The 64,448-nt window shown below is 62.2% G+C and overlaps 6 protein-coding genes, 2 long non-coding RNA genes and 1 pseudogene across 17 annotated transcripts in view; 3 read left to right on the forward strand and 6 right to left on the reverse strand.

Annotated features, from left to right (window-relative positions):
• Positions 1-1,258, reverse strand: part of CLIC3 (chloride intracellular channel 3) — a 1,923-nt gene extending 665 nt beyond the window's left edge. For both annotated transcript variants that reach the window (XM_035263865.3, XM_035263858.3), the window contains exons 1-3: positions 1,205-1,258; positions 356-465; positions 151-276 (exon numbers count right to left, since the gene is read on the reverse strand). In XM_035263865.3, coding sequence (XP_035119756.1) covers positions 151-276; positions 356-465; positions 1,205-1,237 — 269 coding nt within the window. In that variant the 5' untranslated portion in view covers positions 1,238-1,258. The remainder of the gene's footprint in view (positions 1-150; positions 277-355; positions 466-1,204) is intronic.
• LOC118151387 (uncharacterized) lies at positions 1,236-2,143 on the forward strand (annotated as a pseudogene).
• Positions 2,144-8,683: 6,540 nt separating this feature from the next.
• On the reverse strand, positions 8,684-29,220 carry ABCA2 (ATP binding cassette subfamily A member 2). 4 transcript variants are annotated; one of them, XR_013520282.1, is made up of 48 exons: positions 29,058-29,220; positions 25,489-25,582; positions 24,369-24,480; positions 24,131-24,294; positions 23,794-23,921; positions 23,588-23,698; positions 23,118-23,336; positions 22,432-22,799; positions 22,085-22,244; positions 20,964-21,092; positions 20,693-20,860; positions 20,514-20,610; positions 20,157-20,330; positions 19,953-20,055; positions 19,746-19,860; positions 19,463-19,653; positions 19,156-19,306; positions 18,875-19,079; positions 18,526-18,690; positions 18,243-18,423; positions 17,916-18,128; positions 17,632-17,828; positions 17,371-17,553; positions 16,954-17,138; positions 16,714-16,834; positions 16,267-16,503; positions 15,939-16,145; positions 15,574-15,676; positions 15,169-15,482; positions 14,880-15,093; positions 14,655-14,760; positions 14,439-14,550; positions 14,296-14,356; positions 14,036-14,210; positions 13,769-13,884; positions 13,541-13,688; positions 13,067-13,190; positions 12,858-12,990; positions 12,533-12,650; positions 12,174-12,352; positions 11,964-12,105; positions 11,752-11,886; positions 11,271-11,374; positions 10,803-10,930; positions 10,490-10,592; positions 10,211-10,348; positions 9,889-10,095; positions 8,684-9,414 (listed from the first exon to the last, which is right to left on the reverse strand). XR_013520282.1 is itself a non-coding variant. In XM_078332580.1 (48 exons), the coding sequence occupies exons 1-48, from the start codon at positions 29,121-29,123 to the stop codon at positions 9,379-9,381; spliced, it is 7,305 nt and encodes a 2,434-aa protein (XP_078188706.1). In that variant the 5' UTR covers positions 29,124-29,220; the 3' UTR covers positions 8,684-9,378. The 4 variants fall into 4 exon arrangements, 3 of the variants coding, with proteins under 3 accessions (XP_078188706.1, XP_078188712.1, XP_078188709.1); XM_078332580.1 differs by having other exon boundaries at positions 10,803-10,895; XM_078332586.1 differs by lacking the exon at positions 29,058-29,220 and adding an exon at positions 26,255-26,462 and having other exon boundaries at positions 10,803-10,895.
• Positions 25,359-36,991, forward strand: LOC144577084 (uncharacterized). Its single transcript, XR_013520369.1, has 5 exons — positions 25,359-25,698; positions 33,001-33,194; positions 33,290-33,447; positions 34,350-34,403; positions 35,370-36,991. It is a non-coding gene; the product is annotated as an uncharacterized LOC144577084 (long non-coding RNA).
• On the reverse strand, positions 31,781-32,910 carry FUT7 (fucosyltransferase 7). The gene has a single exon (XM_054257647.2). The coding sequence runs from the start codon at positions 32,782-32,784 to the stop codon at positions 31,891-31,893; it is 894 nt and encodes a 297-aa protein (XP_054113622.2). The 5' UTR covers positions 32,785-32,910; the 3' UTR covers positions 31,781-31,890.
• Positions 36,992-37,666: 675 nt separating the features above from the next.
• LOC128929589 (uncharacterized) lies at positions 37,667-38,944 on the forward strand. The gene is made up of 2 exons (XR_008476246.2): positions 37,667-38,234; positions 38,615-38,944. It is a non-coding gene; the product is annotated as an uncharacterized LOC128929589 (long non-coding RNA).
• A 789-nt stretch (positions 38,945-39,733) lies between these two features.
• NPDC1 (neural proliferation, differentiation and control 1) lies at positions 39,734-46,167 on the reverse strand. Of its 2 annotated transcripts, XM_003732091.6 has the most exons (9): positions 45,857-46,167; positions 42,965-43,111; positions 41,461-41,586; positions 41,211-41,381; positions 41,065-41,131; positions 40,908-40,992; positions 40,753-40,832; positions 40,247-40,343; positions 39,734-40,142 (listed from the first exon to the last, which is right to left on the reverse strand). In XM_003732091.6, exons 1-9 carry the CDS (start codon positions 45,966-45,968, stop codon positions 40,050-40,052), a joined length of 978 nt encoding a protein of 325 aa, XP_003732139.2. In that variant the 5' UTR covers positions 45,969-46,167; the 3' UTR covers positions 39,734-40,049. The 2 variants fall into 2 exon arrangements, with proteins under 2 accessions (XP_003732139.2, XP_035119894.1); XM_035264003.3 differs by lacking the exon at positions 41,211-41,381.
• Positions 46,168-48,027: 1,860 nt separating this feature from the next.
• ENTPD2 (ectonucleoside triphosphate diphosphohydrolase 2) lies at positions 48,028-54,909 on the reverse strand. Of its 5 annotated transcripts, none has more exons than XM_035263984.3 (10): positions 54,537-54,909; positions 53,875-54,006; positions 52,293-52,410; positions 51,561-51,711; positions 51,281-51,440; positions 50,972-51,199; positions 50,356-50,610; positions 50,157-50,276; positions 49,261-49,395; positions 48,028-49,167 (listed from the first exon to the last, which is right to left on the reverse strand). In XM_035263984.3, exons 2-10 carry the CDS (start codon positions 53,989-53,991, stop codon positions 48,964-48,966), a joined length of 1,488 nt encoding a protein of 495 aa, XP_035119875.1. In that variant the 5' UTR covers positions 53,992-54,006; positions 54,537-54,909; the 3' UTR covers positions 48,028-48,963. The 5 variants fall into 5 exon arrangements, with proteins under 5 accessions (XP_035119875.1, XP_035119867.1, XP_009004176.1 ...); XM_035263976.3 differs by lacking the exon at positions 54,537-54,909 and adding an exon at positions 54,395-54,485; XM_009005928.4 differs by lacking the exon at positions 54,537-54,909 and having other exon boundaries at positions 50,972-51,121; positions 53,875-54,043.
• A 6,898-nt stretch (positions 54,910-61,807) lies between these two features.
• The window catches only part of SAPCD2 (suppressor APC domain containing 2), a 9,560-nt gene continuing 6,919 nt past the window's right edge, over positions 61,808-64,448 (reverse strand). Inside the window, exon 6 of the mRNA XM_002743489.6 lies at positions 61,808-64,395. Coding sequence (XP_002743535.2) covers positions 64,267-64,395 — 129 coding nt within the window. The 3' untranslated portion in view covers positions 61,808-64,266. The remainder of the gene's footprint in view (positions 64,396-64,448) is intronic.

A 64,448-nucleotide genomic window follows, 5' to 3' on the forward strand; every position in this document is an offset into this window, starting at 1 on the left:
TGCGGGGATGTCGGGGTGAGAGACTCCATCAGACTGGCCGCAGCCCTGTCCTGGCCCCACAGTACCCCGAAGCGCTTTCCTGGGCTCTGTCCTGGGCGTGACCTCCCTGGGTCCTCCCCCTTAGTCCCCCCACCCTGCTCTGTCTCTCACTCGGGCGGCCCCAGCGTCTCCTCCAGAAAGTCCTGGATCTGCAGCGTGTCTGTCTTGGCCTCGCTGTCACAGAGCAGGATGGGCAACTGCGAGCCAGGGGCGAAGTCCTTCAGCACGTCTGGGGACCTGTGGGCAGCAGCGGGGTGGGAGGAGGCTGGCCCACTGGTGTGTGAGGCCAGGTAGGCGTCCCCAGGATGGGCCTCACCTGCGAGTGTCCACAGTGGTGAGAGTGAAGGGTACGCCCTTGAGGAGCAGGACCATGAAGAGCCGCTGGCAGGAGGGGCAGTGCCCCACGCTCTCCCCGTCCTCACTTGCCTGGGTGGGTGGAATGGGGGTCAGGGCTGGGAGCAGACCCAGGCATCCTGCCACCAGGCTGGGTGGGACCTGCCTCCCACTGCCAGCGGGACTGGAGGGACGCCAGGGCTCCAGCTTGGTCGGTGTGACTTCCAAGTGCCCAGTGAGGGCCCTTGACTGGGTCCCTAGGACGTGGGGAGGGACACAGAGCTGCTGGGAGCTTGGAGGCCTGGGGCGGGCCTGGGCCCTGGAGTCTTAGCAGAGCCTGGGCAGAGGTCCCAAAAGCTGGCTACAGGGGTGGGGTGGGCCCCACAAGCTGTTTTCTGAGTGATTCACCCACCAGACTGGGCACTGTGGCTGGCAGCTCATCAGCCCCCGCCCTGGTCCCTGATCTGAGAGCTGAGGGCCTGCCTGGCCCAGCACCCCGCATCCTGGAACACCCACCTACAGCTCCTGGCAGGCTCCACCACTGGCAGCCTGGTTGGCACCTTCCCACCAAGGGGCCCTCCCCCAGGAGACTGGGCTGGAAACAGGACCAAGGCCGCTGGACCCCTCTCTGGGTGACTCTCTGGGTCCTTCTTCCCCTGGCTGTCCCACTTTACACTTTACTTAGCCTCTGTAGGGCTGAGTCCCCTTAGCCACCCACAGGAAGGGGTCAGACATTACTGGGGAGGCCCAACCCCCAGCCTGTCCCAGAAAGCAAAACCCAGAAGAGTATCCGCTCCCAGACACCCTCCCTACAGCTCAGTTTGCCCTGCACCTTGACAAACAGCTGGAGCTTGGTCTCTGCCATGGTGGGAGCTGCCGCGGTCAGGCGCGGGTGGAGACCTGGGGAGCTTTTTATATCTCTCTGTGAGCCCCGCCCTCCCTGGCCTAGGGGCCCGCCCCGTGGAGCCACCTAGGCGGGCAGATGAAGCTGCCCAGGGTTCAGAGCCGGTTGTCTGAGCAACGCCAGCCTGACCCTGGGGTGTCTGAGCCTGAGGGTGTGACCTCTGGGGGAATGATGTAGGGGGCTGCCCTGTACCTGAGGCTGATGCACACCCAGAGGTCCGCCCACCTGGCACTGAGTGTGCTGGGAGCCGGCGTGATGGATGGAAACCAGTGGGCGGGGCATGGGGAGAGCCTACAGACCAGAAGGGTGTAGGGGGTATCACCTGGGGAGGGGTGGCTTTGTTTCAGGACCACCCCCACCATGAACCCAAATCAGGACCTACCCTATGGCTGTTCCCTGGGCAAATACTCCTGGTCAGGGCCCCTAGCCCAGAAAGCCGGGGGTGGGGTGGGCAGGAGAAATGACCCGACCAGCCTAGCTTCTTCAGTTTCCCGGTCTGCAGCATCAAGGCATTGCAGGGATGATAAGCCCACCTGGAGGAGCCGCCCCTTCCCACTGACTGAGTTGTCAGGCAGGCCCTCGCCACTCAGGGTGGGGCTCGAATTCCAGACCTGCCTGCAACAGGGCGGGGGGTGGGGGGACAGCCTGGCTTTGGTGTTTGGCTGGCAGTGCAGGTCTCCACCCCACCTCCTGTCCCGCCCACTGGCACTCAGCGCAGGTTTCTTACCCCCACCCCTTAATCTTTTAAAAGAAGCAGCTGGAGGGGGTTAGAAGCCACAGGCTGCATGGCTGGAAGCAAGAGGCCAGAGGAGGTTGGTGGGCCGCAGGTGTGAGTCTGCTCTGGGCCTCCTGGTGTGACTGGAACCCACAGGTCAGTCTGGCCCTTTGGGGTCACCAGCTGTGCCTCCTGATGCTTTGGGGGGAAGCCCCAGGGAGGTACCCCAAGGGGAGACCCCACCCAGAGGCCAGGCGCCCCACAGGATTGGCCTGGCCACACTTTCCCCGGAGGTGTGGTGCCCCAGTGAGCCTGGACAGGGTGGTTGTGGTGGCATGGCTCACCTGCTCACCTCCCTAGGGCTTTGGTACAGGCCCCACCCTGTCCCCACGACCGCACTCCAGTGCTGTCCCAGCCAGCCCAGTCTGACCCCTCTGGATTCCACGATGGTCGGGGCTCAGTGCCATGGAGCCCTGGAAATACCATGTGGCTCCCCCATCGTTTGTCATCCTGAGCCCCAGCTCCCTGCAGAGCCTCAGTTTCCCTCCATTCTGCCTCCACCTCGATTGCAAGCCCTAGTTTTTCTCGACACTGGTGTTGGCTCCACTTGCTTCTTTCCTGAATCCTGGGCAGGCAAATGGCCACCCACGGAGAAGCCCCTGGACCCCCCAGCCCAGCTCTGCTGCCCTGGCACCCTGTGTCTTTAACACTGACAGACACACCCTCACAAATCCACAGGAAAAGCAATGGCACAGACAGAGGCCATGAACCAGTGGCTCAGAAGGAAAAAAAACACCAACAAGACACAGGAAGACCATTCACCTCACACCTGTTTCAGGAAACAAACCAAACCAATCCCGCTCATGGCTGCAGCGGCAGGAGCAGCCCGGTGTTCTGTGGGCGTGGCTGTGGACTGGGGAGCCGCGGTGGCCAACACTCCCCTCCTATGCCCTCACCCACTTGGGAATCAGTCCCATGGCTTGTTCAGTTTAATCAATTCATTCATTTATTTACTAGAAACAGGGTCCTGCTATGTTGCCTAGGTTGTCCCCACCTCTTGGGCTCAAGTGACTGGCCTGCCCTGACCTCCCGGCATGCTGGGTGACCCATAGGGTGAGCCACAGGGGTGACCCACCACACCCAGCCAGTTTCCCTGTGAAGGGCAAGTGAGTGCTGGCTGCCCCACTGTGTGGCATAGCTCTTTGACGTGGCTCCATGGCATAGCCACCACCCTGTCTATGGGACACTCTGGTTGTGTCCAGGGAGGAGGATAGAGAAGGTGGGTCCATGTGTGCCCACTGCAGGGAGGGCCTGAGACTAGGTGGTAAATGACCTGGCTGTCCCCTTAAATTTAAATTCATAGGCTGGAGTCCTAATCCCTAGTGCCTCCGAATGTGACTTTATATGGGCCTGGTGTGGTGGCTCACGCCTGTAATCCCAGCACTGTGGGAGGCCGAGGCGGGAGGATCACCTGAGGTCAGGAGTTCGAGACCAGCCTGGCCAACATGGTGAAACCCCATCTCTACTAAAAATATAAAATTAGCCGGGTGTGGTGGTACATGCCTGTAATCCCAGCTACTCAGGAGACCGAGGCAGGAGAATCCCTTGAACCCGGGAGGCGGAGTTACAGCAAGCTGAGATTGGTTGGTTTATCAAGTTAAAATGTGGTGAGTAGGATAGGCCCTAATCCACTATGACTGATGTCGGTGTAGACAGGTGAGTTTGGACACAGATGCACAGGGAGGGCCACGTGAAGATGCAGGCGGAAATCAGGGTGACGAAGTTGCGAGCCCAGGAGCCAAGCAGATGTTGCCAAGGCCCTGGGAGGAGGCAGCCCAGCCCGAGTGGCCGTCCCTGTGTCTGACCTTCAGGCTGCTGAGCAGTGAGCTTCTATTCACTGACGACAGTGGATTGTGAAGACAGAGTCTCGCCCTGTCGCCCAGGCTGGAGTGCAGTGTCTCGATCTCGGCTCACTGCAACCTCCACCTCCCTGGCTCAAGTGATTCTCCTGCCTCAGCCTCCTGAGTAGCTGGGATTACAGGAGTCTATCACCACACCTGGCTAATCTTTTGTATTTTTAGTAGAGATGGGGTTTCACCTTGTTGGCAAGGCTGTTCTCAAACTCCTGGCCTCAGGTGATCCACCTCGGCCTCCCAATGTCAGCTATTGTTTTAAACCCCTCACTTTGTGGCTGTTTGCATGGTAGTGCTAGGAAACTAAGAAAGTGGGGAAGAGCCAGGAAATTGAAGAAAATCAGCTTGTAAGAGCTGAAAAAAGACCCAAGGCGCCGTCTGGGAAGACCCCTGACAGGCAGAAACAGATTTTCAACCTTTGCTTCCTGTCTGTCCACGCTGTTTGCATTTTCTACCACAATTTCATAATATTTTGACGAAAAAGCAGTAATTCACAGCCACTAACCTTAAGTAGACCCGGGTTCCCCAGGCCAAGGGGTTATCTGTAAACCTCCCATACGCGGCAGCGGCCCCTGCTCCTGATTCATAGAGTCACCATCAGCAGGGCCAAGCGGAGGTCCTGGGGCTGCAGCTCTGGGAGTGACTGGTGGATTGAAACTCTGTCCCTCCCTGACACCCCTCCCTGAGGGCCCCTTCCAAGGGCTCTTTTTTTTTTAGACAGGGTTTTCCTCTGTTGTCCAGGCTGAAGTGCAGTGGCACAGTCAGAGCTCACTGCAGCCTCCACCTCCTGGGTTCGTGATCCTCCTGCCTTGGCCTGTGGCTACACACCCCAGCCGTATTTCAGCCACTCGGTCCTTTTCCTTTTTTTTTTTTAAGACAGTGTTTCGCTCTTGTTGCCCAGGCTAGAGTGCAATAGCGGGATCTTGGCTTACCACAACCTCTGACTCCTGGGTTCAAGCAATTCTCCTGCCTCAGCCTCCCAAGTAACTGGGACTACAGGTGTGTGCCACCATGACTGACTGGCTAATTTTTTATATTTTTAGTAGAGACGAGGTTTCATCCTGTTAGCCAGGATGGTCTCAATCTCCTGACCTCATGATCTGCCGGCCTCAGCCTCCCAAAGTGCTAGGATTACAGGTGTGAGCCACTGCACCTGGCCTGGGCAGTTCTGTTCTGAAGGGAGACACACAGCTGTGGGGGAGCCGGAGGGCTGGGGGCGGGTGTGCTGGTGGAAACCTGTGCAGAGCTTTCCCTGCTCTGTGCATGGAGAGGACCTAGAAGCAGGGAGGCCTCAGGGGCAGCATGCAGACCAGAGCTCAGATCCTGGTTCCAAAGCCCATCTCCCCTGGAAGGAACCAGGATTCTACTCTGGACTGTGTCCTCCCCAAAATCTGTGTTTTGAAAGCCTGGCCCCTGCCAGTGATGATATTAAGAAAGGGGCCTTTTGGGGGTGAGTAGGTCATGAGGGTGAAGCCCTTGTGAACAGGATCAGTGCCCTCATCAAAAGGACCCCTGAGAGCTCCCTTGATCTTTCTGCCACTTGAGGAGTCACACAACCCAGAAGGTCCCTCGCCAGAACCGGCTGTGCTGGTGCCCTGATTGTGGACCTCAGCCTCCAGAGCTGTGAGAAATGAACGCCACCCACCCAGGGGCCTTTGCACAGCAGCCCTGGTCGGACTGAGGCAGACTCAGAGAGATGCTGGTTCCAGGTGTGGTGCAGGGAAGGTAGGGACACACTCAAAGCACGTCAGGGGCTAAGAGGACACAGAAGCCATGCTGGAGGGCACCCGCTGGCCAGAGCTCAGGCAATCCAAGCACATGACGACAGTGGATTGTGTGTTACAAATGGTTAAAATGATCAGTTTGCATAGATTTTACCACCACCAAAACATTTTAAAAGAGCCAGATGCGGTGGCCCACACCTGTAATCCCAACACTCTGGGAGGCCGAGGTGGGAGGAACCCTGAGCTCGGGGGTTCAAGACCTACCTGGGCAATATAGCAAGACCCTGTATCTACAAAAATAAAAATTAGCACATGTCTGTAGGAGACTGAGGGAGGAGGATCACTTGAGCCCAGGAGTTGGAGGCTGCAGTAAGCTATGATTGCACCACCTCACTCCAGCCTGGGCAACAGAGCAAGACCCTGTCTCAAAATAAGTAATTAATAAAAAAGATGACAGTAAAGAGTGTTAACATGTGGATTTTTTTAAACCTGCAAGTCTGTACTGATATATTTTTTAAAGTGGAGGGGGCCTTTGGTGAGAGAAAATGCCAGTGAATAGATGCAGAAATGGAATACACACAGGAAATGGCCATTTTGCAGCTGCTGCCCCTGGGTGATGCAGGGGGGCAGGGCACAGGCTGGCCACGTGGCCAAACAGCACCCAGATCACTTCCCCACATCTGAGGCAGGGAGAACTGGGCCTCAACCAGGTCCACATTCAGCATCACCTGCTGAGGGACAGATGGACACCCAGAGGTGACTGCCACGGTGTGTCCCAGTGCTACACTGGCCAAAAACGTCCAACCTGCATCTGACCAAGAGGAAATGATCAGACACATCCAGAGCTCAGCCTGGGTCTGTGCAGCCTGTCCCTGCTGAGGGGGACGAATGTCAAGGTGGGGGCTGGCTCAGGGGAGCCTGGGGAAGCAGCGAAACACAAGGTGTGTCTCCTGGTTGAATCCTGAGTTTTCCTTTTTCCTTTTTTTTTTGAGATGGAGTTTCACTCTATTGCCCAGGCTGGAGTGCAGTGGTACAATCTCAGCTCACTGTAACCTCCACCTCCCTGATTCTAGTGATTCTCCTGCCTTGGCCTCCCATGTAGCTGGGATTACAGGTGCCACAACACCCAGCTTAATTTATATTTTTAGTAGAGACAGAGTTTTGCCATGTTGGCCAAGCTGGTCTTGAACTCCTGAGTTCAGGTGATCGGCCCACCTTGACCTCCCAAAGTGCTGGGATTACAGGCATGAGCCAAGGTGCCTGGCTGATCCTTTTTTTTTGGAAAAGCTCTAAAGGGCATGCCTAGGGCTGGGCACAGTGGCCCACACCTGCAATCCCAGCTATTCAGGAGGCTGAGGCAGAAGCACTTGAACCACAGACTTGGAGGTGGCAGTAAACCAAGATTGCAACATGGTGCTCCAGCCTGGGCAACAGAGACTCCACCTCTAAATAAATAAATAAATAAAAGGGCATGCCTAGGACATGGGGGGCCCTGGAAAGCCTCACTTCTTAACTGTGGGCTACCCTGGCTCTTGAGGGAAGGAGGCTGCAGGGCCTGGAGCTGGCATGTCACAGCAGCTACTGCTTTCACACAAGGCAGCGAGACAGCAAGTGTGGCAAGATTCCACAGTTCGTGCATCGGCTGAAGACAGGCAGTGTGAGCTCTGCTATTCTCACAACTTTTCCAAAAGTTTAAAATGTTCCTCTTGTTGTTGTTTTGAGACAGAGTCTCACTCTGTCACCCAGGCTGGAGTGCAGTGGTGCAATCTCAATTCACCGCAGCCTTTGCCTCCCAGTTCAAATGATTCTCTTGCCTCGGCCTCCCAAGTAGCTGGGATTACAGGCACCTGCCACCATGCCCAGCTGCTTTTTGTATTTTTAGTGGAGATGGGGTTTTACCATGTTGACCAGCTTGAACTCCTGACCTCAAATAATCCGCCCGCCTCAGCCTCCCAAAGTGCTGGGATGACAGGCGTGAGCCACTGCGCCCAACTGAGAATGTTCTGAGGTGCTGGGGGTATATTTGCTGTCAATGCTCATTACATATCGTCACAAATGAAGCCTCTGGAGACGACACCCCTGTGAACCATCGTCTGTGAGTGGCTGCGTAGGTCCAGCCCAGCCTGGTCCTGTGCACAGGTTCTCCCTGGGCCCTGGTGGAGCCATGTTCCTGCCATGGTGGTGCAGAGCCACTGCTGGCTGAAGCCCCCAGGCTCGGCCCTCTGGGGGCTCCTCCACGCCTTCTTCTCAGCTGACCACCAAACCCACACCCTCCAATGAGCGAGCGTTCTGGGTTCTTCCAGGGTCAGCTGCCCCCAGGGCCCAGGGCAGCTTCACGCCAGTGACCCAGCCTCTCAGACTCCAGCAGGCCCGTCCCATGGCCTCTTGGGGGGCCACAGCGAGCACTTCATAGAAACCCAAGTGTCTCCATTGGCCCAGCCCACCCAGGTCCACCAGTGCCCCAAGCCTATGGGCCCCTCCCCCACCAGTTCCTATGTGGCATCAGCCCTCACTTGCACCCACCCTCTGCCCTCCGCCCTCCACCTACCTAAGAAGCCTTGAAATGGCCTGAGGCAAGAGTCTGACCTTGGCCCACAACACAGGAGTGAGCTCTGGGGGCCTTTCATGCCCCTGTCCTGTCTCCTGCCCACAGTGCAGCAGGCTCCACCCCAACGAGCCTCAGAGTTTCAGGGTCCCTAACTCCCTGGGGCCTCCGCCCCGCCCTCCAGCTGGGATGCTCTTCCCTTCAGGAATCTTCACAACCACAGGCTCCTCCTGAGGTCGCCTCTCCCTGGAAGCCCAGCCCAGGCCACTGTAGGCCTCACATGGGCAGCCAGGGGTGAAGGAGGAGGGGGTAGACGGGAAGACGAAGGCGCTGGAGCAAGCCCTGTGGGGGACAGTGAACCACCACCCTGCCTGCCTGTCTTCCTCCTCCAGGCCAGCCCAGCCACTCACCGCCAGCACCTGTGCTCAAGGGGCCGGGCCTTATGGGACGCTAGCCCACCTGATGGGGCCCTCCTCCCCACCCCACCCACCCCACATAGGCAGGCCCACAGGCCTTTTGTTTATTTATTTAAAACAAACATCTGTGCACTATGTACTATGTACAGGTCCGGCTCCCAGGCAGGTGGTTGGAGAGGGGGCTAAGCTGGGTGGGAGAGCAACGGCAGCTGGGGGGTGGGTCTGGCCCCTTGCCTGGCCAGCAGAGCCAGCTTCTCCATTCCTGCCACCTGCCAGCTGGCCCAAGCTGATGGCATCCCATGGGGCGGCCACCTCCCTGCAGGGAAGCAGGGCCAGGGGAGCCTCTTCTCAAAGTAAAATAAATACGGACTGACCCAGCCCCACTCACAGCCTGCCCTGGCATCAGCCTTCACTGTAGGGAAAACAGCTGGTTCCAAGGCCAGGCAGGAAAAAGGCCAGCAGGGCCTGGTCCAGCTGGTGTTGCCTCAGGTGGAGAGCAGAGCCAGGCAGGGGTGAGGGGCCAGGTGGACCCCGAGGCTTTAAGGCAAAGCAGGGGGAGGGCGTGTGCAGCCTGGGCCGGGTCAGCCTTTGGCACAATTGGGGGCGGCAGCTGCAGTGACCACAGGGCGTGGCCGAGTACGGGGGCTGGAGGGCCAGAAGCCTTGGTCCTCAACCTCCACTCCAGGGCCTGGCAGCAGGCACTGGGGGACTGCTGTCCCCACTGTCAAGTCCCTGGTCCAGCACCAGGTGGTCAGCGGAGTGTGTCCTTCCTGGCCCAGCGCTGGGTGGTCAGCAGAGCGTGTCCGTGTTGAAGGACAGCTGGGCCTGTGCACAGGAGAAGCCAGGCATGGGCGGCATCCTGTGCCACCTGCTGTGGGGCTAACACTCGTGCTGGCCTGCCCTGGCCCTCTTACGGGCTGGGCCTGGATGCAGTGTCTCCCCACAAGCTGCCCCTGTGTCTGGGTTCTCCTAGGCCTCCGTCTGCCGAGTCCGGGGGCCACTGAATCTACACAATCCCCTGTTTCCAGGCTCTGGTCCCCTCTGCCCCATCCTGGCCCTGTGCCCCTCAAAGGCCCCAGCAAGTCTGGGTTCTGCGGTTGGGCTCTCCAGGCCTGTCTGCAAGCCCTCCTCGCCCACTCTGCTCTCTTGACCTGTGGACAGCAAGCATCCTGGGGCCAGTTCTCCCCCAACCCCATCCCAGAACTGGAGCCACCAGGCAGCCTGGGTCCAGTGGGCAGGGCTAGCTGGAGTACCCAGCCCCTGCAGAGCCCTGGGCAGCAGTGAGGGCAGCCTGCTCACCCGCTCCTCCTCGAAGCTGATGAGGCCCTCATCCTCCGTGTCCAGGTCCTCAGGCTCATCCGCCACAAGTGCCCGGAGCTCCGTGGGGGCCGGCCGGGGCCGGAGCAGACTGAGCAGGCAGCCGAGAGGGGACTGCAGTGCGGATGGTGCCTCCGTCTCCTGCTGCTCCAGGTTGTCGCTCTGCTTCTTGGCGAAGTTCACGAATACCTGGTGGGTGGGGCAGGCGTGTGGGGAGGGAGCAGCCTGGAGCGGGGGGATGGAAGGTGCCAGGCAGAGGAGGAGATAGGGCAGGTGGGGGGCTGGGTTACGGTGTGGTGCTCACGTTGTCCAGTGTGGTCTGGCTGACTGAGTAGTCCTCGATGCCCAGCACACCGGACACCTGCTCCATCTTGCTGAATACCTGGGCCAGCGAGATGTGCTCCGACTTGAGCTGGTACTGTACCTTGGTGTGGTGGCGCTCCTGCAGGCGGGAGGTCAGAGGCCACTGGTAGTGCTCCCCATGCAGTGCTCCCCTGCCCTGCAGCGCCCTCTACCACGCAGTGCCCCCCCTCACTCCCGGCCGCCCTGCAGCACCTCCTCGGAGACACTGAGGACCGCGCACCTTGAGCATGGCTTCCGGGAAGTTCCGGTTAAAGAACCGCACCACGTCCTTCACACTCTGGCTGCTCTTCGTTCTCACGGTGATCATGTAACCATCTCCGAACCTGGTGGGACAGGCCCGTGGCCCAGAGCCCAGAGCCCTGCGCTGCCCAGCCAGAGCCCCAGCTCCCTAGCCTCCTGGCCCCACAGCCCCCAAAGACACCCCAGGAAGCCCCATAGACCCTCTGGCCCCACAGCCCTCACAGCCCTGCAGCCACCCCCACGCCTGGCCCTGCCCCAGCTCTGGCCCTGTCCCTGGCCCCACCCCAGCTCACCGGTTCTTCAGGTGCTGGATGCTGCCCAAGCACCGCAAGCGTCCATTCACCATGATGGCCAGCCGCGTGCACAGCGCCTCACACTCCTCCATGCTGTAGGACATGCACAGCTGGCACCGCAAGGGATGCTGCGGGGTGGGGCACAGCGGGGAGGGGTGGGGGGCACAGCAAGGAGGGAGGCACAGCAGGGAGGGGTGGGGGCACAGTGGGGAGAAATGGGCACAGCAGGGAGGGGCAGAGGCACAGAGGGAGACAGGTGGAGGCCCAGTGGGGGGGGGGCCCAGTGGGGAGGGATGGGGCACAGCAGGGAAGGTGGGGGCACAGCAGGGAGGGGTGGGGGTACAGTGGGGTGGGGGCACAGTGGGGAGGGTGGGGAGCACAGTTGGCAGGGGTGGGGGTACAGCAGGAAGGGGTGGGGGTACACCGGGGAGGGGTGGAGGCACAGGGTGGAGGGATGGGCGGCCTCACCTGTGTGATGTCAATACCACTGAACGTCCTGTCTTGATGAGGTCGAGGATGAGGTTCCAGAGAAAGCGCCGGGCCTTGGGGTCCATGCCTGTGGTGGGCTCGTCCTGGAGATGGCGGCAGGTTCAGCACCCTAACCCTAACCCAGTCTGAACACTGCCCCTGACCATGCTCACCAGGAAGTCAAAGGCCCAGCAGCCACCCCCAACCACTACCCAGGGCTCACCAAGAAGATGAAAGCTGGAGGCCCCCCACGCCCTTTCTCCCCACTTCCTTCCCTATTCTGCCCCCCAGCCAGGGCTCCAGGAGTCACTAGGAAGACGAAGCCCAGATACCGTCCCCCACCCCCATGTTCCCCCAACAGGGCTCACCACCAGGAAAATGAAGGCCAGGCCCACCCCCTGCTCCCTGTCCCTCCTAGAACTCACCACTGGGAAAATGAAAGCTGGGTACACCCCCTGCTCCCTGCCCCCCTAGAACTCACCAGGAAAATGAAGGCCGGGTACCCAATGAGGGCGATGGCCGTGGAGAGCTTCCGCTTGTTACCACCACTGTAGGTGCCGGCCGGCTTGTCTGCGTACTTGGTCAGCTCCAGCTTCTCCAGAGCCCACTTCACCACCTGGCCAGGGAGGCAGCCGTCAGCAGAGGCGGGGCCGCCCAGCTCCCTGGCCCCTGCCCTGCCGCATGAACCCTCACCCGGGTCTCGTCCTTCCACGGGATGCCGCGCAGCCGCGTGTACAGCTGCAGGTGCTCCCGGGCTGTGAGCTCGTCAAACAGCGCGTCGCACTGCGGGCAGTAGCCGAGGCTCTGCTGTACCTGGAGCAGCTCCTTCAGCACACTGGGGACACAGTGGCCGTCAGCGCATGGGGACGCGATGGCCCCGCCCAACCAGGGCTCCCGCCGCACCTGTGTCCATTCACGAAGGCCTCGCCCCCTGTCGTGCTCTCATCGCCCGTCAGCATCTTGAAGGTGCTGGTCTTGCCCGCACCGTTGACACCCAGGAGGCCGAAGCACTCACCGGGACGCACACCCAGGCACAGGCGGTCAACCGCTAGGATGCGGCCAATCTTCCGGGACTTGTAGACCTGGCCAGGAGCCTGCCCACTCAGCGGGGTACGGGGGAAGGGGGCGTGGGGTCCCACCACCCAACCCCATGCTGCCCCCACCCTGGCCCTGACCCACCCCCTAGCCCAGGGTCCCGCCCAACTGTGGGGCCCCACCCCCAGACCCTGGCCCACCGTGCCCAGGCCCCACCCAGAGCCCACCTTGGTCAGGTTCTCAATCTTGACCATATCGTTATCTGCATCTCCCCGGAGCACTCGCTGCCTTTCACTGGCCACATCCACGTCATCCTCCACAGGCTTGGTAGACACGGGCATGCGCCTGGAGGCAGGGTGGATGGTGTCCCACACTCCCACCCAGCCCCCCTCCCCACCACTGGCGTGGAGTCCTCTGGCTGTGGCATGCAGGACAGGTGGGCAGGCCCCTCTCCCATCCCTGCACCCCACTTGCCCCCACCTCCTGCCCTGCCCGTCCCCGTCTGCCCCTGCTCCCACCCATGCTCCCACCCCTGATGTGCACCCTGCTCACTGTGGCCGCCGCAGGAAATTGTACTGGCACATGATGGTCAAGAAGAAGCCCACGACGCCCTCAACTGCCATGGCCACCAGCCCGCGCGTGACAATGTCCCACTCGAACGGGGACTTCATCTTGTCAAACTGGCCTGTGGGGCAGCCAGTTCAGTGCCTGTGCTGGGGCCTCATGGGGCCCTGACGCTTGCCCTGCCCCATGGCGCTCACCGATCTTGGCATAGTACTCATTGATGTACTCATTGTAGGCCATCTCCATGAGCCCGTGGCCCAGGTTGTAGTTGGGGAAAATGAGAAAGCAGCTTTTCAGGTAACTGTTGACGACCTTCAGGTCCTGCGGGGTGGCCGGTGTCAGGGCACAGCCTCTGCAGGGCCTGCTGCCCCTCCATGTCGCTGCCACCCCCCCATGTCACTGCCACCACCCATGTCGCCTGCCACACCCCCATGTCACCTGCCCCCGCCGTGTCGCCTGCCGTCCCCCATGTTGCTGCCACCCCCCATGTCGCCTGCCGCCCCATATCGCTGCCACCCCCCATGTCACCTGCCGCCCCATATCGCTGCCACCCCCAATGTCGCCTGCCACCCATGTTGCCACCACGTCACCGCCCCCCATGTAGCCTGCCACCCCCCCATGTTGCTGCCACCCCCCATGTCGCCTGCTGCCCCCCCATGTCGCCGCCCCACCTTGTCATGCTCAAAGAGCTGTAGCAGGAAAGTGGCCACAGTGGCGGTGATGCCGATGAAGAGGTTGATGACAATGAGGAACACGTAGGCTGAGCTGGGGACCTCAAACCAGAAGGAGGCCGGGTACATGATGGGTGTGATGGACCACCTGCGGCCGGGTGGTGGGCAGTGGTCAGCGGGCAGCCCCAGCCCCACCTGAAGCCGCTCCCCATCTGCTCGCCCCCTTACCCATAGAGCAGGAAGAGGGAGAGGACAGCAGGGAAGTTGGTGGACGAAGTGTAGGCCGGCAGGTCGAACACAAATAAGATGATGACGCAGCAGGTGGCGGGGACCAGGTAGTTGAGCTGCAGGGCAGGGGCGGCCAGTGAGGGACCCAGGGTGAGTGGGGATGGGGGATGAGAAAGGTCAGGGACCCCCATGGCCATGCTGAGCACATTGGGACAAGGATGGGGGGATGAGAAGGGTTGGGGACCCCCATGGCCATGCCGAGCGTACCATGTCCCACACATAGTTGGCCAACCAATAGATGACGGGGTTGCAGCCACTGACAAACTGCAGGTGCTTGGCCTTGGTGGACTTCTCAGCCACGAGGAAGACTACGAAGCTGGCTGGCACGAACGACATGGCCACGATGATGAAGATGGCGATGACAACATCTGTGCCCTGCAGCCTGGGGCAAGGAAGCCCTCAGTCCTCACGGCCCCTGGGGCTGCAGCGCCCACTCGCCCCACCTCATCCCCACTGGCCACACTTACAGGTAATCCAGGGAGAGGCTGGCGCTGGTCTTGTTCATGGGGTGGTTGGTGACCGTGATGCCTGCACGGGGGAGGGCAGCTTCAGGCTCCTGCGCCATACGGCTGGCCCGGGTCCTCCCCGTCCCACCTGCCCATCTGCTCACCATAGGCCGCGGGATTGCCCTTGCTCTTGGGCAGGTTGGCACGCAGAATGGCATTGTTGAGGCTGTTGAGGTAGGTGGGCATGCTGTGGTAGCCCTTGTTGTTGTAGAAAACCTGGAGAAAGACGAGGCCCCAGAAAGGCCCCGGCAGCCCCGTGGGTCCCTGCAGACCTCAGGGGGCGCTGGACACCATGGAGCCCCGGCTGCAGCCTCACTCACCTGGGCAGCCCTGCGCACCGCAACCTTCCTCACCATGGGCGGGGCCCTGGCACCAAATGAGGCCGGGATGGACTTCAGGACGTTGCCAAAGGTGATGGCCCCGTATCTGGCAGGTAGCGGGGAAGGGCAGTGAGGCTATGCAGGGAATGAGGCTTGGGGGCAGGAGTGGAGACTAGGCGGGTGGCAGCTGGCCTCCCTCACCCACAGCCTCCCCACCCAGCTCACCGGTGCAGTCGGAAGCGGTCAGAGGTGAAGAGCAGGTACTCAGAGACATTGTGGCCGGTGATGTCTGTCAGGATGTCGCCTGTGACCACCCGCATCTGGGGTGGGTGCCCCCCCACACTGCTGGGGCAGGAGAAGCTGGTGCCCTGCGAGGAGCAGGTGCAGCGGATGGGCTCCCGAACCAGGCGCGGCAGGGAGGGCGCCGACGTCCACATTTCTGTGGGCACAGCATGGCGCGGTGAGAAGGTTCCCTCACTGCCCCTGTCCCCCGGCAGGCTTCCCAAACCACTACCTGGTCCGGTGGTGGGCGGTAGAGAGATGTTCCAGGCCTGCAGGTCCTCATCCAGAGACGCAGGGGAGTCAGACGGGGCGGGCGAAGGTGGAGGAGGCACAAAGTTAGACAGTGGCAGACCCTGCGTGAAGGACTCCAGGCACATGCTGTCGAAGAACCGAGCGGCCAGCAGGCGAGACTCCCCGCTGCTCAGGTTCAGCGTGGGCCCCAGCGAGCCGTTGGCGGGAGACTTGAGCACGCAGGTGGCACCCACGCCGGACGGCAGCCGGAACGTGCTCACAAGCTGCTGGGGGCTGGCGTCGGGCGACTGCAGTCTGCGGGCAGCGGTGGTGTGAGGTGGGGCCACCCGGCTCGCCTCCTGCACCCACCCCACCACCACGGCTGCACCCCCACCAGCGGCCTCACCGGTACTCGTGGCGCTCCTCGTTGGCGTAGGGGATGAAGTTGCCGCGGGGCTGGGTGTAGTTGTGGTACTGAGAAGGTGACAGGACCAGCGGAGGCAGGTCACCTGGCAGGAAGAGCAGGGAGCCCTAAGCGGGTTCTGCCCACCAGCCAGCGGGCCCCCAAGCCTCCGCCCCCTTCCCCGAACCCCAGAGGACCCATGCTGGGGGTCTGGACCCAGAGGGGGCAGGACTCCCAGATGAACCTCCGGCATGTGCCCAGCCTCAGGTGTGGGGTGAGGCCCAGAGTCAGGAGACTCAGGAGTGGGCATCCCCACGGCCCCCAGGGGAGGACACAAGCCCAGCACCCCAGCCCAGCGGGCGGCATACCAATCTCCGGGACGGACAGCGCCACGGTCATGGCCACGCAGACAAAGAAGGCCGGCAGTAGGATCTGGGAGAAGAGGGCCTTGGAGTTGCGGCGGGCACAGTGGAAACGTTTGACCAGCAGCCCATGGAACTGGCGAAGCTTCAGCCACCCGCCATCCAGCTTGCGGCTGCTCTGGCCGACCCTTGACAGGGCCTCCGCCTCGGCCTCTGTGCAGGGAGGTGAGGGTTGAGCAGGCAGCTCCGCGGTACCCTCCCCACAGGCCGCCCCCATGCAGCCCCGCCATGCCGCCCCATCACTGCTGCCCCAGCTTCACCCGGCCACCCCCACCTTGCAGGCTGACATTGTCTGGGTCCTGTGGGTTATCAAAGAGGGGGCGGTAGTCGCCATATACGTCGGCGTAGCCAGCTCCCTCGTCGCCGCGGGCAGAGCCCACCGATGACACAGACTGCAGCGACGCCTGTGACTGCGCCAGCTCTGAGCACCAGGCTAGGTTACCGGCGTGGCTCTCCCCGGACGCTGGGCCCTCTGCCCCAGGGAGTACATCCTTCCTGGACTCCTTCACATCTGCCACAGTGGAGGGGCCGAGAGGACACTCAGGGCTACCTGCCCCAAGGCCTGCCCAGGACCCCAGTCCCTGGACTTGACCCCAGCTCCCAGGACCTCTGGCCACCATGACCCCAGGCGGTGCTCCCAGACACCAGGCTGGAGCGATAGCGTGGCTTGAGTTGGGGCCCTGTGGGTGGGGTAGGCTGAGCAGTGGCCCCGGCCCCTCACCAGCCTCACTGTTCTCCAGTGACTGATCCTCCTCGGACACCTTGAGGAACACCTCCTCCAGAGTTGTGTCCATCAGCCCGAAGCTGCTGAGGTGCAACGCGTCCAGGCTGCGCTCCAGGTGCTGCCGGGGTGGCGCAGGGTGAGGCTGCAGTGTGGACGCCCAGGCAGGGGTGCGTCCACCTCCCCCGCCCGCAACTGCTCCACCCACCCTTGCGCCTGGCCGGTTCTCAGCTCTCACACCTGGAAGAGGCGCTCGAAGGCCCCCTTCTTGGCGGCCTCGCTGGGCAGGATGTAGGAGAGCTCTGTGCTGGTGTCTGAGACCAGCAGGCAGGAGGCCACATGTGTGCGGATGAACTGGGACACCTGGGGCTCCGAGCAGCTTCTCAGCTGGGCCCGGCCTGGAGGGCTGGAGGCCAGCCCTGGCTCTGGGAGGGATGGGGGAGCAGGGAGGTTTCACTCAGGGGTTGGGAAAAGGGACCCCCGATGGGAACCCAACCGGCTCAAGATGAGCGGCATTGGAGAATATGGGCAGGCCCCAGCAGGTATCCTGGGCCCAGCAGGTGACAGTGAGGACCCGGACTCTGCATTGTGGGCTCTCAGGTGGGGGTCCCGGGGAAGGGATGGCCCGAGGCCAGCTCAGGCAGCTTCAGCACAGACCTGGGGGGGCCCCCGGCTCAGCGGGCCGCTTGACCAGCGTGAGGCGGTACCCATCACCGTAGGTGCCCTTGAGGAAGAGCGGGGAGCCGCAGCACTTGAGCTTCCCATGGGAGATGATGGCAATGCGGTCCCCAAGCAGGTCGGCCTCGTCCATGTGGTGGGTGGACAGAAGTATGGTGCGGCCTAGGGCAAGGCCAGACCCAGGGTCAGGGGGCTGAGGAGGCACTGCCCGTGTCCCCACCCATATGGCACCCTGCTCACCTGGCTTGTACTTCAGGATGAGGTCCCAGATGGCCCGGCGCGCGTAGGGGTCCACGCCAGCCGTGGGCTCATCCAGGATGATGGCGCGAGAGCCGCCCACGAAGGCAATGGCCACAGAGAGCTTGCGCTTCATGCCGCCAGACAGCGTCTGCACCAGCGAGTGCCGCTTGTTGGAGAGCTCCAGGTCCTCGATCATCCTGGGACAGGGAGGCAGGTGTGGGGCTGGGCCTGGGCAGAGCCCCAGGGCTCCGCCACCCGCTGCAGCCCGCCCTGCGCCCACCCACTTGTCCATCTCTTTGCGGATCTCCTCCTGGGCCATGCTCTTGAGCCGGGAGTAGAACCAGAGGTGCTCCTCCACCGTGAGCCGGTCGAAGAGCACGTTGTGTTGCGGGCACATGCCCAGGTTCTTGCGGATCTCATCCATCTCCGTGCGGATGTCATGCCCATAGATGGTGGCAGAACCCGACGTGGGCGGGAACAGGCCGGTCAGGATGGACCTGGGTGGGTGGGCAGGGTCATGGCCCCATGCCCCCTGCCGGGGCCCCACCCTGCCCCTAGTTAGGACTCCTGCTGGTCAGCAGCTGCCTACCGCCCATTCGGCCAACACTCACATGGTGGTGGTCTTGCCCGCCCCATTGTGGCCCAGGAAGGAGACCACCTGGTTCTCGTAGAGGTTCAGGCTCAGCTTGTTTAGGGCCAGCTTCTTGTCATCCTTGTAGACCTTGGTGAGTTTGTCCACGCAGACGACCAGAGGCAGATGGGTGGGCTCCTCCTCCATGCCACGGGTCTCCTCTGCACCAGGGCCATGGGTCAGCCGGGTGCGGGCAGCACCGAGGCCACCCAGGACTCCAAACCCAGCGTCCTCCCCAGTCACCGTTCAGGTGCCTGCCTCACCGAAGCGCCGGCTCTCCATGGCACAGGCCTGGTCCTCCTCCATGACACTGAGGCGGGGGGTGCGTGCCCATGGCCAGCTCCATTCCCAGGCTTCCGTCCGCCCACTGCCCAGCCAGTAGGACTTCTGCAGTGGGAAGTACCAGGGCCGGGGCAGCCCGTACATGCCTGGGGGTCGGGGAGGGGAGGGGAGGCTGACCTAGGGCCTCAGGTGACCATCCACCATATGGGCCATGTGCCCTCCTCCCAGGGAGCCACCCATGCTGCATCCAGGAGTGGGCCCAGAGCGCCAGTCCCCAACCCTGGCTGGGGACCCCTGCCTCTCCCCTGCCCTCCAAGCCCTGGACAGTACCTGGGTGCACCGCCTCGATGTACCACGTGAGGATCCCATAGACCACGGCATCCACCATCAGCATGGTGACGGCAAGGAGCAGGTTGAAATCGTCCCCCTCCACTGGGGACTGGCTGAAGGTGTGCCACTGGATGCCCACGCCAGCCACCTCATACAGCGCGAAATACTTGGAGCCCAGGCCGAAGGCCGTCGTGGACATGAGGGACTGAGGAGATGGCAATGTAAATGCGTGGGGTGGCCCAGCACCCCAGTGGTCCACCTGCCCTCACCACGAGCCTCACCGCAATGCACTTCTCGAAGGCCGTGATCTTATCATGCGCCACCTCCTCTCGGATCGCCACATACATGTAGGGCACATAGCTCAGGAAGTAGATGATGCCGCCGCAGGCTGAGGCCAGCTTGGCCTTGGAGTACAGCACGGATACCAAGAAGCTGGTGGGCATGGGCCGGGCATGCCGTCACCCACCACACGCCTGGCCTCCCCATCTGGGCAAGCTCCTGATGGGGTCCAGGGGTTCTGAGGGGGCATGGGGTGAGCTCGCTGAGCAAGTGCCTGTCCCAGGCCCCTCCCACCGTGGCCGTGCTCACCAGAACATGATGGTGGCCACGGCGTAGACGGCCAAGAAGAGCCAGATGATGATCACGTGGCTGTGCATGAGAACCTGGCCGTACTTGAGAATGGCGGTGAGCGCAGTCACCGAGATGGACAGCTGCACGAAGCCGGTGATGAACCAGGCCACCCAGTGCACTGCGTTGTTCAGGCCCATGGTCTTCATCACCTGTGGGTGGCCAGGGATTTGGAGCAGGACCTGGGGAGGACGCCGCCCCTCCCGGCCAGCCCACGCCTCCAAGGAGGGTCCCCGCTGCGCACCTCCTTGAGCCGGTGCTCCTTCTCTGCCACGATGTGCTGGATGGTCATGGCCACGGAATAGACCCAGGAGATCACCATGCACAGCGGCATCATGTGCTCAATGACAAACAGGAAGCTGCGGGGAGGCCGTGAGGGACGGGGAGGCCGTGAGGGATGGGGAGGCACGGCTCAGCCCCAGCCCAGCCCGCCCGGGCGCCCGGCACTCACTCATCCCGCGTGTAGCAAGGGTAGGGGAACATCTGCACGTAGCTGCCCGGCTCCACCACATCGTGCCCCACGAAGGTGTCAATGATGGCACGCTCCATCATGTCTGCAGGTGGAGGCAGCCATCAGGCGCCAGGCAGGCCCTCACGTCCTCCCACCTGTCCTCCCAGCCAATCCTCCGGCCCACCTTCCGGGCCCACCCCTCACCCTGGATCCAGACGAAGCCGTAGAGGAAGTAAAAGCGGCCGCCAGTGTTGGGTCCGGGCCGCCAGTAGGCACGGCGGATCTCGTTGGTCTTCTCGGTGAAGCTGGAGTTCTGCCGGATCTTGTAGTGTACGTGCGGCGGGAGTGAGCCATCTTTCCGCGTCTGGAAGATCACACCTGGGGCCGGGAGGTGGGGGCGGGGCCAAGGTGCACGGTGGGGCCAGGATGCAGGGGTAGGCCGGAGGTAAGGGGCGGGGCCAAGATGCAGAGGTGGAGCCAGGGTACAGGGGCGGGGCCAAGGTACAAGGGCAGGGACAGAAGGGTCTAGGGAAAGGTGGGGCGTGGGGGGCGGCAGCTTACTGGCAAACACAGTGACGTTGTCCTGGTAGGCCTGGTTGAGCGTATAGTTGACAATGCTCTCCTCATCGGGGAAGCCCTTGAAGATGTCGACGCTCACCTAACGGGAGGAGCATCGCTGGAGCCCACCCTGGGCAGGAGCAGGGTAGGGGGATGGGGGAGCCTCGCTGGCCTCACCTCACCTTGGACATGAACTGGATCCAGCCACAGGCTGCGTTGTCAATGGTGTCCAGTTGCTGCAGGAGGGCCGTGCCGCTGGGCAGCGAGAAGCTGTCCTGGCGCAGGGCGGGTGGCAGTTCATCCAGCGACAGGTTCAGTGCCTCGGGGTGCAGTCGCAGCTCTGCCACATACTGAGGGTAGAGGAGCGGCTTGAGGGGGGCCTGTGCCTGCTGTATGGGGCAGAGGGGCTCCCCAAGCCACCCGCAGCTGCCTCCCTCACAGGCACCCTGGCACCTGCTGTAGCCAGTGCAGGTGTTGCTGCAGCCTGCCCTGCTCCAGGAAACTGCGGATCTCCGCCGAGATGTTGAGCCAGACCTGGGCATAGTGAGTCACGTTGCCCACAAATGCAAAAGTCTCATTGGCCTGCAGAGGGTGAGGCAGGGGCATGAAGCTCCTGGACAGACCCTACTGGCTTGGGGGCTCTTACCCCCCTCACCTCTCCAGAGTCGACGCTCCCCACCTTTCCTTTTTTTTTTCTGAGACAGGGTCTCACTCACCCATGCTGGAGTGCAGTGGTGCAGTCAGTGCTCAGGCTTACTGCAGTCCCTACCTCCCAGGCTCAAGAGATCCTCCCACCTCAGCCCTCCAAGTAGCTGGGATTACAGGCACCCGCCATGACCACGCCCAGCTAAGTTTTGTATTTTTGGTAGAGGTGGGATTCTGCTATGTTGCTCAAACTCCTCAGATCAAGCGACCCCCACCTTGGCCTCCCAAAGTACTGGAATTACAGGTGTGAGGCCCACCCCCGGCTCTCCACACCTTTCTGTGGCACTGTGTGAAACATGCTTTGCCCTCTGCTCCCAGGGCAGCAGGGCCTCCAGACCCCCAACTGCCCAGCTGTGCCCACCAGCTCCTTTGCTGGACCTCTCTCCATGCGTCCCTCAAGCACCCAGTACTCCACCCTCATTTCTCCCAGCTTATCCTAGGGACTCTCTCTACACCCAGGATTGGCCTCGTCCACAGGTCCTCCCCTCCCAGGTCAACGTCCAGCCCTGGCCTCTGCTTGTTCCAGACAGGACCTCTCATCCAGAACCCAAACTGCCCAACTGCCTGCCCACAGACACTCTGGAAGGTCTCCGGACACATCCATCCTCCACTAGCACTGCCCGGGCTGGCCACACCCTGCCGGGGAACCTGCTAAGCAGCCTCTCCAGTGCCTTCCCACAGCAGCCCCCAAAGCTCCCCAAAGGAAAAGTGGCCTCTGCTCCCCCAGCTGCAGAGCCTGTGTCCCACCTGAAACTGCGCCCCTGCACCCCTCCCTGCCAATTCTGCTGACCCCCTCTGCCCAGGGATCCTAAACCTGCAGATATCCCTCCCATTCTGCCTGTAAACACCCAGCATCCAGAGCCGCGAACCTTGAGGATGACGCGGTCGACCTCAGAGCCCGCGGGTGCATACAGGATTTTGGGGTTGCTGGTCATGAGGTGCACAAGGAGGCCCAGGTTCCGCTGCTCCTTGCTCGTGAAGCCCAGGGAGCTCATGTTGCCCCGCCGCAGTGCCTCCGGCTCAATGGTGCTGGGCAGAGGGCAGGGCCAGACCATCAGGGGTGGGGCCACAGGAGTGGGAGGGGCCTCGGGATGGGGCAGGGCTTCGAGGCTCAGGGCAGTGCGCCCAGTGACACCTCCAGAGCCAGAGCCTAGAGTCAGGGGTCAGGCCCTGCCTGGCTGTCCTCCTCACCCACATTCCCTCGCTGCCCACCTACCGGTTGTTGCCACACAAAATGGGCTGCAGGCCAGCCCAGAGCTGCACAAAGGCGGAGCACTGGCCCTGCAGCATGTCCGGGGTGGCAGGCGCTGCAGCGGATGGTGTGTCCTCCTCGGTGGTGGCATTGGGGCCTGAAGCTGCCCCCACCCCAGTGCCATTGGCTGCCCCGCCTGTACTGCTGGCCGGGGGTCCGGGGGTCCGGCCAGTGCAGGCACCCTGGGGCAGCAGCAGGGCCAGGGCTGACAGGACATCCACATCCTGCAGAACCTTCTGGGCATCCAGCAGGTCCCCCAGAAGTGCCTGCAGCCTCCAAGGGGGTGGAGCCTGTGGCGGGGAGTCCGAGCCGTTGGGGGCATCCAGGCCCAGCTGAGGGGAGACAGGCACGTGGGCAGTGCAGGATGGGATTGGCTGCAGGCGGGTGGCAGGTCAGGAGCGGAGCAGGGAGGAGAGCGGCAGGGGACACATGCTGGGGGTGCTGGGAGGGAGTCCACAGCCTGGGTAAGGGGAGCCAGGACAAGAGCTGGGATGGTGAACAGGGGTAGGGCATGAGCCACGGCACCACTGGGGGCATTGGACACCCACCCACAGGCCGCCTCCAAAGCGCAGCTTGGGCCCAGGAACCCGGAGCTCTCCAAGCAGCCCCAGCCCCTCCTTCCACTCAGGCAGCGGGCAGGAGGGCCTCACCTGCTGGGAGACCTTGGCCATGTCCAGCTGGTTCCGGAGCTCAGTGGCCAGCCCAGAGAAGCGCCTGGCACGCACAGTAGCCTGCCCACTGCAGACAGCATCCTGGTAGCCCTGCAGGGCCCCCTTCTGACTCTCGGGTACAGTGAGGATCCGGCCCAGCTCCCCGGAGCCTGGTGCGCAGGTGAGCCGTTCCAGGAGGGCAGGAGCCAGCAGCAGCTCCTGGGTGGGCACGGGTCAGTGGGGCCAGGCAAGGACTCTGTCTCCAGTCACAAGAGCCTCAGGTTTCACCGGCCCACCCACTGGCTGGCTCTGGAGCTGCGGGGGTCCTACCACAGGCCTGTACCTTCATGCTTGCTGCAGACCCCTGGGACCCTCCCCCTCTCCTGGGAGGAGCTCAAAGTCACCAAGGTGGAGCTCACCCGCAGAGGCAGGCAGCACTCTAGTCCCATCCCACTCTCAGACGTCCTCACCTCCATCCGGAACAGGGGATTGCTCCCCAGGTGGCTCCAGGGCTCCTGACCCTTGGGAAGGCCAGACTCTGAATCCAGGGCAGGCGAGGGACCAAAAAGCAGGTGGTAGACCTGGGGGTGTGGGGGTGTGGCTCAGAGTCCTGAGGATGGCTCAGCAACCAAGGGAGCATGGGGAGGGCAGAGGGGAGTGGCCAGGGCTGCCTCACCTCAGGCGGGTCCACGTGGGCGAACAGGAGGGCTTGGGCCGTGCTATTGGGCAGTGACAGGTTCTGAGTCAGGAAACGCCAGAGCTCCTGCGGGTCCCTGGCCACCGAGTCCAGCGAGAAGGAGGACACTGGGCAGGCAGGAAGGTGAGACTGAGAGGCTGCTCCACCTGCCAAGGTGCCCTCGGAGCCGAGCCCAGCACCACGGCTCTGCCGATGCAGCCGGCACAGTGGGAGCTCAGTGCAGGTGGAGGGGCCCCGTGTGGAGGTGGGCTTCAGCCCCATGCCGGCAGAGCCGGGTCTGCAGCCCCACCCCCCAACTTCCCTGCGCAGGGCACACCTGTGGCTCTGTCGGGGTAGCTCTCTGGGGTGCCCGGGCCTGCGCTGAGGGCCTCCAGATGCTGGCGCAGGGCCTCAAGCTCCGAGCCCAGGCCGGGCCGTGCTGGGTCAAACAGGTTGCCTTCCTCCACCACGCGGTCCAGGCGCTCGAGCAGCTGAGTGACCCTGCACCATGGCAGAGGTCAGCCACTGGATGGGCTGGAGCGGGGTGGGCGATCTGGGGACGGGGGGGCACTCACGTGGAGTTGGCATACTGCAGGAAGCCAAACTCATCCCGCTGGCCGTCCGGGCACAGAGACTGCATGACGGGCAGAATGCCAGCGGATGTCAGGGGCGCCGCGGTGTAGAAGGCTGGCAGACCCACGGGCAAGGGTGGGGCCGGGGACAAAGGGAAGAAAGAGGGAGAGGAATTCCAGAAGGGAAGGGAGACAGAAGCCGAGAAGAGAAATTTAAAGACAGTCAGGAAAGAGAAGCAGAATTAGGGAGAAGCAGAGCCCTGGCCCCAGCTGGGCTACAGGCCAAGCGTTGTGGGGGCAAATGACTCCAGCAGGTCAGAGGTCAAAGAGCCACTCACCACCCCTTCTGCCGAAATCCCAGAGCATTCCTTTCCCTCAGCCAGCGCAGGGCCACACGCCCTGGCACCCTCCCCACAAAAACATTTCAGCTGTGGCTCTGCCCACAGAGCCCAAGGGAGGACATAGGGCCCCACTGGGCAGTGACCTCTGACCCCTGGCCAGCTGGTTAGCAGAGTGAGTGCAGGGGCCTGAAGGATTAGGAAGGGAGACCAGCCCAGACCAGCCCAGACCAGCCCAGGCCAGCCCAGGCCAGCTCAGACTAGCCAAGGCGCCCTACCCCTAGAAGGCAAGACCAGGCACAGAGATGTCCCGCAGCTTGACCAGGGCACCAGCTGTGGGCCCGGGCCCACCCCAACCCCATGTCTGGAGACAGCTATTTCTGAGGCCGGCAGGGGGCCCGGGAGGGCTGTTAATGCAAGCAGGGAGGGCGCTCAAGCCAGGAAGGCCCGTGGGCCCCCTGCAGCTGCTGCCCAAACCAGCCAGGAGGAGGCGGCCGCTCACTTACAGACTGCATGCCAGCCGAGGACAAGACACCATGCGGGGGGGAAGGGGTCAAAACAGAACAGAGGAGACAGTGAGTGCCTGCGTCACCAGGAACAGGCATCGGCATCATCATTTGCGGCCATAGGCCAGCCCCTATCTCCACGCCCGGCCAGGAGACACGGCCCAGGACCACGCAGGGGAGCAGGCACCACACCTCAGGGACTCCAGGAGCAGGACACCATGTGCAGACGTGCACACAGCGCAGGCGTGCAAGATGCTGGGGGCTGCCCCCCACGCTCACCTTCCTTCACGGAGATGGTGGGTTTCTTCTGCCGCAGCCCCAGCAGGATGAAGAACAGCACCAGCGGAATGAAGATCTCGAAGGCCAGGACCCACTGCAAACAGTGGCCCAGTGAGGACGGGCAGACCCGTGCTCCCCAGGTCCTCCCCAGCCAGGACCACGTGCTCCCTGGGACCACTGAAGGTCTGAGCCCCTGCCAGGGCACTGAGGGTAAGGACTGTCTGGCTCAGCAAATCAGCTTTCCCATCCCCAGCTCTCACCGGGCCTACCTGCCCCCTGAGGAGCCCCAGGGCCCACAGGGACAAATCGGCCAGCTTGTGGTCTACTCTGACCCATGTATATCCCAGCTCATCTTCTCCCTCCGCACCTCTGTGGCTACCTGGGCAGGATCTTGGGGACCATCTGAACCACTGGCCCCACCTACAGCTCCCACAGTGCCCAGGGTTCACCTTCCTCCCCACCAATGCAGGGGTCTGGGGATATGAGGAGGTCCAGTTCAGAGAGGCCTGGCCTGAGCCCAGGGCCCTGAGCCTCAGAGAAGACCTGGTGAGGGTCTGACAGCCCCAGTCCCTGAGGCAAAAGCACTTCTCTCTGCCCTGTCTCCTCCCCTGACCCGGGGCAGCCCCACCAGTCTTGAGCCTCAGAGCTCAGTTTCCCCAGGTCAGCTCCTGCTGACCCAGGCTGGGCACCAAGGTGAGCCCTAGTGGGACCTGCCTAGAGTGAGGGAAGTGCCAGAGGCCCCCGCTTAAGCTTTGCTCACTTTCACCTGAAATCCAAGGACTTCACCCATTCTGGTGTCCCAGCCCCCAGCTCAGGGAGGGGAGGAAAAGCTTGGACCAGCTACTCTCAGGAGAGCCCTCAGTAGGCCAGCCCTCTCTGAGACCCACAGGACAGAGGGGCCCTGTCCTCCCTAGACCAAGGGTGAGCTCCCCAGCACCCAGTTTGGAGGCATCCTTCATCCTCGTCCCCATATCAAAACCTTTCAGAGCCCCCAGTGTGCTGTGTGGCCCGGGCCGAGCCCCCAGTCCCTGGGGTGGGGGCGGCTGTTGTGTTTACTGTGCTTGGACAATAGGGCTCTGTGGCTGGAACGTCATGCTATGTCTGTGCCTCAGCCCGCCCCAGCCTGTACCAGCCTCCACCCGCTCCCTGAGCCAGGATGGAACCCAGGGCTTGCCTAGGCACTGTGGGCACCAACAGGCACCAGGGTGAGGGTGGCTACAGGGGTGGGGCAATGCCAAGGCCAGGGTCACAGCGTGAGGTGCCAGCCCTGCCCACACCCGGCCCACTAAGGGTGCTGTAACTGCAACAGGCCCGGCTGCCTCCTCCATTGCTATAGCAACGGCCTCGCACGAGCTTCTGGGAGGAGGAGAGTCCTGGCTGGCGGGTGGCGGGTGCCAGAGGGGCACCTGGTTACAGGCGGCAGCACAGGTCTAGCGCGCCCTGGGTGCCCCATACGGGTGCCTGCAGGTGGCCCAACCTCCGTCTCTCAAGGCCAGCCCAGTGCCATCATGTTGCCTGGAGGCCTGGAGGCCCTCTCTGGGCTTGACCCCTCCCTGTAGTCCCTGCCTACTGTGTCAAGGGGAGAACAGGTGAGACCTGAGGGTGGTGCTGCCACCTGCCACCATAGGGGCTTCATGACAGTGACCCTGTCCCTTCACCAAGAGCAGCAGCCTGTATCCTGAGGGTAGACCCACATCCAGCTAAGAGGGCATGGGCCACATCAGCCAGGGAAACAGAGGCAGGGAGCTTGGAGGAGCCTGCTAGCAGCGCAGAGACCCTTGGTACCCACCCTCCAGACCCTAAGCTCCGCCCAGGGTGCGCCCCTGCCCCAGCAGGCCGCCGGCAGGGCAAACCTCTGCCATCCAAGCCTGGCCCCAAGAGTCCAGCTCTGACATCCAAGATCCTTCCCAGGAAAGTGGGAATCCAGCAGGCGTGTGGGGGTGCCCAGCGGCCCCAGCCCCACATCACAAACCTGGGAAGGACGCAGCCTCCCTGGGGAAACAGTTCCCACCTGCACCAGCCGAGGGCTAAGGACCTCCACTGTGGGCCAGTGGGCCTCTGGGAGCCCTGTAGGGTGGGGAACCAGAAAGGTCCTGGGGAGCAGCCCAAACCAGCAGCTGGGAGGAACTTCTGCAGTCAGGATGGCGCATGCCTCCCACCTGCCTGCCAGGTGCCCCATGAGCCACACTCCCTTCCCTGAGCGTTGTCCCCAGTGGAACAGGGGACACCATTCCGGTCTCTGCTCCCAGGCAGAGTGGGGGCTCTTTGTGACAACCCCCGGGGGCCAAAACTAATGCATGTCACAGTCCACATCCCTGTTCCCCTGGCCCTGCTCTGCTGTCCCCAGGCTGACCCAATGCCAAGGACTGTAGGCCTGGTCCGCAGGACCCCACTCAGCCAGCCCCAGGTGCCTGGGCAGGGCATGTACCTAACCCGGGCTCCCTGCCAAGGCCAGGTGCCCAGGGGAATGCTGCCAGCCGTGGTGATGATGGCCGCCCCACCTGCCCGCAGTCTGGCCTTCCCGAAGTGCATGTTGAAAGATAAACAGGCAAGGACTGGTGTGGCCCCAGGGGTCCTGGCTGGGCAAAAGGGTGTGTCTACCTCAGGTGCCCACCTGCTCTGGGCCCTGGCCTGGACAATACCGAGGGCCTTCAGAAACCCAAGCGAGCCCAGGCCTCTGGCCTGGGAGCTGCCCCTGCCCTTCCTAGGCTGGAGCCAAGCTGGCCAGCTGGGGTTATGGCACGACACCCATGCCCTGAAGCCCCTTGCTCCACGCAGGACTTCTGTCCCTGACCGATATGCGTTCCAAACCCTCAGGTCCACTGGCTGCCCAGGCAGTGCTGGGTAACCCGGTGGTCACAGCTCCAAACAGCAGACCCAGCCCCCAGAGGAGGTGGGGGGAACCAGGAGGGAATAGAGTAGACCAGGCTCAGGGAGAACTGACCCCAAAGGACAAAGGGGTGCAGAGACTCAGGCTGGCTGAAGCTGGCACAAGGACGTTCCCAGTGGCGAGGGCATCAACAAGGGTCATGGATGTGTGTGTGGGGGGGGAGGGTGGTGCGGGAGAGAGGATGGTGCGGGGGAGGGGAGGTGGACAGATGCCACGGCAGGCCGCTGCCCAAGGGCAGGGGAGGGGTGGAGGTTGGGCAGGGACGGGGTCTCCCCCAGGTCCCAGTAAGGCTGGGCCCAAGGGCCGTGGAACCTGGCAGCTGGATGGAGCCCCCTAGGCCTGCCCTCTGTCCTGGGAACTGGGGCCTCCCTGAGCCAGAGTCCTGAGCGCCGCTTGCCCCCCGCCCACAGCGGCCCCAGAGAGCGAGCTGCGGAGGGCGCGGGTGCCGTGACTCAGCCGAGAACCGCGATAACAGCGGACGCGGGGACGGGCTGGGCACGACCCAGCCACCTCCCGGAGGCCGCAGCGCCTGGAGGGACGGGCAGGGCCCGGCAGGGAGGGGGCCCAGGCCTGTATTGACCCCCGCGCCCGCCAGGGTCTGCGAGCGCCCGGCCGTCCGCACGTGCGCGCGGGGAGCGCGCGGCCTTGGGCTGCGAGCGGGCGCGTGGGGTGGGCTCACCGGGCTCCGGCGTTTGAGAGTCACATTCTTCCAGAGCAGCAGCTGCAGCTGGTGCAGGAAGCCCATGGCGGGGCCGCGCTCGGCCGCCTCAGCGCCGCGGCCCGCTCCTCTGCGCGCCCCGCCGGGCCCCGCCGCCCGCCGCGCCGCTGGGCATCGCCCGCGCGGGGGCGGGGCGCTCGGGCGTCCGGGACCCGATCTGCGCTGGCTCCGCCCCGGCGGCCGCGGTAACAGCGACTCTGCCGGTGCCCCTCCCGCCCCCGCTTAAAGGCGCCGCGCTCCGCCCGCGCCCGCCAGGAGGCGCCCGCCGCCCGGGCCCAAGACCCTCGCGCGCCGCCGCCGGGAAGCCTCCGGGCCGCCCCTCGCCGGGAGTCACGCCACGCGCGACAGCCCTCGCAGCCCGCATCCGATCCGAGAGCCCGCTCAGCCCCGGAGGCCGGGAACCCTCGCCGCCGCGCTCCGCTCCCGGGGCCCAGCTGCGCCCGCCGCGCTGGCAACTCTGCAGAGGCGCCCAGGCCTTCACTGCCCCCGGGGCGTCCGGAGCGGACGCTGGCGAGGCGCCGGCCCACTCCCCTTGAGGGTCTCCTGCGAGTCTCCTAAACGAGCACGTGGAGCCCAGGCGGCGCCCACCTGCAGGGGAGGCCGGGCGGCCGGGGGCTGGGTCCCGCATTCCGGGCAGCCATCGAAAGGGAGGAAACCCGAGGCCCCGAGAACGCTCGCCGTGGGTGGACAGGCCGGGGACCCCGGCTGCCCCCGCTGCACATGGCTCGTTTTTCTCCCCGTATCCGGGCGAGTCAGGCCCCAGAACCGAGAGTTCGGGTTCAGGCGGTTCCGCGGCGGTGGCTTGGCACCTGCTGCGGCGCCCGGGGAGGTGGGCAGTTCCTCCGCGTGGCCTGCAGAGGGCGACAGAGGGCAGGCTCCAACGTCGCCTCCCAGCCTCAGTTTCCCCGCGAGCCCCTGTGAATGGGTTGAGGTGGAGCTGTGTGGGGCCCAGTGTCCAGTGTGGTGTCCAGGAGCGCACATGGAAGGTACACCCGCAAGTGAATGAAAGACCTTTGGGCCACAGCTCCCCACTCCTCCCAGCTCCATTGCAGCAGGAAGGTGACCCTGGGCTGGTGGGTGAGGGCGTCAGCCTCCCACCCCAGCCCACAGCCTCAGGACATTTGCTTTTCCCTGCTCGGTCCATGGGTCTAAGTCAGGGCAGGAAGCCACCAGCAGGTCTTTCCCACAAGCCCTGGCCAAGGGTGATGGGGGCTTCCTGGCTTCAACCTGCCCACCCCCACCTGGCGCAGGGACCAGCCCTGTGCCCAGCCCCGGGAGCTTGGCCTGTTGGAGCTGGTCATCACCACCGTGCGATGACCTCTCTCCTCGTCCCACTCCCCACCGGCCACAGGGGCTCCCTGGCTGCGGCAGCATCCTCAGTGCCTCCCCAGCACTGGCCACCAGAGGGAGCGCCAAGGCACAGGTCAGACCCGTCACCCCAGACACCCTCCAGCCTGCGGGCCTGGGAGATGGGCACTTTCAGCCTGGCCAGGTCTCTGACGTCCATTCCCTACTCTTCACCCTCTGTGGCCAGTTTTGGTTTTTTGTTTTGAGACAGGGTCTCATTCTGTTGCCCAGGCTTGAGTGCAGTGGTGTGATCACAGCTCACCACGGCTTCAACCTCCTGGGCTCAAGCCATCGTCCTGCCTCAGTATCCCAAGTAGCTCGGACCACAGGCATGAGCCACTACGCCCTGCTAATTCTTGTATTTCTGGTGGAGATGAGGTTTCACTACACCGCCCAGGCTGCTCTCGAACTCCTGGGCTCATCGCTTTGGCCTTTTGCAGTCTGCCTCAGCAAATCAGGTTTCCCATCCCCAGCCCTCACTGGGCCTGCCTGCCCTCTGAGGAGCCCCAGGGCCAATAGGGACAAATCAGCCAGCTTGTGGTCTACTCTGACCCATGTATATCCCAGCTCATCTTCTCCCTCCCCACCTCTGTGGCTACCTGGGCAGGATCTTGGGGACCATCTAAGCCAGGTGTTCATGCTGTGTCTGTGACCATGCCTGCCCCAGCCAGTGCCAGGCCCTGGGTCACGGAAGGCTCTCTGATAAGGGGCCATTTGGCAGCAGCTGCAGGAACTGGGGGAGCCATCAGGCAGCTGTGGCATAGGGAGGGCTCTCAGGCAGAGGGTGAGCAAAGGCCCCAGGATCAGGAGGCAGGATCCCCCGTGGGGAACCAGCAGCCTGTGGCTGTGGGGGCAACCTGTCAGGGGAGGGCAGACAGGCTCCATGGCTCTGCATGGACAGCACCCACGAGACACTGGTGTAGGTCTTTATTACCCTCTGCCTTCCTCCCTGAGCCCAGAACAAGCCGACTTGCTCCTTGTGGTCTCCTGGGCCCTGCGCCAGCCTGAACACAGGGACCTCAGGACTGTGGGTGCAGCAGGGACCTGTGCCTGTGTCCTGGGGACCACGGTGCCTCTGCTACAGAGGAAGCTCAGGGTCCCAGGCTCGACCCCCACAAACTGTAGGCTGGGGTGTCCCCAGCCCCAGGGGCCTGCCTTTCACCCTCTTCCAGCCAGGCCTTGACCCACACAAGATTTGTTCAGGTGGGGAGGATCCTCGGCAGCCTTTCCCCTGCCGTCTGCCCCGACAGCAGGCACCTGTTGCCTCCCTCCCGCTCTTGCCCCCTCTGCCTGCTCCTGCTCCCACCTGCACCCCCGCCCCTGCTTCCTGACGCCCGTCCCCAGCCTCCCGCTAGCCCAGTACTTGCCGGTAAGGGCCGGATGCCTGGTGGTTTGATTTCGACACCCAGCCCTTCCACCCATACCCACCTCCCCCGGCCAGCAGAGCTTAGGCCTGGAACCAGCCCTCCAGGTCCTCATAGACCTGGCTGCGAGGCAGGTGGGGGTAGCGGGCACAGATGGCACAGAAGCGCTCCTGCCAGTCAGCGAACAGTCGCACGCGGAGCCGGTCACGCCAGGCAAAGAAGCGTCGGTATTGGCTCTCGTTCATGCCGGTGAGGAAAGTTGCCAGCTCTCGGGCAGAGGCAAAGTCGTCCACGTGCACAAAGGCGTCCGCCGGCACGAAGGCCTCGTAGGTCGCCCGTGGGGGCCCCAGCACCACGGGCACAGCACCACCCACCAGTGCGTTGCGCCAGAACTTCTCCGTGATGTAGTCTTGGTGCTGAGAGTTCTCGAAGGACAGGTAGAAGCGGTATCGGGCCACGGTGGGCAGCAGGCAGCTGGCACACAGTGGCCGCCCACTGGCACTTCCAAACACGTCCACCCGCAGGTGAAGCACCAGCTGCCGGTACAGCCTGGCACGCAGCTGCCGCTCCTGGAAGTTGCTGACCACCCAGGCAGCCATCCCGCTTTTGGCTGGCAGTGGTGGCGAGGGCCCTGAGTAGGGCTCCAGGCGGCCATAAGGCACGAAGATGTCTGAGTCGCGACGGTAGCTCAGCACCCAGTTGAAGATGCCGCGGAGGCGGCTGAGGCCGTGGGTGTGGCTGGGCGACTCCATGGAGGCCCACACCCAGGGCTGCCCCGGTGGCCGCTGGGCCAGGGGCAGGTGGGACCGCTGGGTCTGCAGCTCGCGGTGGTGGAAGACCACGGCGTCAGCGCTGGCCAGCAGGCTTCGGTTGGTGCTCAGGCGGCAGCGGATGGTGCCATAGCGGGTACAGGTGTCACGGGGTAGCTCTGGGGGCCGGTCAGTAAAGGGCCAATGCCAGATAAGGATGGTGATCATGGGCTGGGGTGCCGGGGTGCCCTGAGGGCCTGACCCCAGCAGCCACAGGAGCCAGAGGGTGGCAAGCAGAGCCAACCCAGCCAGGACCTCCGAGCCCCGCAGCCTCCTTGTGGGGCCATTCCCTGCAGCAGCACATGGGAGGAGAGGCTCTGTTGCCTGAGCTCTGTGGGACACCCACAGACCCCACTCTGTGCCACCCCCGTTCTCCCCTCCTAGGCTGTCAGCCCTCCTCAGCTTGGGCTTCCCCCCGGGGCCAGACACTCACCGGCATTGCTCATCTGCAGTCTCCCGGAATCAGTCACCCAGGACGCCCAAGGTTCTCAAATCACAGCACTGCCAGAGGTGCCCTGAAATCACAGCTGCGCCCGGCTCAGCACCTCCTGGAGCTGTGTGCCTTTCATCTGCCCAAGGTGAGGGAAGCCAGGGAACCTTCCTCTCCTGTCCCGCCCCTGCCCCCATGACCTTTGGCATCAACCACCATCCCCACCCCCATCTCCCTTACTAGTTGTGGGGCCGCTGGAAGGGGAATGGCCACAAGAGGAGTGACAAGCCAGGGTGCTACAACGCCCCTCCCCCGCCCTCCCCCACTGGTCTCCAGAGAGGCCCAGGGGTGTCAAGCTGGGCAGGCAGAGGACCGGGAGGCGCCAGCAGGCTTGGCCCAGGGTAAGGAAGGCAAGGTTTGGGCACTCGAAGCGGAGATGGCTCCCCAGCCCCCACCCAGCTACCCAGGCCTGGGCACCACCGAGAGCAATTGCACTTCCCTAGAGGCAAGGTGGCCCCTCCCACTGCAGCATTACCCACTTCCCCCAGCTCACCACCGGCTGGCCAGTCTCCAGGAGACCCTCATACATTGCAGATGTGCTGTTGCTCGGGTCTTTGCAGGAGGCTAAGGTTCCCAATTCCCAGTGGGGCTAAGTACCCCACCCCACTCTGCCACCTCTGCCATCTGGGAACCCAGTTGCCCGGAGAGGGGGTCTGTCTGGGGCCCTTAGCATCTTCCAACAGGAGCCCAGTGCGTGCCCATAAGGGCCTGGTCCCAGAATGAACTGTGGAGGCTGCTTGGTCCTTTTCCCCATCCAGATCCATGCCCATAGGTACTGCTGACTCTAGGCCGGCCCAGGGTCCTGGGCAGCAGGGCGCGCAGCTCCCTTCCTCCAAGCTGCGGCAGAGGGGCTTTCCAGGCTGGAAAGGGAAGGAGTCCTGGTGTCCCTGACGCAAGCGGGCTGGGGGCTGGCACCCACTCCAGGAAGAGGAAGGCTGGACCCAGCCTGAAGTCCAGACTCCTGACTCCCTCTATCCGGGACCTTCTACAGCAGCCCATGTTAGGCACCAGCCAGACTAGGATGGCCCTGCAGGGTCACCCTGAGCCCCAGCCAACACCCCAGCCTCCACCACAGCAGGGCCCCATCAGCTTCTTCAGCCCTACTAGATGGGCTGTCTGGCGCCATCTCAGCTCACTGCCACCTCCACCTCCCTGGTTCAAGCGATTCTCTTGTCTCAGCCTCCTGAGTATCTGGGATTACAGGCGCCTGCCACCATGCCCGACTAATTTTTGTATTTTTTAGTAGAGACTGGGTTTCACCATGTTGGCCAGGCTGATCTCGAACCCCTGACTTCAGGTAATCTGCCTGCCTCAGCCTCCCAAAGTGCTAGGATTACAGGAGTGAGCCACCATGCCCAGCCAAGTTTGTTTTGTGTGTGTGTGTTGGGGGGGGGGGTGCTTTGTTTTGTTTGAGACAGGGTCTTGCTCTGTTGCTCAGGCTGGAGTGCAGTGGTTAAGTCGTGGCTCACTGCAGCCTCAACCTCCTGGGCTCAAGCAATGCTCTCGACTCAGCCTCCCAAGTAGCTGGGCCTATGGGCGTGCACCACCATGCCTGGTTAATTTCTAAAATTTTTTTGTAGAGACAGAGTCTTGCTACGTTTCCCAGGCTGGTTTCAAACTCCTGGCTCAAGCGATCCTCCCACCTTGGAATCCCAAAGCACTGGGATTCCGGGAGTGGGACGTGCCTGCCCTGTCAGGTCCTCTGGGGCCTCATATCGTGTTTCCCACGAGGAATGGCAGCCATGAAAGGTTGTCCTGGCCTTTGCCCCCACACCCTCTGAGGGTGCTGCCTCCCACCCACCCAACCCCTGCCCCTGTCCTGCTCCTGTCTTAGGCTCCAGGGGCTGCCGGCCTCTGCCCGCCCCACAGTGAGGATGAGGCTGCCTTGGGAGGGGAACCAGACAGCTGGCAGCAGTCTCACTGTGCGGACGGAGGCAGGCCCGGGACAGGATGGTAGGCTGGCTCCTCAGAGGCCCCCACCTCTGCGGCACAGTGTAACCTCCAAGCTGAGCTGTGCTGCGGAACTTGTGTAACGGCCGAGGATGGAGGGGGCCCAAGGGCACCATAGGAAACAGTTGGTGCCAGCGCTGCTTTGCTCAGGGGCTGGAACCAGGTGGGCAGTGCTGCCAGCCCCACCCTTCCAGTCCGCCCTGTTTGGGTGATGCCCACAGGGGTACCTGGGACTTTCATGCCACCGCAGTGTTTCTCCTCAGAGCCACACCCTGGCTTCAGCCTCACTCCACCCCTTCTCTTTTCTCTGCAGTGGGCACCCGGTGGCAGCTCCCACAGGAAGGAGGCCGTCCTCCTGCGCCTGCGGGTGACCCAGCCTCTGGCTGCTGGAGCCCTCTGTCCTTCCTGTTTGTGCTGCCAGGGGCCCTCGCCATGTGCCTCTGCCGCAGCCACAGCCTGCTGCCTTCCTGGGTGGATTGGAAGGAGCCTCCCCTGCCCTCCCCCCAGAGCCTGCTCCTCCTTGAGGGCCCTGGGCAGGGTGGCCACCATGGGGCCCCGTCGTTCGTGGGAACCTGCGAGCTGGCAAATGGGGGCTCAGAGGTTTTGCTCAGAAATGGGTCAGAATGAAAGCCTCTTAGAGGAAAAAAAAGGCCATGAGTCAAAGGGAAAGTCGGGGGCGGGGGCTCCTCTTCTCTCTCCACCCAGGCCTCCCGACTCCCCGGGCTGGTGGGGACACAGGCAGGCACGAACCCCAGCTTCGTGGCCTGTGAGCATCGAGATGGTCAGGACACGCTCTGTGCAGCTGAGCCTTTGCTGTGGGCCAGCTTCCCGTCGGACCCCCACTCAAGAGGCCTCCACCCCACGGGCCCGACTCCCAACCAAGAGCAGTGCACTGGCCAGCTACCCCCTGCAGACAGCGGCCCCCGGGACAGCAGCAAGGTGCAGGGCACCCAGCCCCAGCCCGAGAGGTTCCCAGGGAGTGGGCGGAGCCTGGCTGTCCCCTGACTGCCCACCTGCCTGGAGGGTTGGCTGAGCAGGGCAGTCCCGAGGCGTGTCTCGAGCGCCCCCTGGTGGCATGCTGCAAAGCTGCATGGCTCTGGGGAGGAGAAAAACTGCACTTTATTCTCAACAACAGGGTGGAACTGGGGGCTGGAGAGCCGCTCTGAGCTTGCCTTTGGAAAGGGGTGGGTGCATGGAGCCTGGCAAGTGGCCGAGGGGCCGCACAGGGCGGTGCAGCAGGTGAGCCCAGCCCCTCCCCTCCACTCACGTCCCATCGAGCCCCAGGGTGTGAGGGATCACGTCTGTGCCCCTGTTCACCTCCAGGTGGGGCTCTGGTCCTCCGGGGACCCACTCTGCACCCCAAGTTTTGCCCATCCCTTCTGTTCTACAGCAAGACCCACTCCTCTGTGCTGCGTGGCTGTGCGAGAGGGCTGCGACCCGGGGCTCTGAACCTGGGGCTGGCCCACCCAGCCACCCACACTGGGGAACAAGATCGGCTGCCAGGACCAGATGCTGGGGGGGGTCCCCACTTCCTAGGGTGCTGGATAGGGGATCACACGCCCCACATTCTGGGCCAAGCATGGTCCTGCCCCAGCATCTCGCTGGGTTGGGGGCATCTCCGAACAGACGAGTGTCGCCCCAGGGGTCTCTGCCAGAGTCTGTGCACATCACCCTTGGGCATCTGTGCTCAGGAGGTCACCAGGTGTGGGCAGAGCACCAAGCGGGAGGTGACTGAGGCTGGAAGAACAGACATACATCAGTGCCCCGCTGGGCTTCCGCAAGTGGGAAGCAGTGGAGGGGCTGGGCTGCCGGGCCAGGGTCAGCAGGCTCAGGGCTCAGAGTCCAGCCGGAAGCCAAGGTGGGATCTGCCTCTCGCTGCTGCGAGGGTCCTGGGACAGGGACAGGAACAACAGAAGGCAAAGTGGAAAGAAGTGAGTAATGGGCCCCCAGAAGGCTGAACCAGGCCTGATGTCCAGGATTGGGGTCTCCAGAGTCCCTGGGGGCCCCAGGGGAGCCCACCCACAGCCTGGGGTCTATGGGAGCAGGGGGACTCCTGATGGTTGGGGGCAGGAGCTTGGACAAAGTTGAAGGCTGTCTGAATTGGCCGGGGGCCAGTGAAGGCCAAAAAAAGGCCAGGCGCGGTGGCTCACACCTGTAATCCCAGCACTGTGGGAGGCCAAGGCGGGTTGATCACCTGAGGCCAGGAGTTTGAGACCAGCCTGGCCAGCATGGTGAAACCCCATCTCTATTAAAAATATAAAAATTAGCTGGGTGTTGTGGCGGGCCTGTAATCCCAGCTACTTGGGAGGCTGAGGCAGGAGAATTGCTTGAACCCAAGAGGCAGAAGTTGCGGTGAGTCAAGATTGCACCACTGCAGTCCACCCTAGCAACAGAGTGAGACTCCATCTCAAACACACACACACACACACACACACACACACACACACTAGCTGGGCATGGTGGCATGCACCTGTAATCCTAGCTACTCGGGAGGCTGAAGCAGGAGAATCACCTGAACCCAGGAATTGGAGCTTACAGTGAGCCAAGATAGCACTGTTGCACTCCAGCCCAGGTGCCAGAGTGAGACTCTCAAAAAAAAAGCCAAAAAGTTGAGTGGGGAGCAGGGTGCTGAGCTGCATGGGGGCCTCTGCCCGCCGGGGGACCCCAGCCGCCTCCAACCCTTCCCCAGCTCAGGCCCTCAGGCTCCTTTCTCACGCAGCTGCCCTGAAAGGGAGTCCCTCCTTGCTGAGACCTGGGAGAGTGGGCTGCAGGGACCCTAGGGATAGGCTGGGATCCCCCAGGAGAACAAGAGGATGGGACACACGAAGAGGCTGCTCTTGGGCCCCTAGGTCAGGCCAGCAGGACAAGGACAGGCAAGTGTTGTGACCTGAGGGACTGACCGTGGAGGTGCAGGGGAGCTCCCAGCCAGTCACACCCCAGCCTGAGCCCTGAGTGGTGCCCAGGCCTCTACACCTGCCTGCTTTCCCTGTGGCTAATGGCTTGGAGTGAAGGATGGTGGGCATGGGCTTGCCACACGGGCTCAGCATCCACTCTGCCCCATACACACGCACCTATCACACCAGGGCCTACAAGCAGGCAGCCATCACACCCTGCCCCATCACAGCAGTGCCCAGAGGGACACGAAGACTCCCAGCCAAGGGCCAGCCCAAGGTCACAGGTAAGGAGTGAACTAGAGGCAAGGGGGCTTCCTGGTCTGGGTGGGCTCTGGCCCCCAAAACATACTGCTTAGGCTAGGCCAGTCGCCCCCAGCAGGAGGGAGCTGTTTCCCACAGCCTGTCTGGCCCACCTTTTCTCCGGGGACCTGCCCAGTGGGCCCTGTTTTCCCCATGCCAGGTGTGGTGGTGAATACTGTCAACTTGACTCTTTTGGGAGCACCCTCACAGACACACCCAGGATCAATACTCTGCATCCTTCAATAGGATTGAGATATATATATATATATAAAGCAGGGCTGGGATTGCAGGCGTGAGCCACTGCACCCAGCCCTGCTTTATATATATATATATATCTCAATCCTATTAGTTCTGTTTCTCTTAGAGGACCCTGACTGGCCAGGCGCGGGGGCTCACGCCTATAATCCCAGCACTTTGGAAGGCCAAGGCAGGTGGATTACCTGAGGTCAGGAGTTTGATACCAGCCTGACCAACATGGAGAAACCCTGTCTTTACTAAAAATACAAAAATTCGTTGGGCATGGTGGCACGCGCCTGTAATCCCAGCTACTTGAGAAGCTGAGGCAGGAGAATTGCTTGAACCCGGAGTGCGGAGGTTGCAGTGAGCCGAGATCACGCCATTGAGCCCCAGCCTGGGCAACAAGAGTGAAACTCCGTCTTAAAAAATTAGTAAAAATAAAATAAGAGAACTGTGACTGATAGAACACCAGGGCTGTTTCCCAGCTCCTAACAACCACGAAGGAGCTTCTGAACTCAACCCTCCTGCCTCCCCAGCCTCAGTGGGACAGAGTTTCAACCCCTGCACCCTGGCCAGTGCCGGCCAGATCTGGGCACCCGTGACCACAGTCACCTTCCCTCCCTCAGGGCCTCCTTGATCCTCCACATTTGGGAGTGGCGGGCCAAACCCGAGCTCCAGGCATCCAGGCCCTCTGCCATTACACCCCTCACCTGGCCACCTGGCTGTGTATAGCTGGGGTCACACAGGCCCCTCCGCCACTCACCTGGGTCCACCTGCCTGTGCCTCCGCCTGGCACCCCTCCTCCATGTGCTGCAGGCCTGGAGTCCGTCCCCATGAGAAACCCAGACTCCATGTCTGCACCCTTTCCCGTCTGCCTGGAGGTGGCAGCACCCATGTCCACGTGTGTATGGACTGTCCCCTGCTCCAGTCCTCTTTACCACACAGGATGGGTCTTTGGGGCTGTGAGAGCCAACTCCGGGAAGACCCAGCCCTATGTTCCCTGGGCTCCAGATCTCCCACTTGCATAGAAGGGTCTGCAGAGCAGGGGTAAGGCCTAGTTGAGTATGGGGGATGATCCCGTGACCTCCCCTCCAGCTCCATGGGAAGGTCCTCCTAATTAGGGGACAGAAATGCACTCTCTCTCTGGGGGTGCAAGAGCAGACCCCAGGCCCCCTGCTCATGAATCCATCAACCAGGGCCCCAAACGGGGGATGAGGGCGACGGATTAACCCACACAGGCCACATATGCAGAAGCCGCAGGTCTGAAACAGACTTTAATTGGTTTTTGTCTCTACAATTCCCCACCCATTCCTGGCTTTGTGGTTCTCCCTGACCCCTTCAGTTTGGGGGTCCAAACCGAACAGGAGAGGTGCAGGGGGACAGACGGTCTCCTGGCACAAAGGTGGGGCTCTCCCTGGCAAGGGGCCCAAGGGCCTGGTACCCGAGGCCCAGCTACAAGCACACAACCTCAAAACCTGTTTTTAGTGGGAAGGCCCTGGCTCTGCCCCTGCCCCTGGGGGTCACATGGTCAGGGAACAGGTGGGCGTCTGTCCCCCTTCAGGTCACGGCAGCGCAGACGATGCGCCGGGGGCCGGCAGGGGCGCAGACAGCACCGCGTGGTCGAACAAGGGGTTCCGCACCTCCATCTCTCCAGTCTGCGAACAGGGGTGTTGGTACGTGCAGGGGGTGAGGAGGGGGACACTTGCTGGGAGGGAACCCCACGAGACGGTACCCCCTCCCTGCACCCCAAGGTACTCACTGGGGCCAGGCCCGGGCACTCGTACACTGTGAAGTCTCCGTCCTCGTTCTCCTCATCTGATGAGGCTGTGTCCAGCTCCTTGGGTGGCTCTTTATGCCTGGGTGAGAGGGGGAGCACTGGATCTTCCCACACCTTGAGGTGCCAGTGGCCCAGTCTGGAAGTGGGCACCTGGCCCACCTCAGCCCTGGGGTGGCAGGGCAGCAGAGCCCAGAGTGAAGAGGAGGTGGAGGTGTAGAGGGTGCAGAGGCGTGGTGGGGGGCGGAAGTGGAGGTGCGAGGAGGAGGTGAAGGTTAGGGTACAGGTGAGGGTGGCAGGGCCCGGGGTAAAGTTGGCCAGGGGAGGTGGGGGGTGGGGGGGATGGAGGTGGGGGGAGTGGGTGGGGAGGTAGGGATGGGGGGATGGGGGTGGGGGAGTGGGTGGGGAGGTGGGGGATAGGGGGATGGGGAGCGGGGGAGTGGCTGGGGAGGTGGGGGTGGGAGGATATCAGGACTGGGGCAGCCGCTCACCGCTCCAGGCACAGCATCTGCTGGCGCTGGTGCTGGTAGTGGTACATCTCTGCGCTGTGTGCCAGCCGCTGGTCCCCGGGCTGTGGGAAGGCAGGGGCGAGGGTCAGGGGGCGGCCAGAGCGGGGCAACAGCCTCAGGGCTGAAGGGGCACCCACCGAGGTCCGGGGTGCTGCTGCTGAGCCGGGGCCCTTCGCAGTCGAATAATCGGCCTTCTGGGTCAGGCGGATCTCACGCTGCAGCCTGTGGGGAGCGGGTCCTTAGGCCTCTGGGGATGTGGAGCCCTCCCTGCACAGCCCATGGCTGCTGGCTCACCTGCACCAGCAGAGGGAGGCCACGGAGAGAGCAGCTGCACCAGCCACACAGAATGCCAGGATCAGCACTGTGGGAGGGGGCGTGTAAGGGTGGCCTTCTGTGGGGAGGGGCCCTGCCGCCCCTGCCCGCCCCCAGCCAAGACCTACCGAGGGCAAGGCCGTCGCCATGCCCACCCCGGGGCTCCAGGGGTGACATGTGCACTGGCTCGGAGGACACAGGGGAGCCCAGGGAGGTGTGGGGCGGGGGCGTGGGGGCTCCTGGAGTTGAGGGGAGGCCCAGCTCCAGCCCCTGCCCCTGTGCTGAGAAGCCCAGGGTGGCTGCGAGAGAGGAGGGGTTAGAGAGAGGACAGTACTGGGCTGGGGCTGGGCCATGGGGCGGGGGCTGCAGGGGTCTCACCAGGCTCCAGGAGCCGCTGTCGGGCCTCAGGCAGGGGCGGAGTTGAGTATCCAGACTCCTTCCGGGCGAGCTCCTGGGCCAGGAAGTCAATCTCATCTTCCAGCCTGGGCTGGGGCTGGCCCCGACCTGGGGAGGGTGAGGGCCATCAGGTGAAGGGGCCCGTCCAGGAGGCAGCCCCAGGCCTGGCCTCAAAGGTTCCTCCTGGGGTACCCGAGGACTGGGCACCAGCCTGGGGGCCCTCTTCCTCCCAGATAGCCATGGTGACAGCGAGGTGCTTCCCCTGTGAGGGGCAGTGCTCCCCAAAAGTGTGGGCAGGGCAAGGGGGAGGAGGCGCTGTAGAAATGTCCAAAGCCCAGGTAGGGGGAGGAAGGAGTGGAGGTCTCTCACCTCGGCTGTTGTCAGTAAAGGGATGGGCAGGGCGTTGGACTCTACAGCCCCCTCTGCTTCCCTACCTCCAAGCACCTTCTCAGCAGAGGACCAGAAACTCTCCAGGGAGTGGGAAGAAGCGGAAGGAAGCCAGGCATCCAGGACCCTCCCCAGGTCATAAGAACGGGGGCCACTGTCAGGTGGGGCTGGTGGCAGGTCCCCACTGGGACCCACTGTAGGCACCACAGTCCAGGCAGAAGCTCCCAGGTAGGCAGGTGACATGTCCGCACAGACTCTTACATCCACTTCTCAGTGCCCTCCCGACAGCCCCTCCGGGGAGCTGCTCCCACCCCAGCACCTCTGTGGAAAGCTCTCACCACACTCAGCAACTGACCATCCCAACAGATGCTGGCTCAGGCTGGCAGGTGGGGCATCCCCAGAACCCAGCCAGGGCCGGTGCCCTTAAACACTGCAAGCTGCCCATGGTGGGGAAGTGGGGGCTGGAGGGTTTCTGGGTAGACCCTGCAGAGCCCATGCCTGGGGAGCTCGGACCCCTCCTCCCCTGGGTCACCGCAGCATGTCACACTGGGCAACCCTTCCCCTGGGAGGGCCTGACGGCCCCAGACCTGGGTCCAACTCCATCTGGGAAGGATGGGAGGTTTCATAGAGAGTGACATGAGGATCCCCCAGGCCTTGGACCCAACACCCCGAAAGGCTCAGGGGCCCCGGGGCCACTAGCACAGGCCTAGGTGCCAAGGCTGCAGGCTTCCTGGTTTGTTTTTTTTTGAGACAGAGTCTCCCTCTGTCACCCAGGCTGGAGTGCAGTGGCATGATCTCGGCTCACTACAACCTCCACCTCCCAGGTTCAAGCGATTCCTGCCTCAACCTCCCTAGTAGCTGGGATTACAGGCGCCCACCACCACACTCAGCTGAGTTTTGTATTTTTAGTAGAGATGGGGTTTCGCCATGTTGGCCAGGCTGGTCTTGAGTTCCTGACCTCAAGAGATCCACCCACCTCAGCCTCCCAAAGTGCTGGGATTACAGGTGTGAGCCGCCCAGCCTGGCCAGCTGCAGGCTTCCTACTGGAAGAGGCACACTCGGGGCAACCCCCCAACGACCTCCCACTTTGCTCTCGTACCCGGAGGCCGGTGCATCCTGGGCACACAGACCCCTTGCTGGTCCTCCTGGAAGGGCTGAAGGCAGGGCCCACAGGCATGGGCACCAGGGGGACACCTTGCCCGCCTCTTCAGGGCACAGTCCAGGCTCCCGGGACAGGTGGCTGCATCTGGGAAGGAAGCAGAAGGCAGGGCCGGCTCACGGCCCCGCAGAGCTCGGCCCCTGTACACGGCAGCACTGCCCCAGCCACCCGCCCCCACCCTCCCAGAGCTGGCCAGGCCTGGTTCTGGCCATTGTTCTGGACAGGCCTTTCCTCCCCACCGCCAGGGCCCAGAACCAGGAAGGAAACAGTCCTAGGACTTACTGGAACTACCCTGCCCCACCCACTCCCCAGGGCCCACGTCCAGGCCTGATAGAGCCTCCAGCTCGGAAGCTGAGCGTCACCATCCAGGCAGTGCTGTGCCATGCAGCCCCCAAGCCCAGCCTCCGGCCTCAACATGCCCCACAGCCAGCCAGGAACCCCAGTCCAGATCGGGAGTCCCAGAGGGAGGGGCCGAGGTCTGTCTCAGAAGCAGCGAATGGTGCTGGCCAGCGGCCTCTCCTGAAGCAGCACTGAATGAGTATGCAGCCTGGAAGCGTGGCTGCTCCTCCAGTCTCTGGCTTGTCCCCCAGGCACCGAGGAGAGCTAGGATGGGGTCTGTGGCCTCACTTGCCTCAGACACAGAATGCAGGCAGGTCACTCCCACAGCCACACTACCAGGGGCTGCAGTCAGGGACCAGAGGCCCCTGAGGGCCTAAGGAGGCTGGATAGGCAGGGCTGGGGACTGCAGGCCAGGCTCCAGCTCTCTAGTTCCTACCCATACTCTCCTCTCGATGAGGAAGGGCCTAGGCCACGGTGCCAGCTTACACATGTGGCTAATCAGTCCTATCCTGGTGCTGGAGAACAGGGAAGGGGGGCAGGACCCTCTCTGCCTCAGTTTCCCCTCTGGGATGCAGAAGCTGAGTAGCCTCAAAGGTAAGGAATGTCACCAGTCACAGTGAGCCAGTGGACCGGGGGGAACCCCAGCAGGGCCATCAACCCTGCCTGGGGAGCCTGCAGTGGGTCCTCTGGCTAGCCAGGACTCTTCCTCCGCCCAGCCCCACATTGCACACTGCAGGGAGGACTACCGGGGCCTGGCACCATATGGGGTATCTGTCCTTCTCCAGGCCTTGGCTGGCTAGCTTAGTTTCCTTGGTAACCCAACACTCAGTGTCTTCAGGCTGTCGGCCTCCCTTCCAGGCAGTTCCAGCAGCCTCAGCAGCCCCAGTGGCAGGTGGGCAGCAGAGGCACCACCCACGCTCCACGACCTGGAGCAGCAGCCTCCGGTATCTAGGCTATGCCGGGACTTGGGCATGTTAAACACTGAGCCTGTGCCAGCAGATCCACTCGGGGCCCACCCGCATGCTTGGCACCTGGGGAGCGAGGCGGTCCCTGTCCCTGTGCTGATAACGCACAGTCTGCCATGCCAAAGCCTGAGGGCTGAGGCGAAAAGCCAACTCTAGGGTCTGGGTTCCAGGCCCCTCCCAGCCCGATTCCCCAGCCCAGGAGCCTCCATCCACCACTTCCTCCTCCTGAGACGAGGTCCCAGGAAGAGCAGCAGCTGGAGAGTGGCTGGCACCTCACCTCAGTCTGGGCTGCCTGAGGGCCCCTCCCTTCCAAGCACCTGGCACTGGGAGTGGGAGGGGCTTCCTGGGGAGGGTCTTGCCAGGTCTCCCAGCAAGGCAGGCACAAAGCCACAGAGACTGGTGAACTGAGGCCTGGCAATTGCTGCCCACCCGGGCTCAGCACAGCAGCTACAGCCCCAGTTCCTGAAAAGGTGGCCTCCACCTTTCCTGGCTGAGCAGGCTCTGAGTCTCGGAAGCCCCTCCTGGTATGCCCACCTCCCATGCAGAAGCACTGTGCCCAGGAGGAAGCCGGTCCCATGAGGCCACACACAGAGAACCAGACTGCCCTGGGTAGCATCAGCTGGGCCACATTCCACCTAAATTCTCCATGCCTCAGTTTCCTTAACTGTAAAACGGACTCACAGCACCTCTTCTGCAGGGCTGCCAGGAGGATTGCACGAATGCAGTCACAAAGTCTCCCAGTTCAGCAACCCTCCCCCTCAAGAAAAAGGTGAGCTTTGCATCCTGGGTTCCTGCACACGTCTGCTTCCGGGAGCCTCAGGGCCCATCTGTGCAGCCGGGGAGGGTGTCCCACGACCCTGGGCTTATCACCCTCCTCCGGAGTTCCCCTGCAGGCCTCAGTCCCAAAGGCAGAATGCCAGTGCCCTCAAGGGCAGGGGGTGCAGGAGGAGGCTCTGAGGTGACCACAGCCTCCCCCATTGAAGCTAGAACAGCACCCCGAGCCTGCGCCATCAAGTGCCCCTGGAACACCAGCGCCCACCATGGCGCACAAGGCCGGTGTCCAGCGCCACCTGAGGCCTGAGGACAGGCAGATCAGCACGGACGCCCCGACTCTGGGACGCACACAGGCAGCGAAGCCGGCGGGCACTCAGGGCCAGCGCCGCACCCGCAGGAGCCCCGAACCCAGACACACACACACACAGACCCACGCAGGACAGACTCCCGATGGGCCCGACCAGAGCCAGATGGCCGCGGCGCCGAGGCCTAAGCCAGACCGGCTCCCGGCGGAAGAAGCTGCGAACTTCAGCTTCGCCTCCGAGAACCGGCAGAAGCCCCATCCGCGCTGTGTCCTCCAGCCGGGCCTGTTTATCCCATCCCGGGCGAGGCGGGGCCGCCGTCTGCAGCGGACCCGGCCTGCAGGGCCTGCGGGCCTGGGCAGGACGAGGGCGGCGGCGCCCGGCAGCCCGTTCCCCGCCGGCGATCCCGGCCCCGGGGCGCCCCGCGGCCTGCGCCCAGCGCGCTCGCTCACCCGGGTGGCCGGCGGCGGCCCCGCGCAGGACCGCGCCGAGGATGAGGCCGGTGAGCAGCAGCCGCAGCAGCCGCAGGTGCCGCGGGGAGGGCGGAGGCAGCGGCGTCGCCATCCTTCAGCGCCACCGCCGGGGCAGCATGGCACCGCGAGGCCGGGGGCTCGGCGCGGGCTCCGCGTTGGGAGCAGGGGAGGCGGGGGGCGGAGGACGGAGGAGGAAGAGGAGGCGGAGGCCGAGGCCGAGGAGGAGGAGGAGGAAGAGGAAAGGAACGGGCGGCGGCGCTGACGCTGCAGCGCGGATCCGGGATGGAGGCGCCGGCGGGGCGCGCGCGGGGACTGCGCCTGCGCGCTCCACCTGCGGGGGCGGGCGGGAGGCTCCGGGCTGCGCCCCCTCCCCCACTCTGTTCTGGTCCCCTCTGCCGGCCTCCCTGGACCTCTCCCGCCCCGGGGTGTCTGGGCACCTGCGGGCTCCGCAGCCGGTGACGCTCGCAGAAGTCCGACTGGGTTTGGGCCGCGGGTGGGCTTCCCGGGAGGCGCTCCCTTCCGGCCGCTTTGCTGTAGGACTCGCGGCACCTCACCCGCCCCCGCGACGGGGCAAAGGACCTGCCTGGGCCCAGCCTCGGGAGCACACAGGGACACGGGAGCGCCGGGCGCACGCAGACAGGTGCGCACGAGCTGAGCAGGCGCGCAGGGAGGCACAGGTGTGCCCACAGAGGCAGGGGCACCCCCACTCGCGGGGAAAAGCAAATGCGGGAACGCAGAACGGCCCGCCCCGACTGCCGCTTTGGCTGGAGTCCCAGCGGCCGCGCTCAGCGAGGCCACCAGGGGGCAAGAGTGACCCGGAGCCACTGAGGACGGGAGCTGGGAGCTGTCCAAGGTGTTCATGCTCCCCAGGTAACAGCCTTTTAGCTCCCCCAGGACAGCGGGCATCTTTTTTTTTTTTGAGACGGCGTCTCTGTCGCTCAGGCTGGAGTGCAGTGGTCCCATTTTGGCTCACTGCAACCTCCGCCTCCCGGGTTCAAGTAATTCTCGTGCCTCAGCCTCCCGAGTAGCTAGGATTGCAGGCACACACCACCACGCCTAATTTTTGTATTTTTGGTAGAGATCGGGTTTCACCACGTTGACTCAGCTGGTCTCGAACTCCTGGCCTCAGGTGATCCACCCACTTCAGCCTCCCAAAGTGCTGGGATTACAGACGTGAGCCACTGTGCCCGGCAACGGACATCTCTGATTCCCCCCTTGCACCTCAGCTGTTGCCTCCCAAGAACACGCCCACTCCATCCCTCTGGAAAACTCCCTTGACTCAGTCATTCAAAGAAGAGTGAGCCCTCCAACCTGGGGTGTCCCCTTGGTCCTTCCAGTCTCAGAACTCCAAAGCTGGGGCTGGCTGCCCTCAGGTTTATCAAATGACTCAAAAAAAAAAAAAATGGTGTTGAGGGGAAAAAAAATGGTGTTGGGGGGAGGGAGGAGCAGAATAAGAACTACCACCCTACCCACGAGAGCACTAAGCAGACAAAGGCAGTGTCTGATCTCACTTCCCAGAAAGGGGAGGGGCGAGTGGGCAAGACCAGGGCTTCCTGTCCTGGAGAAAACTGGCTTGGGGAGAGGCTGAGGGATGCTAGGTGGGAGTGCAGGACACTCAGTCCCAAGGGAGAAGGGCAAGGTGCCCCGTGCTATCACAAGGCTCCACAGCCAGGTTCTGTACAAGAGTCCTGCCTCTGTGGGAGGGGCCCTGGGACCCTCCTGGTGCTGACCTCAGCTCCCACCACTACACCACCTCCTGATGAGGGCCTGCCCTCCCTTCAGTCTCTACCAGCACTGACTGCCCCTGGGCCCTACCCTAACCCCAGGCCTGCTGGACCAGGACCCAACCTCCAGGCTGGGCTAGGTCACCAGCGCAGATCTGGATGTGATGGTTTTGGGGAACTCTGTTGGCCAGCGAAGCCTTAAGGGCACAGGAACGCTCCCTTGGGTCAGCCCTCCTGCAACTGCTCTAGGCCGTCACGGCACAGCAGGGGAACAGCCAGTGGCCCAGGCCTGGCTCCAGAGTGGAAGGCAGGAGGGAGAGCTGGTGTCCACCCTCGAGATGGGGGCAGGCCTGTGCACCGGCACAGCGGGAAGTCGGGGCACAGGCAGCAGCAAGGACGCCCTTCCCGCACATATGCTCCTTTCACTTCTCTGGGAAAAATTTTTTATTAGAAAATTTCACAAGTAGGTGCTGGGCTGGCTGCCAGCCCGTGGGCTGTGACCCTCCCAACTACAGACCCAGACTCTTCAGAAGGAACCTCTGAAGGCCCTGATTCTCAGAACCAAGGCCCCACTCCTCGGAGACCCAGCCCTGAGGAAGAGGAGGAGAAGCATGGGGCCTGGAGTGACACCCAGGCTGAATCAGGCTGGAGGGGCCCGAGGAGCTGGATTGAGCTCTCTGCCCACCAGGACCCCTGTGGGTATGGGCACCTGAGTCTCAATTCCCATTTCCCAGGCTGCCCAAGGGGCAGAGACACTGTGAGTGGGTGGAGGAATAGAGAATAAGTGATGGAGGGAGGAGGGGTGGGGGATAGGGGGTGGGAGGAGGGGTGGGGGATAGAGGGGTGGGGGATGGAGGGGAGGGGAGGGGTGGGGGTTAGAGGGGTGGGGATAGAGGGATGGGGGATGAAGAAAAGGGGTGGGGGATAGAGGGGTGGGGATAGAGGGATGGGGAATGGAAGGGAGAGGAGGGGCAGAAGATAGGGGGGCGGGGATAGAGGAATGGGGATAGAGGTGGGAGATGGAGGGGAGGGAAGAGGTGGGGGATAGATGGTGGGGGAGGGGTTAGGGATAGAGTAGTGGGAGGAGGGGTGGGGAATAGAGGGTGGGGGAAGGGTAGGGGATAGAGGGTGGGGAAGGGGTGGGGGATAAAGGGGTGGGAGGAGGGGTAGGGAATAGAGGGGTGGCAGATGGAGGGGAGGGGTGGGGATAGAGGGGTGGGGGGAGGATGCTGGTTACAGGGGTCAGTGGAGGGGTGGGGGTGGGAGGAGGAATGGGTGGAGAGGTGGGGGTACAGGGGTGGGCAGGAGGGGGTACGGGGTGGAGATACAGCGGAGGGATGGGGCAGCTGCCCCCGCTGGCCGCTAAATGGTGCTCGGCAGCTTAGCGGAGTGCACCTGCCGCAGCAGCAGGACAAGCGAAGCCAGGAGCGCAGAGGCGAAGATCAGCAGGAGGACAACCCAGGAGCTGAAGTCTGTGCCCTTGCGCAGCCCCGGCGGGTCGGCGGGGATCAGGTTGGTCAGGTTCAGCATGTAGCCTAGCGCCCAGCCCACCGCCGTGTCCGCGGCCTGCGGCGAAGGGCGTGACCTCAGCTCCCGCGAGGCCCCGCCCCACGACTGGCCCCACCCTCCCCGCCCCACGACTGGCCCCGCCCCACCCACCTGCTTCTGGAAGGTCACGCTGCCAAAGGTGCGCTCATTGAAGCCGTAGCCGCGACTCAGCAACTGCTGCACAAACATGGCCCCGGCGCAGTAGTCGGCCAGGTGGGCTCGTTGCCCTGGCACTCGAGCCTGCAGCTGGGGCGTGGGCGGGACACCATTAGGCAGGCGACGAGCAGGAGGTCTCGGCCCCACGGGGAGAGGTGGCCGGGTTGCTGCATTCCTCCCCAGCTAGAGAGCACCACCTGGGCTCCGACACGCGTGGCCAGACGGAGCCCAACGGGCAACCCTGCAGGGCCCCCTTCTATCCCTCCCCAGCCAACGCCCCTGCCTGGAAGGCCAGTGACTGGGGACAGCAGGGACGGCAGCCAGGGAGCAGGGGGCAGCAACACCTTGGTGTGTGGCCAGGGAAACAGGACGAACCCCAGGCCTGAGTCTGCCCACTGGCTCACCACCCTTCCCCACCTCCCCCACCCTAGTCTGAGACTAGGCTCTGGGAGAACGGGATGGGGCCTTGCTCACCACCCCAGTCCTGGGACCACTGGCGCGTTTCTTTTGGAGTCTCCACTGGGCACACTCCCTGCGCCCAACCCCGCTTCTGTTTTCCCTTGCGTAGCACCATGGAGGGATGAGTGGCAGAAACCAGAAACCTGAGCACTGAGCGGTCTCCCCTCTGCCCTCCAGGTCTGGTATGAGGGTCAGGCCTGGGGAAGCTTCTCCAGCCCACCATCTAGTTCACAGCCTCTTGGCCACAGCCCCACCACCTCTGGAGTTGGTGTAATGCCTGCCACTGCCCCCCACTGCAGTGGGCTCTCCGAGAGGCCTGTACACGCAGGGCTGGGGAGGCATGTGGAGGCCAAGCCCTTCCGCAAGGCCCTGGAGGAGGGGAGCAGGCTCACCTGGGCCCAGGTCTGGTTGCAGACATTCACCGAGGCTGCCTCCAGCTGCTGCAGAGTGGCCACAGGCAGCCCCATCGAAGTCCGCAAGAAGTCCACAGTGTAGAAGAAGGCAGAGAAGGCCTGTAAGGCGGCACAGTCACACCGTGACCGGACCCAGCTGCTCAGGGCACCTGCCGCCACCCCTGTCTGCCCTACTCACGATAAAGTTTCCAGCCACTGGGGGCTGGAAGACCCCATTGAAAGAGCATCGGGAGAAGGGGCAGGAGGAGAAGCTGAAGAGCCCAGAAACCAGATCTCGGCAGAGGTGGGGGTCACTGCTCCCTGACAGGCTGACCCTGGTGCTGCTGTTGAAAGCCCCGGGCCGCTGGGCCTCGGTGCAGGGCGACTGGTACACATCCCCGAGCAGCACTTGGGTGGAGAAGCCCCTTGGCCAGCAGGGATGGAAGCCGTGGGTCTGGAGGGATCGTCAGCGTGACCAGGTGGCACCATTGCCACTCCAGAGGACCAGCCGGATGAACCTCCCCCAGGTCTCAGTCTGGCAGCCTCACTTGGGTGCCCAGGGGCAATCCATGGCTCCCCACTGCCTGCTTGACAGAGCCCAACTCCCCAACCAGGCTCCCTCTGAGAGCCACCCCAGCCCTCCCCTCTCCAGGCCCAGCCGGGCCACCGGGCCTTTGCTCAGGCTCTGGCCCTCCCAACTGACTTTCCAGCCAGTTACAGCCCAGCCTGGAGAAGCCCTCCAAAGCTCGGCGGCTGTCCAGGCTCTGCCATAGGAGGGCACTGTGCAGTGCAGGCCAGCCAGGGTGGAGGGGCACCTGGAGGGCGCTGGCAAGCAGCCTCCAGAGGACCTGGTCGCGGCCATAGCACAGGAAGCTGTGGGTGTAGACTCGGTAGCTCTGGCCGTAGAGGCGCAGCTGGACCTCGTTGGCACTGTCCTCCGCTGGACCGGTCGTCTCAAAGGTGATCTGGGTGGAGGCACCCCCCAGGTCCATGGCCCCCAGCGTCCCCCTCCGTGGCCGGAACCACCGGCCCACCCAGCCATACTGTGGAGAGGGGAGTATGGGGTCACCCAGGCGACAAGGGCGCCCACGCCCCCTGGCTCTTCGGCTGGCTGCCAGGCCCACCTTGATGAAGTTCTCCAGCAGGTAGTTGGCAGTCACCCAGCCGAACACGCCCTCGTCCTGGCCAGAGAGTATGCGGGCACCACGGAAGTCAAAGGGGTACTGGGTCAGCGTGTGTGTCACTGCTGCGAGCACACTAGCCGAGGCCTCTGGGTTGGTTAGGCTGTAAAACACAGAGAACTCCAAGAGGACTCCTCCCCAGGTGGCTGGCCATGAGCCTGCGGCAGGGGTGATCGGGGTCTGCCCCAGAGGAGAAGGGCTGTCAGGGGACAGGCACACTCACTTGAGCAGGCGCATACCCGCTGTGGCTCCCAGGTAGAGGGGCGTGCCTGCATGTCTCTCTTTAGGCACGTCCCGAAGCGCCTGTTCAAGGCATTCAACCAGACTCTGGCCGGCCCCAGGAGGGTTGTCTGCATAGCTGGAGATGCCCCCACCTAGAGAGAGGCAGAGAGATGAGTCCGTGCCTCACAGATAACCCCTAGGTGGGCCACCGGCCAGGAGAGTAAGGGTGGGGGTGGGGGGGCTTGGGTTCTAGGCCAGGTGGCACACCTTCCCAGCTTAAGCCCCCAGAAACTCCCAGCTTGGAGACAAAGGGGCCCAGGTGCCACCCAGAGACCGAAGCTGTGCCCGCTGAGTGGGTATGGGTGCAGGTGCTACAACAAAGCCCTGGGCATCGTCGACCGAGGTCCACCTCCTGGGGCCTGCCTGGGTGTGCCCACTAGGCCCCCAGACCTCCACCTGCTCCATCTGGGACATAGAAGCCAGTATTGGGCCAGGCAAGGCCCAAACCTCCCACCTGCCACCTCTGCTTCCTTTCCAGAATGCAAACCATTCCTACCCGATCCAGGAGCAAAGCACCCAGCCTCTCTGTTTCCAGGGCTTCTGCCTGGAATGAGCCCCACCCCACACTAAGCAGAAGGCGCTAAGTGCTTGGACCTGCACTGGCTAAGGCTGGAGGGGGCCCCAGGGACCTTGCGGTGAGTGGGTGTCCTGGCTAGGGCATGCCGGGCCTCACCTGGAACATCGCAAGAGCTGTGCTGGCCCACGATGCCTGTGTCATTCTCCTTGTCTGCCGGCCACTTGTAGACAAACATGGACGTGTGTGAAGAGCCAGCGTCCAGGACGATACCATACTGGGGGAGGGGAGGGAGTCGGCCTGGGGTGTCCGGGGGTTCTGAAGGCCATACTGTTTGGTGCCTCCAGCTTGCCACTCCCCCCCCCCCCAGTCATGTGCCAAGCCTCGTGCTGAAGCTCAGAGGGGACCAAGACAGCCATGGCTGGAAGGAGAACAGGGCGGCGGGTGAATCTTCACTCCTGACTGCCTGCAGCCAGCATGCCAGGCTCAGGGCAACAGCATTCCTGGCAAGGGCAGACTGAGGGACTGAGCCAGGGACAAGGGCCCCCACGGGCTTTTCCCTCGGGGCACAAGGAGGTCCCCAGATTCAAGGGGAGGAAGCTCTGCTGCAGGAGGAACCCCTAGAGCCACTCTTTCTTCCTCCCCCTCTCCTTCCTTCCCTCTCTTTTTCCTTCTCCTCTGACCACAGCCCAACCTGAGGATTCGAGAAGCAGGGCCCCAGGGGAAGAAGGCCAAGCTGAGGCTGGCCGTGGGCCTCAGAGCAAGGCCATCCCTGTTGAAAACACGGTCTCCAAGCCAGGGCCAGAGAGAGGTGGTCCTGCCTTGCTGGGGGCTCTGGGTGGGCCTTCCTGCAGACCTGGGCAGCATGAGCTTGTAGACACCCCTTTCCAGCTCCTGCCCCAGCGTCCTGGATCCACCTGGAAAGTTGGGGACCAATCTCCCAGGCCCGGGTGCCAATTCCAGCCTTCGAGAGGGCTGCACCAGTCCACACCAGTCCACCCAGACTAAGAGCCTCCCCAGAGCCCGGAGCGTCAACAGGCCAGCATGTCCACTGCCACCCAGCGGTGCTGCAGGGCCACAGAGCTCTCAGCTTCTGAATCCCCTTTGGATTTGGGGGGCTCGGCTCCACCTTACTCCCTACAAGCCCAGTAAAGGGTTAAAGTGGCCGTCAGGAGGACCTGCCAGAGTGGAATCTGGGCTAGCCTGCTCCAACCCTTTGCGGACCCGCCAGGGCCGCTCCAGTCAAGGCCTCCTCTCTGGGCCGCCCTCGTGTCCGGAGGGGGCCCTGGGCCCTAGGACTTGTTGATTCTCGTCTGGGCTGAACACCACGCACCCTCAGGGCGGCGGCCCAGGGTAGAAGTGGCTCGGGGCGCCCCTGGGGGCCCGCACAGGGCTGAGGGTGGCATCCGGCAGCACCCAGGGGGCATCCCCGGGCTGCGTCCTGCGAGCAGGGACACAGCACCTGGGCCGCATTGACCGGCTCGGCGGCCGGCGCGGAATTCCCGGGACTTGGTCCTCCAGCACCTCGTCGCCGTGGAAGCGCCACCGCCGTCCGGGGTTCCCGGTCCAGGAGCGCAGGGCGCGGGACCGGGGACCCCACCCAGCCCGTCAGAAGCAGAGCGCGGTGAGGGTCTCGGGCTGAGCCTGCTCGGGCTCCCAGCCGCGCCCCCCCACCTCGCGGCTCCCCGGCCCGGCCCGGCCCGCAGCTCCCCGGACCTGCGCTGGGTGCCCCGGCGCGCACCTTGAGGGCGGGCGGCTCCCGGACGTCGCGGGTGGAGACGCACAGTAGCAGGAGACCGGCGAGGCCGGCGGCGGCCAGCAGCAGCGGCGGCAGCAGTGACAGCACCTTCCCGGCCATGGGCGCGCGGGAGGACTACGCGTGGACCGGGAGACCGCGGAGAGCCGAAACCGGAGGCGGCGGGGCCGCGGGACCGCGGGGTAGGGGGCGAGGGGCGGGGCGGTGGTCAGCCACGCCCGCCTCCGGCCACGCCCACGGCGGGCGGTTCCGCCCCCGCGCCCGGCTCCCGGGTCTGTGGCCCACCTTCCCCCTTCTAGGCCACCCTGCAAGGGGCTTCCCCGTGGAGGCAGCAGACCTGGCGCGGGGTGGGCGGGGCGACTGGTTCCGAGGGTCCTGCCCTGAGAACCGCGCCTGTTCCTGGCCTGGCCTGGGAGGGGACCAGCTGGCGGGAATGAGGCGCCGGCAGCCGCGGGAGCCAGGCGGGGCCCAGGCCGGGGCTCAGGAGGAAACGGTGGGGCAGTACCTGCTTTGGAGCGAAGCCCCGAGCCCGACCCCCAGGGCGGGTAAGGACCGAGCAGGCCTGCGGAAGCCTCTGAGCCAGCGCGGGGACTCTCAGCTGACCCAGGCCGCACCCACGCTTGAGGCCCGAGTCAGATCCTCCTCACCTGGGCGCTGTGCTGAGGCGAAGGTGAGGGCGCAGCTGCGGGAAGGGCAGGGACGGCCGGGTTCACACCGAGCGAGACAGAGAAGGAAGCAGCGCAGATGGGGCAAATGTCCCTTCCTCCCGGCCCAGGTCTCCCAGTGCCTGCTGTCCTGAGGCCCGCAGACGCTTCCCCAGGACGGGAGCCGGAGGAGCCTCTCCACGGCCCGGAAGACAAGAAAGAGGGACCCCAGGCCAGCAGAGTTGGGGTGCGGGGCAGCAACGGCTGGGGCAGGTGAAGCGCAGGTGGCCCTAGACCCGAGCCCTGCCCCTCCGCCCCGGGACACGGCTGGCTTTTCTCGGCGCTGCCTCCACGGGCCCTGCATCCCAGCCCGGCCAGGGGACGCCCCCTTTGCGCCTGCTGCAAAGTGGAAATTCCTTTCCCAACAATTCCAGTCACACAGCGTTAGGGGCCACGAGGCCAGACCACCTGGGAGTTCGGGCTGCTGGGGCCCACAGGGCAGCCTCCTGGGACAGGGTCCAGACCATGCCCGCCTTCTGGAACAGGCGTTGACAATTGTGCTGGGATTCCCACTGGGGGTGAGGATCTGCCGTCACAGGCCCAGCAAAGGCGTCTTTTTTCTAGCTCAGGACCCCAAAGGGAGGGGTGGGAGCCCTGGGTAGCAGCATCGCTGCCTCCCAGCCTCATAGCCCAGCCTGGTGGGGCCCAGCAAACAAGTCTCCGGGTGTGGCTGGTGCGGAGCTCCAGGCCTCAGGCCCTGTTTTCCCACGCTGACCCCAGGCCTTTCTTCTACCCTGAAAGCCCAGAGGAGAGAGAGGCACGCACAGTGCACATCATGCCTGAAAAGGGAAGAACAAAGGCAGCCCAGAGGCAGGGGCTGTGCCCCCCACTGCCCTGCCGGTGCCCCTGGCACCCCCATGCCCTGCCAGGCCCAGCGGGGCTTCCTGGTGTTCTGGACTGTCTTTCATGGACAAAAAGCCCAGGCCAGGGAGCAGGAGCCCTGCCAGGCCCGAGAGGATGGGGAGGGAGAGGGAGGCCTGGACTCTGCCCTGGGGACACAGGCTCATGGCTGAGTGCCCAGCTTTGCCTGCGGAGTGAGAGAGGCAGGGAGCCCAGAGGGGCCAGGACAGAGGAAGAGGTTGAGTTCTCTCAGAGTGAGGGTGGGGGAACACCCTTTCCTGGCATGGACTCGGAGCCTCTGGAAGGCGGACCTGGGGTAGCGTCAGATAGAAGCTGGCAGGAGCAAAAGGGGTGGAGGGGGCTCTGGGTGGGGCAGCCCCCAGCCTCTGGGACCCTCTCAGGGGTGGGGGCTCCAGATGTCCTGCACATGGCCTGGCCCAGGATGCGCTGGAAAAATGTGGACGCAGAGAGGTTTGGGGGGAACCTCCAGGAGGGTCCTCAGAGCCTCCCTCCCACACAGGACTCAGACCTCCCAGGGCCTTCACCGAGGCCTGCTGAGATCTTGGCTGCCTTGCTTGCCTCAGTCTCCCCATCAGAAGCTTGTGCTGTGTGGCTTGTGCCTGTAATCCTGGATGGAAGCAGCACAGATGTTTCCTTTGGGAGGCTGAAGCAAGGTCGGGAGTTCCAGACCAGCCTGGCAAACATGGTGAAACCCCATCTCTACATAAATACAAAAATTAGCCAGGAGTGGTGACGAGCACCTGTAATCCCAGCTACTCAGGAGGTGAGGCAGGAGAATCCCTTGAACCCAGGAGATGGAGGTTGCAGCAAGCCAGGAGGTCACTGCACTCCAGCCTGGGCGACAGAACGGGACTCCGTCTCAAAAGAAGCTTGCGCTGTGGCTGAAACACCTTAATTGTGAAAGGCCTTTTACTCATTGCTTCCTTTTTCACGTACTCATTAAGTCATTCAACAAACGCTTGCTGAGTACCGCCTGAGGGCCAAAAGCCATATCAGCCTCCACTGGCGTGGGGAGAGCAGACTTTGCAGAGGCCCCCGAGAGGCAGGGAAGCTCTTGCTGTCCCGTTGGAGGTGGGAGACACACAAAATGGGCGGCAGGACCCTATCAGTGGTATCTGAGGTGCTGGATGTGCTTTGCTTCTTTCATCACATTCCGAGTTTGGGATTCACCCTGTAGACACTGAAAGGTGTGGCTTGTTTGTTTCGTGCTCTGTTCCGTCCTGTGAGTGAGAACATGAGGATGGCGTGTTGCTGCAGCTACTGAACGCAGTGTCTGCTTTCGGCTGTGCTGAGATTGCTGCTCTGCACATGTGCACTCTTTTTTTTAAATGGAGTCTCTCTCGCCCAGGCTGGAGTTCAGTGGCACGATCCCGGCTCACTGCAACCTCTGTCTCCTGGGTTCAAGTGATTCTCCTGCCTCAGCCTTCCAAGTAGCTCAGATTACAGGCAGAGAGGTTCAGGGAGAACCCCCGGGAGGGTCCTCAGAGCCTCAGCACAGCCCACAACCACACCTGACTAATTTTGTATTTTTAGTAGAGACAAGGTTTCACCATGTTAGCCAGGCTGGTGTCAAACTCCTGACCTCAGGTGATGCCTCAGCCTCCCAAAGTGCTGGGATTTCAGGCGTGAGCCACGGCGCCCGGCCACACATGTGCAGTCTTGTGAGCACTTCTCTGTCCCAGAACAGAGTTGCTGGTTGTAATTCGAGTGTGTGTTCAGCTTCTCCAGCGAGTGCCAAGTTATTTTCTGAATGATGGCTCCAGCTGCGCCGTGAGCGTGACGATTTTGGCTGCTCCACATCTTCATCAGCATCTGGTGTTGTGCAACGTTGGGATTTCGGGGAAGCTGCTGAGGGCGAAACAGTGTCTCATTGAGACTTTAATATGCGTTTCCCCTGTTCCCAAAGAGAGGGGGCGTCTCATGGTGTCTCTGGCGAAGCCACGCTCCACGGCTCCTGTCCACTGGCTGGGGTTGCTTGCCTTGCTCCTGCTGACTTGCAGACGCCCTTGTGTCTTGAACCCGGTCCTGCGGCCGTTAAATTGTGAAAGTTCTCCTTGCTCCTCTGGGGTTACGTCTGAGTAATCTGCTATGAGATCATCAAGATACTCTCCCCTCATGCTTCCTGAAGGCTTTCTGGTTTTGCTGATCACAGCTTCGATCCTCCTGGAGGTGGTGTTTATGTGCAGGATGTGAGGAAAGGCTCCGGCTCACCTTTTCCCATGTGCAGAACCAGCTGTCCCAGCGCCACTTGTCACATGGCCCCCTGTGCGGTGTCTACGCAGCCTCCCACCCCACCCGGGCCAGCTGCAGCACAGGGCTCTGTTTGGGGTCTCTCTTCATTAGCTGAGCACCCTCCACCGCTCAGACCTCCTCTCCAGAGCCTTCCAGCATGGCTTGACCTCCGGGAAGAGGGACGACGCCTTCAGTCCATTCCTCCACGGGGCTGTTCTGTGTCCTTTGCTTGACCATGGAAATTTTATTTAATTTTTATTTATCTTTTGAGATGGATTCTCACTCTATTGCCAAGGCTGGAGTGCAGTGGTGGGATCTCGGCTCACTGCAACCTCTGCCTTCCAGATTCAAGCAATTCTCCTGCCTCAGCTTCCCAAGTAGCTGGGACTACAGGTGCACGCCACCACACCTGGTTAATTTTTGTATTTTTAGTAGAGATGATTTTGCCATATTAGTCAGGCTGTTCTTGAAATCCTGACCTCACGTTATCTACTCACCTGCCTCAGCCTCCCAAAGTGCCAGGATTACAGGCATGAGCCACGGTGCCAAGCCCCATGGAAATTTTAGAACCAGGTTCTCCCATCTCCTTTATTTTACTTTCTTTCTTTCTTTATTTTGAGACAGACTCTTACTCTGTTGCCCAGGCTGGAGTGCAGTGGCGCAATCTTGGCTCACTGCACCTCTGCCTCCTGGGTTCAAGTGATTCTCCTGTCTCAGCCTCTTGAGTAGCTGGGACTACAGGCGTGAGCCACCACACTCAGCTAATTTTTGTATTTTTAGTAGAGACAGAGTTTCGGCATGTTGGCCAGGCTGATCTTGAACTCCTGACCTCAACGGATCCACCTGCCTTGGCCTCCTGAAGTGCTGGGATGATAGGTGTGCCACCAAAACCAGCCTCCTGTCTCCTTTTATTAGAGATGGGGGCCTCACTATGTTGCCCAGGCTGGTCTTGAATTCCTAGCTTCAAGCAATCCTCCAGCCTCAGCCTCCTGAGTAGCTGGGAACTGATCCTTATGGTTTATTTGAATAAACACTGAAATTGATCCTTCTAGTCTTAAGATTTGAGAAAGTGACATTTGTCCTAATTGAGTTCCTTTCTCAGGAAACCAACCATCAGTGCTCGAAGATAGAACGGAAGAGCTAAAACTCACTCATCACAGTATCTGGACAATGAGAAGCCAGGCCCCCCATCCCTCCCACCCCCATCAAGATTGCCTGACCAACCACCAGCTTCCTGTTGACCAGCTCCTTCCCCAGCTGCCCTGATTCCTGTTTTCTCACACCTGGTTACATTGCTTCCCTGCTCTGTAAACCCCTCATTTTAGTCAGTCAGGGAGATGCATTTGAGACTGAGTGTGCATCTCCTCATTTAAAATGTTCTTTTAGAATCAGCTTAACTTCTGCAGCACGTGTGGCCATTTCCCTCTTTTTTATTCCTGATACCAATTATTTGTGCCTTATCTCATTTTCTTGATTAATTCTAACCAGATGTTTTGTGTACTTTTTCTCAACCAAGTTTCTGTAATGTTTGTTTCCTATTTTACTAAATTTACCTTTTTTTTTTAAAGATGAGATTTCACCATGTTGGTCAGGCTGGTCTCCAACTCCTGACCTCAGGTGATCCGCCCGCCTTGGCCTCCCAAAGTGCTGGGGTTACAGGTGTGCACCACCGTGCCCAGTTTTTTGTTTTGTTTTGAGAGAGACTCTTGCTCTGTCATCCAGGCTGGACTACAGTGGCGTGATCTCGGCTCACTGCAACCTCCACCTCCCAGGTTAAAGTAATTCTCCTGCCTCAGCCTCCCAAGTAGCTGAGACTACAGGTGTGTGCCACCACGCCTGGCTTAGAGACAGGGTTTCACCTTGTTAGCCAGGATGGTCTCATCTCCTGACCTCATTATCCACCCACCTCGGCCTCCCAAAGTGCTGGGATTATGGGCGGCTCCCTCTTACCTTCATCCATAGCCCTCTGCCCCTCATTCCCATTTCCCATCTCCTCTCTCTCTGCGCTATGTTCTGGATGATATTTCCTAAACTCTCTTTCTTCTTTCTTTCTTTCTTTCTCTTTCTTTCTTTCTTTCTTTCTTTCTTTCTTTTTCTTTCTTTCTTTCTTTTTAATAAAGATGGGGTTTCATCATGATGGCCAGGCTGGTCTTGAACTCCTGACCTGAGGTGATCCACCCACCTCGGCTCCCAAAGTGCTAGGATTACAGGCGTGAGCCACCGCGCCCAGCCTCCTAAACTCTTTCAATTCTCTCTCTTTTTTTTTAAAAGAGATGGGGTCTTGCTTTGTTACCCAGGCTGGCTGGAGTGCAGTGGCACAATCATAGCTCACTGCAGCCTCAACCTCCTGGGCTCACATGATGCCCCCCAGGGGCTGGGACCACAGATTCACCAGTGTGGGGAGAAAGTCGCCCAGGTGCCAAGGCAAGAGACTGAAGGCACAGTCTATCCCAGAATCATAAATAACTGATTGCTTACTTTTAGCATTGATGCCAAATATGTTTAGAAACAATCATAATCAGTTACATAATCAATCTTATTAAACCATTATTAATCTTTAGTATTATAGCATAAAGACATTCTAGTCTTATGGTATAGAAACAACCAGATGAAATATAATTAGGAACTGAAGGGACATTGTGAGGAGTGATCAGGAGACAAGAGTGAGAGCCTTGCAGTAGCGCCAGCACCTGGGGAGGTGCCCGTTACTTAGCAGGCAGGCCTTGGGGTAACGCCAGTGCCTGGGAAGGCACCCGTTACTTAGCAGTCACTTAGCAGGCCGTGAAGGGGAGTTTCCCTTTCACTGGGGGAGTTCAGAGAACACACTACTCTACTCCGCTCTTGAGGAAGGCCTGACACTAGACAGGCTGGCGCGGACATCCAGGGGCTTAAACACCTCTCCGTGGTGCTATGTTCTGATGGTCACCATCCTCATCCACTTTCAGGTTTCGCTTTCCCACCTGGCTCTCCTTTTCAGTTCTTAGAAGTGGTAAGAAGTAAGAGCAGGAGAATCCTAAAAGCCTTTAACCTAGCTGGGTGCGGTGGCTCACGCCTGTAATCCCAGCACTTTGGGAGGCCGAGGCGGGGGGATCAGGAGGTTAAAAGTTTGAGACCATCCTGGTCAACATGGTGAAACCCCGTCTCTACTAAAAATACAAAAAATTAGCTGGGCATGGTGGTGCGTACCTGTAATCCCAGCTACTCAGGAGGCTGAGGCAGGAGAGTTGTCTGAACCCAGGAGGCGGAGGTTGCGGTGAGCCGAGACTGCGCCATTGCACTCCAGCCTGGGTAACAAGAGCGAAACTCCGTATCAAAAAAAAAAAAAAAAAGCCTTTAACCTTTCTGATAAGTGTGTAGAAAAATGCTGACGTGTGTGCTGCTCTCTCAGGCAGCAGCTACCTGAGAGGGGCCCCTGTACTGTAAGCACGTGATTTACATGACCCTATCAATCACATCAGATGAGTCACTCTCCGGCCCTGCCCCCTGCCTTGTATACAATAAATATCCAGGCATTGGGGCCACTGCTGGACTCAGCCTCTTGGTGGCAGTGGTCCCCCAGCCCAGCTGAATTCTTCTCTTATCTCTGTGTCTTTCTTTCCTGCGATCTATCATCTCCGCACACAAAAGAGCACCCACTAGACCCTGTGGGGCTGGACCCTGCACACCAATTCCCCTTTTTTTTTTTTTTTTTTTGTAAAAGATGGAGTCTTGCCACATTGCCCTAGCTAGTCACAAACTCCTGGGCTCAAGCCATCCTCCCACCTCAGCCTCCCACAGTGCTGGGATTACAGGCATGAGCCATTGCACCTAGCTTTTTTTTCCTTTTTTTGAGACTGCAGTGGTGAGATCTTGGCTCACTGCAACCTCTGCCTCCTGGGTTCAAGCAATTCTCCTGCCTCAGCCTCCCCAGTAGCTGGGATTATAGGTGCCCAACACCACACCCAGCTAATTTATTTTAGTAGAGACAGGGTTTCACCAGGTTGGCCAGGCTGGTCTCAATCTCCTGACCTTGTGATCTGCCCACCTCAGTCTCCCAAAGTGTTGGGATTACAGGCTTGAGCTGCCATACCCAGCAAGATCATGCTTTTTATGGAGCAAGAAACTATCAATACCATTCCTTGTTTGTATTTCCAGAAACCTCTTTTATTTCTGTAGATATATAAAAGTTACTGTATATTCTCTTGATATTCCAGTATCTGTGTCTAGAGTCTATCTGTTGTTTCTGCTGGGTCTCAGTGTACTGTTTTGAATGTTTATGAATTTTTAGAACTGGGTATCTCATTTTCTTTTGTGTACAGATGGGGTCTTTCACTATGTTGCCCAGGCTGGTCTCGAACTCCTGGTCTCAAGTGCTGGAATTCCAGGCGTGAGCCACCGTGCCCGGCTGAGATGTCCCTTTTCCATGGAACTTGGCCAACACAAAATCCTGAGGCCTGGTGTGGTTGTGTTCCTCTGGGGCAGATCCTCAACCAGGGCACTTCTGCCCCTAGGGACTTATTTTGACATCCTGAGACGTTTGTGGGTGACATAACTGTGTGTGCACACGCGTGGATGATCCTGTACATGTTACTGGCACCTCATGGATACAGGCCAGGGATGCTGCTCACATCCTGGATGGAGACTGACTCATCAGTGTCACCAGGGTGGGCTCCAGGCAGGGTGTGCATGTAGCTCTGCCAGCCACCTGGGCCCTGCCAACAGGGGCCACTTTACCTTCACAGCCCATGGCCTCTTGGAACACACAATAGCCTGATTTCAAGCTGTAAACTTGGAGGACCTATTTTTCTTCACCTTGCATGGAACCAAAGGCTGAGAGGCAGTTTTTCCGGAGGTGCCAGCCTATCTCACATTTCTGCTTTAGCTTCGGGGTCCAGCTCTCTGTGGGCGGTCTTCTGATGAGGTCACCCTGGGACTGACATGGTTGGGTCTCCTGCTTCCAGTCCTGTAAGGATGCCAGGATCCCCCAGGGCATGGCAGGCACCCTCAAAGACAAATGTGGGGAGGCCCTAGTGGGCAGACCTCAGCCTGCTGCTGATGGGGGAGGGGGCTTCTCTCTACTGTTGCTAGCTCACCCACTGTGCAGCAGTCTACCTGGTGCTGGAGATGGGGGGCACAGGCCTTTGGAACCCTCTTCCTTTCCTGCCCAGGAGGTCCAGGCCTGGCATCCTCATGTCCCCTAGAAAGTCCACTCCCATCCTCAGGCAAGGAGGGCAGCTGTACCCTGGGTTGGCTTGGGCCTGTCTTGGGACATCCCTGGCAGGCTGGGTGCAGGGGGGAACGTGGCTCCGTGGGGTTGCTGTAGGCAGGTGAATGTGGAGCTGGGTTCCAGAAGCGAGTTGCTGCACTGCCTGCCAGGACCCCTCCTCTGGGACAGTACACCAAAGTACCCTGGACATGAGGGGTCTCTGTGCCCCCCCCACACTGACCCTGCATGGAGGTGTCTACACCACCCCGACACTGATCCTGCACCCCACACACACTGACCCCACATGGAGGTGTCTGCATCCCACACACACTGACCCTGTACTGGGGTCCCTGCACCCCCCACACACTGATTCCACATTGGGGGCCCTGGGCTGCAGAACCTGCCCATGACATTGCTGTGCCCCTGGCTCTGGTGGCACTGGGTCCCCGACCAGTGACCACTCCAGCACCCGCGGGACTGAGCCGGGGCAGGGCGTGACACCCAAGGGGACCTGCCCCAGCCTCCTCCTATACTCTGGGGCTTCTCCTTTTCCTTGGCTGAGGGAAGTAGCCTCTCCCTGCTGAAACCTGGGGTCAGGCTAGGCATGGGAGGAAAACGGGGTGAGCAGGACCCCAGACTTCAGGAATCCTGAGTGTGGGGGACAGGCTCTGCCTGCAACGTGCCTGGGAGCTGTCTGGGGGCCCAGGCTGACCCCCCCCATCCTGTGGATACGGCCCTCCTGGGGAGCCAGGTTCACAGGTTGTTCTATGGGACTCCACGCGGGGCAGCGTCCTGGCTGGGGTGAAGAAGGCCACACCCGGGATCTACACAGGCAGCCCACGCTCTCGCCCACCTGGCTCCCAGATCCGCTCAGGCAGAGTCCCTCAGCCTTGGCCAGGACCTGAAGTCTGACCGCCGTCCCTGGGACTGCCCTGCCAGGAGGGCACCCCCACTTAGGGCCCCCCCACCCCCTTCATTGCTCCGTCCGAGCCACAGCCACCCTGTCCTGAGCCCAGGCTGATGGAGGGAAGCTGCCCTGGGACCCGCGTCGGAGCCGCCAGCTCCCTCTGTTGGCCGCTGTGGGAAGTGCACTGCTTCATCTGTTGGCCGCTGTGGGAAGTCCACTGACAGCGGCAGGAGTCGCTGCAAGCAATGCAGACTCAAGAGAGCCCCAGCCCATGTCAGCACCAGAAGCCAAAACAGAGTCAAGGGCTCAGTGCCAGGCTGGGGCAGGCCTGAGGAGCCTGGATGGCAAGGGGAACAGGAAGGCGCCCACTCAGGGACTGGGCCTGGGCCTGCCGGGGTCTCCAGCCAGAGAGTGTGGGTGCGACAGGGCGCCCGCCCTCGAAGGGCTGAGCGCCAGGCCAGCCCCGGGGCCTGCTCGCCCCTCACAGGCTAGATGAAGGTGGAGTCCAGAGTCCCTCCATCCTGCTGGCTCAGGGCCCGGGCCTCAAACAGCTGCTTAATGAGCGCCGACTTCTCCTGCTCCAGCTGTGTGATGCGCTCACTCTTCTCCGTCACCTCCTGGGCAGGTACACTGTTGGTCAAGGCCTGCAGGGCTTCACCCCCAACCCCAT

The sequence above is a fragment of the Callithrix jacchus genome, chromosome 1 (genome assembly GCF_049354715.1).
Source record: "Callithrix jacchus isolate 240 chromosome 1, calJac240_pri, whole genome shotgun sequence".
Classification (NCBI taxonomy): Eukaryota; Metazoa; Chordata; class Mammalia; order Primates; family Cebidae; genus Callithrix; species Callithrix jacchus.

Bases quoted from the DNA above. Each gene is read 5' to 3' on its own strand.
- ABCA2 (XM_078332580.1), bottom strand. From the start codon at position 29,123: ATGGGCTTCCTGCACCAGCTGCAGCTGCTGCTCTGGAAGAATGTGACT. The intron at 14,761-14,879 runs GTGAGCTGGGTG...GCTACCTGCCAG, and splicing joins GACCGCTTCCGACTGCACCG to ATACGGGGCCATCACCTTTG. The intron at 12,991-13,066 runs GTGAGCGCCATG...GCTGCCCCACAG, and splicing joins TGAGTACTATGCCAAGATCG to GCCAGTTTGACAAGATGAAG.
- FUT7 (XM_054257647.2), bottom strand. From the start codon at position 32,784: ATGATCACCATCCTTATCTGGCATTGGCCCTTTACTGACCGGCCCCCA.
- NPDC1 (XM_003732091.6), bottom strand. From the start codon at position 45,968: ATGGCGACGCCGCTGCCTCCGCCCTCCCCGCGGCACCTGCGGCTGCTG. The intron at 41,382-41,460 runs GTGAGACCCCTG...CCTCTCTCGCAG, and splicing joins ACAGCGGCTCCTGGAGCCTG to CCACCCTGGGCTTCTCAGCA. The intron at 40,993-41,064 runs GTGAGCCAGCAG...CGCTCCCCACAG, and splicing joins GCCTCCCTCTGCTGGTGCAG to GCTGCAGCGTGAGATCCGCC.
- ENTPD2 (XM_035263984.3), bottom strand. From the start codon at position 53,991: ATGGCCGGGAAGGTGCTGTCACTGCTGCCGCCGCTGCTGCTGGCCGCC. The intron at 51,441-51,560 runs GTGAGTGTGCCT...TGTGTTTTACAG, and splicing joins GCGGGTATGCGCCTGCTCAA to CCTAACCAACCCAGAGGCCT. The intron at 50,277-50,355 runs GTGAGTAGGGCA...GCCGCCTTACAG, and splicing joins CAGTGGCTGGAAACTTTATC to GCCTTCTCTGCCTTCTTCTA.